At 40.7% G+C, this 60,948-nt stretch overlaps 1 protein-coding gene and 2 long non-coding RNA genes across 3 annotated transcripts; 1 reads left to right on the top strand and 2 right to left on the bottom strand.

Moving 5' to 3' along the window:
• Positions 1 to 615: 615 nt before the first annotated feature.
• LOC102153342 lies at positions 616 to 29,016 on the bottom strand. The gene is made up of 5 exons (XR_005365443.1): positions 28,968 to 29,016; positions 28,622 to 28,828; positions 5,526 to 5,744; positions 4,083 to 4,212; positions 616 to 1,041 (listed from the first exon to the last, which is right to left on the bottom strand). It is a non-coding gene; the product is annotated as an uncharacterized LOC102153342 (long non-coding RNA).
• LOC119875792 lies at positions 8,652 to 10,881 on the bottom strand. Its single transcript, XR_005365444.1, has 2 exons — positions 10,014 to 10,881; positions 8,652 to 8,808 (listed from the first exon to the last, which is right to left on the bottom strand). It is a non-coding gene; the product is annotated as an uncharacterized LOC119875792 (long non-coding RNA).
• A 17,166-nt stretch (positions 29,017 to 46,182) lies between the features above and the next one.
• Positions 46,183 to 47,266, top strand: LOC608046 (olfactory receptor 4K14). Its single transcript, XM_038550063.1, is given in 2 exon segments — positions 46,183 to 46,345; positions 46,348 to 47,266. Coding segments are annotated over 2 exon segments (963 nt in total). The 3' UTR covers positions 47,148 to 47,266.
• Positions 47,267 to 60,948: the final 13,682 nt, after the last annotated feature.

The raw sequence follows: 60,948 nt of genomic DNA, 5'->3' as shown, positions 1-60,948 counted from the left end.
CCAAACTGGACCTGGATCCCAGGCCAGGGGTTTTAGAACAGGGGCTGCTCAGGGCTGAATTCTGTGGAGACAAGGAATGAGGGAGGTTTTGTTGATGACTTTGCAGTGACCACCAGGAGCAGTGGTCCTGTTACTTTGAGTGTGAGGACACAGAGTTTGGACCTGAGAAATTGAAGACCATTTCAGGGTAACCCTCAAAAGGATGTCCTGTGGGCCTTTTAAAGGGAGCTGCAAAGAGCACCTTGACTCTGGAATAAGCCTCCATCCCTTTGCTGAACTCACTGAGCACTGGAGTCCATGTCCCTGCCCTTCCTCCTATCTCCATGGACACAAAATCCTTACCTGAATGCCACATGTTTGCTTCTAAAAACTTGACCATGGGTCTCCACCTGGACGATTGGTTTTCCAGTGGTTTCTTTTTTGTGTATTTTTTTTATTGGAGTTTGATTTGCTAACATATAACACCCAGCGCTCATCCCAAGTGCCCCCCTCTGTGCATCACCCAGTCACCCCATCCTCCCACCCAACTCCCCTTCCACAACCCCCTATTTGTTTCCCATGGTAGGAGTCTCTCATGCTCTGTCATCCTCTGTGATTTTTCACAACACTTTTTTGTTTTTTTCTCTACATCCGTGATCCTAATTCCAGTGAGAACCCAGAATCACATTGGTTCTCCTGACTAAAGACAGGAAGAGACTGGTTCCTGAACAAAACTGAACCAATCACGAGAAACTGTTGCTGAGGGAATTTACCCCATCATGCTGTTTATTTCCAGCTTTGGTGTCACCAACATAAACATCTTCTCGAATAAGGTAATGCTTGGCAAGAGGCAACCACTCCACACTCTTCCAAGCTGGAAGATTATGTATATCGTCCCAAATGGACACTGTCTGACTTTCATTGGAATTTGTGTGGATAGAAACCAAGAAAGTGACATTCGTTCCTCAGTCAAAGATCCTCAAGCTCGCCTTGACAAAATTAATTTCACTTCCACTCTGATCTTCTGGAAGAGTGTAATGACCAATGGATCATAGGATGCATCTAGAAGGACACAGAGTACCCATCAGTACATTTTCATGCCACTCAAGAATAACTCAGGGAGGGGTGCCTGAGTTGCTCAGGCATTTAAGAGTCTGCCTTCAGCTCAGGTCAGCCTTCTGGCACCTGAAATCAAGCCTAGTGTGGGGCTCCCTGCTCAGCAAAGGGTGTGTTTCTCTCTCTCTCTCTCTCTGCCCCTCTCAACCTGTTCTGCTCTCTTTCTCTCAAATACTAAAGCTTGAAGAAAATTAGAGAGTAATTTTGGGACTCTTGCTCATTATAAATGGAGGACTGGAGAATATGAAGCAATTGGTTACCCAGAATGGGCTGATATGCACAGTTTGGACACCCAAGGTCTTATGACTCTAAAATATGCTGTGTAATGAGGTTTTTTTCTTTTGTTTTTTTTTTCTTTTGAGAATATTGACTAAGTCCATCGTGTGGTGTCAGTGGGACATATCTGCTGCAGAATCTACCTCACTCTTTCGCTCTCCTTCTCCCTATCTCTGCATTTCTCTGTGTCTCTATCTGTCTATTTTCCTCTGTCCTGATCTTCTCTTTCTCACACACACATACACTCGCACACTCACACACTGTATAGAGTCAACAAGTCACCTCCCCAATCCTATTTTACTCATACCCACTCCACACAGAGATACTACTTTGGCTCTCTAGGATTATAGAAACATGGGCTTGTTTTCTTAGCTAGAAAAGCTGCCTATATCACACACACCCCAAGCTTCGGAACATGGAATCTGGGTGTCTGTCCAGACTGAGTACAACAGGGTTGCCCTATCTGCCTTACTATTTGAGATTTTTCCAAGAAAGAGACTGATCCCAGAATACATACCAGTTTCGATGTTTCTGAGATGATCTGCAGTTACACATAAGAAGATAAGGTGGGGGTCGGTTCATGTGTGTACTTTGTCATAGGTTCTCCTGGTGAGTATTGAACTTCAAATGAACAACAGTAGTAATGCCATGGGCCCCCAAACGAAGCACAGATTACACCCATGGAGAAAGCATGAGCTTTTTTGGGGGGATTGATCCCTCAAGTTGACTGAAGAAGAATTTCCAAATTCAGAATTCAAGGTGGAGAAAGTGCTTCTGAGTAAATGTCCCTTACCCCAGAGTTAACATCTTCCCCTTCCAACACACCACCAAAAAATACACTGTTCCTTATTATATGTGTATTCACATCAAAAAGAGGAAAACCAAGAGAGCGGCATTTATAATTCAGGCAAAATGGGGCAGACTTAGCACAGAAGTGGGTGAAGAGTTATTCACTGAGTTTTGGTGGACAACACCTGGTACCACAGCCTAAGCAACATCTAGGAGTACACAGGATAACTATCAGTGCTTTGTTTGTGGTGCTCAGGTATTAGTGAGATCAGTGTTTATATGGATACAGGGGAAGACTGGATGGTAATGACTGGGTAATAAGCATAAAGGAAGCTACTGCTAGGCTGTCTTCATTGCTGGATGAGGAAAAACCTTCAGCTCAGGCCAAGATCCAAGGGCCTGGGATCCATCCCCTTTTTGGGCACCCTGTTCAGCGGGGTTGTGATTCCACATTTCCCCCTGCCCTACCCTTGCACACACTCTCTTTTGCTGTCTCGCTGTCTCTCTCTTTCAAATAAATAAAAACTTTTTTTAAAAAAAGCAATGACAACTTTAAGTAACATGAAATAATCAATGTAAAATACAACTGATGTGCACAGCAAATCCAAAGATAGGTTCCCTTTGCTTATAGAGCTTGTTTTGAAGCCCAGCTAAATGTTGCTACCTTCTTGATGTCTTCCAAAACCATTTCTGCCTCTGTAGATCCACATATGCTGTCATCTCTTTTGTACGGTTTTGCACTTGATTTCAACCGTCTTTTGGTAGGTGTTTTCAATGTTAGGCAATCGTTATATTCTGTTCTATTCAGTCTATTACTCTACTGCATTTTTCACTAATCTGTTATTTTTAAAATCATCCATTGTGGGAGATATTTAAATACTGAATGTATACCATTTACAAATAGCCATAGTTGTGAGAAAGAGCGGAGGGGACAGGCTTCAACATATTCATTAAAAAAATCACAGGGTGAAAGGTACAGCATAAGGAATATGATCAATGGAATGGTTATAGTGCTCTATGGGGGCACAAGTATCTATGCTTGAGGTGAGCACAGTTTCAATAACCATAAGTTCAATCAAGTGTGGTACACCTGAAACTAATGTAACCTTGTGGGTCATCTTGTCCCGATTTTAAAAGCAGTAATAATGTGGGCACCAGAGTGGTTTCTTTGGTTGAGTGTCTCCCTTTGGCACAGGTCATCATCCCTAGGATACTAATATTATGCATATGTAAAACACACCCTAATGCAGAGCAGTCCTTAATATAAGTTGTCTACATCAATAATAATAATATCTCTACATCGCTCTGTACTTTGTGATAAATGTTCCACGCTGATGTAGTTGTGAATAATTCTGGAAATTGTGCCCCAAACAATAGGGTGATAGGGAAATTTTATATTATATGCTGCATTGTGACACTCCCTAACTCTAAAGTCAGTAATATGTTCTATTTATTAAAACATAAGAGGTTTATTTGCTAATATTTAACATGGACTAATATGTCCAAGTGTTAGCTTAACAACACCTACCATTAAATCTGACCAAATGAGTTCTCAATGCGATTTTACTATTTCGGTATAAACTAATGGCTGGCCATTTAAATTAAGATTTTCACACATGAAAAATAAAAAATATGGCTTAGTATATTTGTCTTTAGTATGGCACCCTAAGCAAAATTGAATAATGATTCTTTGTTTTTTTTATTGTATAGAGAGCAAAAGGGAAAGTGTAAGGAAGAGAGGGGCAGAGGGAAAGGAAAAGAAAGTACTATGCAGGCTCCATGCTGAATATGGGTGAATCTGATGACTTCCAGGTCATGACCAGAGCTGAAACTAGGAGGCAGAAACTTAGCTGACAGAAACAGCCAGGTGCCCCTAGAACAATATTTCTTGAGTACATTTAATGAATGAATTTTCATGTTACCTTCCATTGACTCCTTTGATGGATGAATTATTCTTTTCTGCAAACTTGAAATATTTTCGCCCACTTTTCAGTCCAGGTGTACACAGTTGGTTTCAAAATAGTTTTTGTTTTGGGTTTCTGACTGTAGATCCTGGGAAATGGATGACCATAGAAAGAGCTCTTGACATCTTTATGTTAGAAGACCATCCCAAATGAGTGATAACATTATCAGAGTTCAAACTTTTGACCCCATTACACATCATTGACTTGCAGAGAAACCTGAGTCATAGTGGGCTGTAGAAAGGCCTTGGAGTTGCCGTATTCTTAAAGAAGCCAACAGAGAATATAAACTGAAAAAGCATGACGAAAAACAACATGGAGTTCCCCCCCTCCATATTTAAAAAGATCTGTCATATAATTTAGCAATCTGAGTTTTGGCAAATAGGTCAAAAAGAATTGAATTCTGAATTTCACAGAGATATCTTCACATATTCTGCAGCACCTTTCACAACACCCAAGAAAAAGGAAAAGACTTCATGTTTATTGATTAACAAAAGGAAAAAAATTAATGTCTACAATGAAATACTATCCCACGTTAAGAGGAAGGAAATCTTGGGCAGCCTGGGTGGCTCAGTGGTTTAGTGTCTGCCTTCAGCCCAGGTCCTGATCATGGAGACCCGGGATCGGGTATAATTAACTAATTATATATACATGTTTCAATGCAAGTAGACTGGCTATTTGTTACATAGTTGAGAAAAATATATTTTCACCATGCTTACACCTTACATGGGGAGAAATGGGATGAGGGTTAGAATAAAGCTAGTATCTATAAAAAGTGTAACTTTGGAAAATGCCCAAAGTGTAAAAAGTAATGTGTGTTTGTGACATTAATTGAAACATAGGCACTCATATTCACAGGGTGACTTTTGAGCAACCATTTAGATGAAGGTAGCAACATGTCCCCGCAAATACAGAACTACATACCCATTTTGGGAGAAACAATAAGGAAGACATTGTAAACCATTGATAAAACAATGTCAAATATCCTCCATATCAACCTTTCGGGATTCACACTTAATTTCTGAAATGAATAATTTGAATATATAATTTGGGACAGTACCAAAACCTGGAAATAGATGTGGCCATATTTCCCCCTTTGAGGACCTTTGTGATGACAAAGGTGAGGAGTGTGGGTCACCTGTTCTTCCAGGTGATCATGAGGGATGCAGGATATAATAGGAAGTAAGACATGTTTTCGAAATGGAGGCACAATATTAAGACAGCTAGTTTGGTAGAATAACCAAAAATAGAAATGGAGGACTAGAACAAACAAAAACACATAGGTATGACTCCGCATGACAATTAGGGGAGAGGAAACTTTAAACAATAAGATAAATAGTTTGAAAAACAGTTAACTATCCAGTTGGTAACAAAGACATCTTCAGAAGATCCTTATGAACATACCTTCGCAGGAGCAACAATTGAGATTGCCCATCATCAAAGATGCTAGATAGAGAGCTGAGAACTCAATATCAACTTTGAACTGCTCAGCTCAAAGAGTAGAGTTGGGGAGAAAGGCAGAGATATATTTCTCATCACCATGGGAACATGTGACATCATAGTCCTTTCACAGTGAATGCAGCTGCACAGCAACCAACTTCTGCTATCTAGACGGGAGTATATCTGGGGAGACAAGGGTGGTATTTGAGAGGAAACACTTTGTATCAGAATCTCTATTTTGAGCTTCCTGAGGACCCTACACACTGTTTTCCAGAGTGGCTGTTCCATGTCTCATTCCCATCGTCAGTGTCAGGGGGTACCCCTTTCACCACATCCTCGCCAACAGTAGTTGTTAAATTTAGCCATTCTCACCAGTGTAATTTGGTATCTCATTGTGGGTTTGATTTGTATTTTCCTGTTCACAAGTGATGTGGAGCATTCTATCATGTGCCTTTTCGCCCCAAGTAGGTCCTCTTTAGAGAAATGTCTTTTCCTATGCTCTGTCCATTTCACAAGTGATATTAAAATATGTCATTAAAATATAAAAGTTTAAAAAAAGATTTCAAAAAGAAGAGTTGATTAAATAAGAAATTAGGTGAATTGGGAATATATGAAAAAATAGAGTACAATTTTATCTTGAAAGAAAAATGAATCATAAAAGGAAAACCTTGAGTAGCTATGCTATGTTCCCCCAGTTGTGGAAGTTCCAGTACTGTTTGGTCAGGAAATGTGTGGGTCACCTGTCCTTCCAGGTGATTGTCCCCAGAATAGCCTGCTGCACATATTCTCAGGTGTCTCTGCCTGGGTAGCTTCACTGACCTTGTCAAGGGGCCAGTCTCACTGTAAGCTGTTTGCTCTGTGAGCATTTTGTTCCCTGGAACCTTTCATGCTTATTTTGGGGGTGAGAGGAAAAAAGACCGCACATCGATCTCCAGCCCCAGAGATGAGTGATGCGATGATTGACAAATCTGGAGATGCCAAATTGCCTGCCTACTCCAATTCCCCCCTCGTAGACATGGGGGGACACTGAAATATGCAAAGTTTAGGTTTCCTCAGGCAGAGTCTTTGCTGCTTTTGCTCTCACCCCCTCTTCCTGGAAGAAGTGGAGGTTTATCCCTTTTTGTGGTTGCTGACCCCCCCGCAAGGAGAAGGTTCAACTTCTCCAATGGTCACCCACTCTGCTTCTCCCAGATGAATGGGGAGGATGCATTCCAGTCCCCTGTATGGACCCAACATGGACCACGGTCATCTGGCCTGGCCGGTGATCGTGGTTGATGGCTCCACAACCTAAACATTCTCCCAGGCTTGCTGATTTAAACCCATTTGCTTGAACCAATACTTGGGAACTCTGCTGGCTCAGGCACATGGGTACTTTCTGGCCTCCAGGAATATAGAGATCCTACTAACTTACTCGTGGTTCTGCACCATTTCACCAATGAGCCCCTTTTAGGGAGGAAAGTCTCTTGAGGAGCAGATTTCTAAAGGTCCAGATTTTGAATTTCAGGGCTCTTTCACTTTCATGCAGCTGGCTTACACGTGCTCTCACCCCCACTCCGCCCATTATCCTCTGATAAATCCATTCCATTTTATTTCTCCACACTCCACTGTGCATAATTTTTTCACTTTTTATTTATAGAGTCAACCATTCTGGTTTAGACTTCAGCTTGAATTCACTGGTGTTTAGGATGGCTTGAAAGTTATGTAGCTAAATATAGGGGACTAGCTGACATGAGGACCTCTACCCCACCATCTTACATCCATTTGAAATTTGTTTTCTAATGGGTCTAATCCAAACTGATGCAGATGATTAGTCCCTGAAACCTGTCTTTTCCCAAGAAATTCAGGTTTGTTTTTCAAAGAAATTGAGCTTTATTTAGGATCACGTAAACTAGAGACAAGTAGGCTTGTCCCTCTATAAGCGAATGAAAGAGAAACTTCAGTTCAACCCATACATGGAAATACTATTTTGTAATAAAGTGATTGAGCTCTTAAGGAGCCTCTGTGTCTCAGTCGGTTAAGCTTCTTACTGGATTTTTCCACAGATCATGACCTCAGGATCTTAGTTCAAGCCACGCAACAGCCACGTGCTGTGCCTGGAGCCTGCTTAAGATTCTCTCGGGATCCCTGGGTGGCGCAGCGGTTTGGCGCCTGCCTTTGGCCCAGGGCGCGATCCTGGAGACCCGGGATCGAATCCCACATCGGGCTCCTGGTGCATGGAGCCTGCTTCTCCCTCTGCCTGTCTCTGCCTCTCTCTCTTTCTCTCTGTGTGACTATCATAAATAAATAAAAATTAAAAAAAAAAAAGATTCTCTCTCCGTCTTCCTCTGCCCTTACCCCTTACACTTGCACTTTTTCCCACTAAATAAATATTAGAAATAAAATAATTGAGGTATCAAGCCACCAAAAAGACATGGATGAACATTAATTGAACAATTAAAAGTTAAAAAAATAAGGAAATCCCAAACAGTGACATGTTTTATGACTCTAATTGTGAAAAAAAAAGAAAGCTGTACAGATGACAAATCTAAATGGTTACTAAGATTTCTATAGAAAGTGCATAAGCATTAACAGTTGAATCATGGGAATTAAAGGCAGTGAACTGACACTGTACATGGTGCATGCATGATATTATGCATTTGTCAAAACCTGAACTATGGCACATCACAGAGCTGACCTTCATAGAAATGGTAGACTTCAATGAATAACAATATCACTATACTGGTTTCTTCTTCATGACAAAGGTATGTTCTACAATGATGCAAGGTTTAATAACTGTGGAAATTCTGTGCCAGGGAATAGGGATATAGGGAAACAGATTATATTACTTGTTCAATTATTCTGACTTATTCTAAATAATAAAGTCTATTCATTAAAAAGTAATAAGATCAATTTTTGGTAATGTTTAACAACAAACTAATAATCAAACACTAGCTTCATAATATCTACCATCGAATGAGATCAAACTTGAGTTGTAAATTAAATTTTTCTACTGTGGTTATAAAGTAATGACTCAATAGAAAATTAAAATGTACACACATGAAACGAAAATAATATGCCTTAGTATGATTCTCGTAGGTATGCCACACTGAGTAAACTAGAATAATGATTCATTTTATTATTTTTTTTAAGGCAGAAAGAGAAAGTATGAGGAGAGGAGGGGCAGAGGGAAAAAGAAAATCTAGAGCAGACTCCATAGCCAATGCGGAACTCAACATGGGGTTCAATTTCAGGATCCAGAGATCATGACCTAAGTAAAAATCAAGAGTTAGACACTTAACTGACAAAGCCACCCAGGTGCCACTAGAATAATTAATCTTGAATCAACTCAGTGAATGAATTTTCATGGTATCTTCCATTGAATAATTTGTATAGTATGTCCTTTTTTTTTATTTAGTATGTCCTTTGTTATCTCCAAGATACAGGATTTGCTGTCCCACATCCTCAAGGAGATAGCAGATCGATTTGAAAGGTTAGGAATGTTGTTGTCACATGTACTTGAATAAGACCCTGGGAAATGCATTACAATACAGTGAAATGCTGACCTCTTGCTGTCAAAACCATACAAGAATGAGTGATAATTTTCTCAGCGTTCAAATATTTGATCCCATTACTCATCATTTACCATGCAGAGCCACCTGTGTGAGAGTGTGCTTTAGAAGGTCTTGGAGTTGACACACATTTAAACTACCCAACAGAAAATAAAACTGCTGACTTTAGTGCTAAAAACAATAGGGAGGGGTCCCTGGGTGGCGCAGCGGTTTGGCGCCTGCCTTTGGCCCAGGGCTCGATCCTGGAGACCCGGGATTGAATCCCACATCAGGCTCCCGGTGCATGGAGCCTGCTTCTCCCTCTGCCTGTGTCTCTGCCTCTCTCTCTCTCTCTCTCTCTCTCTCACTCTCTCTCTTTCTGTGACTATCATAAATAAATAAAAATTAAAAAAATAAAAAAATAAAAACAGTAGGGAAACCTCAAAAGACTTTATTTTTTTCTGAAACACAGAGGTCTTTTATTTTTTTCAAGTAAATCAGATTATTTATTTATTTATTTTTATTGTAGATCAATATGCCAATATATATTTACTCAGTAAACATTCTCAAAAAAACAAAACATACACAAAAAAACAAAATCATTACACAGCACATATTAGAGTCCTGATACCAAGGGTGGCCCAACAGTGCAGATCAGACCATGCTGGTAACCAAATGCCTCTGTATTCTCTAGCCCTCTATTTATAATGAGCAACAGTCCCAAAATTATTCTCTAGTTTTCTTCAAGCTTCACTTTATGTATTTGAGAGAAAGAGAAGAGGGTGAGAAGGGCAGAGGGAGAGAGGCAAAAACATACCCTTTCCTGAGTGGAGAGCCCTGCACTAAGCTTGATTTTAGGTCTCAGAGAGTCTGACTTGCGCTAAAGGCAGACTCGTAAATGCCTGAGCAACTCAGGCACCCCTACCTGAGTTATTCTTGAGTGGCATAAAAATGTACTGATGGGTACTCTGTGTCCTTCTAGATGCACCCTATGATCCTTTGGTCATTACTCTCTTCCAGATGATCTGAATGGAAGTGATACTTAATGATATCAACGTTACTAGTGAAACAGTCACTTAATTGTCCACCTTGTGTACAAGGTATGATCCCATGTTCAGGATTCAGCTCCATGTTGTGTTATAGCTCATGGGTAGCCTACTTCTCATTCTAACCCTGTCCCCACTCATGTTCTCTATTTCCATCCCTTTCCCTTTCTCTCCCCCAAATCAATCAATCACTCCTAACTAACCGGCTCTGCAGGTTGTAGGGCAGCACAGCCTGGGAGCTTGATTACAGCAGTGCAGGCCCCGGAGCACAAGGCACCAGGGGACATAGCCCAAGATCCTATGCTCCCCTGGGGCAGGTGGAGGCCGGGAGGACACAGGAGAGCAGGGACACTCCGGCCACAAAGTGCCCCGAAGCTGTACAGATCAGCAGCCCCCGCCCCTGCCCCAGGAACAACCAGGCCCCTGTGGACTGGGAGCTGTGGAAGTTACTGCTGGACCTGACTTCAGAGCCGGAGAGCTGGCCACCACCGCTGTTGTTGCTCCTCCTCCTGTCACCCTGTGCCTGGGATGGAGCTGAGCAGCCAGGGAGCAGACACATCACAGGATAAACAGCTCCCATTGAGCCATGAACTTGGCAGGGGGCGGGGCAGCTCCCACAGGTTCACAGACCTGAGAATCAGCACAGCAGCCGCTCCCCAAGGAGACCAGCTGAAAGGGCAGGGGAAGCAAGATCGTGACCAAGCACCGCTGGAAAGTTCCAGGGGAAGTCTAGGGACTTATATAGAATCAGAGGATACACCTCCTTGTTTTTTGTTTTCTGTTTGTTTTACCCCCACCCATCTTTTTCTCTTTCTCTCTTTTTTCCATTACAACTTGTTTTTAGCAACTCTGCACTGAGCAAAATAACTAGAAGGAACAACTCATCACAAAAGAAAGAATCAGAAATAGTACTCTCTCCCAGAGTTACAAAATTTGGATTACAATTCAATGTCAGAAAGCCAGTTCAGAAGCACAATTATAAAGCTACTGGTAGCTCTGGAAAAAAAGCATAAAGGATTCAAGAGACTTCATGACTGCAGAATTTAGATCTATTTAGCCCGAAATTAAAAATCAATTAAAGGAGAGGGAGGAGCAAGATGGCGGAAGAGTAGGGTCTCCAAATCACCTGTCTCCACCAAACTACCTAGAAAACCTTCAAATTATCCTGAAAATCTATGAATTCGGCCTGAGATTTAAAGAGAGACCAGCTAGAATGCTACAGTGAGAAGAGTTCGCGCTTCTATCAAGGTAGGAAGACGGGGGAAAAAGAAATAAAGGAACAAAGGCCTCCAAGGGGGAGGGGTCCCGCGAGGAGCCGGGCTGAGGCCGGGGCGAGTGTCCCCAGGACAGGAGAGCCCCGTCCCGGAGACGCAGGAGCTGCACCGACCTTCCCGGGCGGAAAGGGGCTCGCAGGGAGTTGGAGCAGGACCCAGGAGAGCGAGGATGCCCTCGGGCTCCCAGGGACAGTAACAGCAACTGCGCGCCCAGGAGAGTGCGCCGAGCTCCCTAAGGGCTGCAGCGCGCACGGCGGGACCCGGCGGGACACGGAGCAGCTGGAGGGGCTCGGGCGGCGGCTCCGCGGAGGGGGCTGCGCGGCCGGGGAGCGCGAATCCAACAGCGCAGGCTCCGGAGCACAGGGCGCCGGGACACAGCCCAGGATCCGGCCTCCCCCGGGACAGGCAGAGGCCGGGAGGGCCCAGGACAGCAAGGACGCTCCTGCCCCGAGCTGAGCAGATCAGCGGCCCCGCCCCGGAGCCTCCAGGCCCTGCAGACGGAGTTCCTGCCGGAGCTGAATCCAGGTTTCCAGAGCTGCCCCGCCACTGGGGCTGTTCCTCCTGCGGCCTCACGGGGTAAACAACCCCCACTGAGCCCTGCACCAGGCAGGGGCACAGCAGCTCCCCCAAGTGCTAACACCTGAAAATCAGCACAACAGGCCCCTCCCCCAGAACACCAGCTAGACTGACAACTTCCAGGAGAAGCCAAGGGACTTAAAAAACACAGAATCAGAAGATACTCCCCAGTGGTTCTTTTTTTGTTTGTTTGTTTTTGTTTTTGTTTTGTTTTGCTTTTTGATTTGTTTCCTTCCCCCACCCCCTTTTTTTCTCCTTTCTTTTTCTTTCTCTTTTTCTTCTTCTTTTTTTTTTTCGTTTTTTTTTCTTTTTCTTCCCTTTTTTTTTCTCTTTCTCTTTTCTTTCCTTCTTTCTCTCCTCTCTTTTCTCTTTTTCCCAATACGACTTGCTTTTGGCCACTCTGCACTGAGCAAAATGACTAGAAGGAAAACCTCACCTCAAAAGAAAGAATCAGAAACAGTCCTCTCTCCCACAGAGTTACAAAATCTGGATTACAATTCAATGTCAGAAAGCCAATTCAGAAGCACTATTATACAGCTACTGGTGGCTCTAGAAAAAAGTATAAAGGACTCAAGAGACTTCATGACTGCAGAATTTAGAGCTAATCAGGCAGAAATTAAAAATCAATTGAATGAGATGCAATCCAAACTAGAAGTCCTAACGACGAGGGTTAACGAGGTGGAAGAACGAGTGAGTGACATAGAAGACAAGTTGATAGCAAAGAGGGAAACTGACGAAAAAAGAGACAAACAATTAAAAGACCATGAAGATAGATTAAGGGAAATAAACGACAGCCTGAGGAAGAAAAACCTACGTTTAATTGGGGTTCCCGAGGGTGCCGAAAGGGCCAGAGGGCCAGAATATGTATTTGAACAAATTCTAGCTGAAAACTTTCCTAATCTGGGAAGGGAAACAGGCATTCAGATCCAGGAAATAGAGAGATCCCCCCCTAAAATCAATAAAAACCGTTCAACACCTCGACATTTAATTGTGAAGCTTGCAAATTCCAAAGATAAAGAGAAGATCCTTAAAGCAGCAAGAGACAAGAAATCCCTGACTTTTATGGGGAGGAGTATTAGGGTAACAGCAGACCTCTCCACAGAGACCTGGCAGGCCAGAAAGGGCTGGCAGGATATATTCAGGGTCCTAAATGACAAGAACATGCAACCAAGAATACTTTATCCAGCAAGGCTCTCATTCAAAATGGAAGGAGAGATAAAGAGCTTCCAAGACAGGCAGCAACTAAAAGAATATGTGACCTCCAAACCAGCTCTGCAAGAAATTTTAAGGGGGACTCTTAAAATTCCCCTTTAAGAAGAAGTTCAGTGGAACAGTCCACAAAAACAAAGACTGAATAGATATCATGATGACACTAAACTCATATCTCTCAATAGTAACTCTGAATGTGAACGGGCTTAATGACCCCATCAAAAGGCGCAGGGTTTCAGACTGGAGAAAAAAGCAGGACCCATCTATTTGCTGTCTACAAGAGACTCATTTTAGACAGAAGGACACCTACAGCCTGAAAATAAAAGGTTGGAGAACCATTTACCATTCGAATGGTCCTCAAAAGAAAGCAGGGGTAGCCATCCTTATATCAGATAAACTAAAATTTACCCCAAAGACTGTAGTGAGAGATGAAGAGGGACACTATATCATACTTAAAGGATCTATTCAACAAGAGGACTTAACAATCCTCAATATATATGCTCCGAATGTGGGAGCTGCCAAATATATAAATCAATTAATAACCAAAGTGAAGAAATACTTAGATAATAATACACTTATACTTGGTGACTTCAATCTAGCTCTTTCTATACTCGATAGGTCTTCTAAGCAAAACATCTCCAAAGAAACGAGAGCTTTAAATGATACACTGGACCAGATGGATTTCACAGATATCTACAGAACTTTACATCCAAACTCAACTGAATACACATTCTTCTCAAGCGCACATGGAACTTTCTCCAGAATAGACCACATATTGGGTCACAAATCGGGTCTGAACCGATACCAAGAGATTGGGATTGTCCCCTGCATATTCTCGGACCATAATGCCTTGAAATTAGAACTAAATCACAACAAGAAGTTTGGAAGGACCTCAAACACATGGAGGTTAAGGACCATCCTGCTAAAAGATAAAAGGGTCAACCAGGAAATTAAGGAAGAATTAAAAAGATTCATGGAAACTAATGAGAATGAAGATACAACCGTTCAAAATCTTTGGGAAGCAGCAAAAGCAGTCCTAAGGGGGAAATACATCGCAATACAAGCATCCATTCAAAAACTGGAAAGAACTCAAATACAAAAGCTAACCTTACACATAAAGGAGCTAGAGAAAAAACAGCAAATAGATCCTACACCCAAGAGAAGAAGGGAGCTAATAAAGATTCGAGCAGAACTCAACGAAATCGAGACCAGAAGAACTGTGGAACAGATCAACAGAACCAGGAGTTGGTTCTTTGAAAGAATTAATAAGATAGATAAACCATTAGCCAGCCTTATTAAAAAGAAGAGAGAGAAGACTCAAATTAATAAAATCATGAATGAGAAAGGAGAGATCACTACCAACACCAAGGAAATACAAACGATTTTAAAACATATTATGAACAGCTATACGCCAATAAATTAGGCAATCTAGAAGAAATGGACGCATTCCTGGAAAGCCACAAACTACCAAAACTGGAACAGGAAGAAATAGAAAACCTGAACAGGCCAATAACCAGGGAGGAAATTGAAGCAGTCATCAAAAACCTCCCAAGACACAAGAGTCCAGGGCCAGATGGCTTCCCAGGAGAATTTTATCAAACGTTTAAAGAAGAAATCATACCTATTCTCCTAAAGCTGTTTGGAAAGATAGAAAGAGATGGAGTACTTCCAAATTCGTTCTATGAAGCCAGCATCACCTTAATTCCAAAGCCAGACAAAGACCCCGCCAAAAAGAATTACAGACCAATATCCCTGATGAACATGGATGCAAAAATTCTCAACAAGATACTGGCCAATAGGATCCAACAATACATTAAGAAAATTAATTACGATGACCAAGTAGGATTTATCCCTGGGACACAAGGCTGGTTCAACACCCGTAAAACAATCAATGTGATTCATCATATCAGCAAGAGAAAAACCAAGAACCATATGATCCTCTCATTGGATGCAGAGAAAGCATTTGACAAAATACAGCATCCATTCCTGATCAAAACTCTTCAGAGTGTAGGGATAGAGGGAACATTCCTCGACATCTTAAAAGCCATCTATGAAAAGCCCACAGCAAATATCATTCTCAATAGGGAAGCACTGGGAGCCTTTCCCCTAAGATCAGGAACAAGACAGTGATGTCCACTCTCACCACTGCTATTCAACATAGTACTGGAAGTCCTAGCCTCAGCAATCAGACAACAAAAAGACATTAAAGGCATTCAAATTGGCAAAGAAGAAGTCAAACTCTCCCTCTTCGCCGATGACATGATACTCTACATAGAAAACCCAAAAGCCTCCACCCCAAGATTGCTAAAACTCATACAGCAATTCGGTAGCATGGCAGGATACAAAATCAATGCCCAGAAGTCAGTGGCATTTCTATACACTAACAATGAGACTGAAGAAAGAGAAATTAAGGAGTCAATCCCATTTACAATTGCACCCAAAAGCATAAGATACCTAGGAATAAACCTCACCAAAGATGTAAAGGATCTATACCCTCAAAACTATAGAACACTTCTGAAAGAAATTGAGGAAGACACAAAGAGATGGAAAAATATTCCATGCTCATGGATTGGCAGAATTAATATTGTGAAAATGTCAATGTTACCCAGGGCAATATACACGTTTAATGCAATCCCTATCAAAATACCATGGACTTTCTTCAGAGAGTTAGAACAAATTATTTTAAGATTTGTGTGGAATCAGAAAAGACCCCGAATAGCCAGGGGAATTTTAAAAAAGAAAACCATATCTGGGGGCATCACAATGCCAGATTTCAGGTTGTACTACAAAGCTGTGGTCATCAAGACAGTGTGGTACTGGCACAAAAACAGACACATAGATCAGTGGAACAGAATAGAGAATCCAGAAGTGGACCCTGAACTTTATGGTCAACTAATATTCGATAAAGGAGGAAAGACTATCCATTGGAAGAAAGACAGTCTCTTCAATAAATGGTGCTGGGAAAATTGGACATCCACATGCAGAAGAATGACACTAGACCACTCTCTTGCACCATACACAAAGATAAACTCAAAATGGATGAAAGATCTAAATGTGAGACAAGAGTCCATCAAAATACTAGAGAAGAACACAGGCAACACCCTTTTTGAACTCGGCCATAGTAACTTCTTGCAAGATACATCCACGAAGACAAAAGAAACAAAAGCAAAAATGAACTATTGGGACTTCATCAAGATAAGAAGCTTTTGCACAGCAAAGGATACAGTCAACAAAACTAAAAGACACCCTACAGAATGGGAGAAGATATTTGCAAATGACATATCAGACAAAGGGCTAGTTTCCAAGATCTATAAAGAACTTATTCAACTCAACACCAAAGAAACAAACAATCCAATCATGAAATGGGCAAAAGACATGAACAGAAATCTCACAGAGGAAGACATAGACATGGCCAACATGCATATGAGAAAATGCTCTGCATCACTTGCCATCAGGGAAATACAAATCAAAACTACAATGAGATACCACCTCACACCAGTGAGAATGGGGAAAATTTTTTTTTTTTTTTACCACTCAAACACAGCTTTATCATTAATGTCTTGAAAGAGTGTCTTTCAGTCCCTTTTGTTAAAATTTTTACAGCAAGATCCATGAGTTGCTTGTTTCCTACAGACACTATCCTAGACCGTTTCCAAAGATGATCTTATTCACAACAAGCCATGTGATAGGTATCACTCCTATTTTTCAGAAGAGGGAACAGGCCCGGTGGGATGAAGAAATCTGCCCAACATTAAACATTATCTTAACGAATTATGTTAGTACTGGATACAACATTTTTTTATCCTGTCCTTTTCACTTAATATCATGATCATGTCCCCATGTCATTAACACTATTTGTAAACCTAATTATTATTATTTTTTTTTTTATTTTTTTATTTTTTTATTTTTTTTATTGGTGTTCAATTTACTAACATACAGAATAACACCCAGTGCCCGTCACCCATTCACTCCCACCCCCCGCCCTCCTCCCCTTCTACCACCCCTAGTTCGTTTCCCAGAGTTAGCAGTCTTTATGTTCTGTCTCCCTTTCTGATATTTCCCACACATTTCTTCTCCCTTCCCTTATTTTCCCTTTCACTATTATTTATATTCCCCAAATGAATGAGAACATATAATGTTTGTCCTTCTCCGACTGACTTACTTCACTCAGCATAATACCCTCCAGTTCCATCCACGTTGAAGCAAATGGTGGGTATTTGTCATTTCTAATAGCTGAGTAATATTCCATTGTATACATAAACCACATCTTCTTTATCCATTCATCTTTCGTTGGACACCGAGGCTCCTTCCACAGTTTGGCTATCGTGGCCATTGCTGTTAGAAACATCGGGGTGCAGGTGTCCCGGCGTTTCATTGCATTTGTATCTTTGGGGTAAATCCCCAACAGTGCAATTGCTGGGTCGTAGGGCAGGTATATTTTTAACTGTTTGAGGAACCTCCACACAGTTTTCCAGAGTGGCTGCACCAGTTCACATTCCCACCAACAGTGTAAGAGGGTTCCCTTTTCTCCACATCCTCTCCAACATTTGTTGTTTCCTGCCTTGTTAATTTTTCCCATTCTCACTGGTGTGAGGTGGTATCTCATTGTGGTTTTGATTTGTATTTCCCTGATGGCAAGTGATGCAGAGCATTTTCTCATGTGCATGTTGGCCATGTCTATGTCTTCTTCTGTGAGATTTCTGTTCATCTCTTTTGCCCATTTCATGATTGGATTGTTTGTTTCTTTGGTGTTGAGTTTAAGAAGTTCTTTATAGATCTTGGAAACTAGCCCTTTATCTGATATGTCATTTGCAAATATCTTCTCCCATTCTGTAGGTTGTCTTTGAGTTTTGTTGACTGTATCCTTTGCTGTGCAAAAGCTTCTTATCTTGATGAAGTCCCAATAGTTCATTTTTGCTTTTGTTTCTTTTGCCTTCGTGGATGTATCTTGCAAGAAGTTACTATGGCCGAGTTCAAAAAGGGTGTTGCCTGTGTTCTTCTCTAGGATTTTGATGGAATCTTGTCTCACATTTAGATCTTTCATCCATTTTGAGTTTATCTTTGTGTATGGTGAAAGAGAGTGGTCTAGTTTCATTCTTCTGCATGTGGATGTCCAATTTTCCCAGCACCATTTATTGAAGAGACTGTCTTTCTTCCAATGGATAGTCTTTCCTCCTTTATCGAATATTAGTTGCCCATAAAGTTCAGGGTCCACTTCTGGATTCTCTGTTCTGTTCCACTGATCTATGTGTCTGTTTTTGTGCCAGTACCACACTGTCTTGATGACCACAGCTTTGTAGTACAACCTGAAATCTGGCATTGTGATGCCCCCAGCTATGGTTTTCTTTTTTAAAATTCCCCTGGCTATTCGGGGTCTTTTCTGATTCCACACAAATCTTAAAATAATTTGTTCTAACTCTCTGAAGAAAGTCCATGGTATTTTGATAGGGATTGCATTAAACGTGTATATTGCCCTGGGTAACATTGACATTTTCACAATATTAATTCTGCCAATCCATGAGCATGGAATATTTTTCCATCTCTTTGTGTCTTCCTCAATTTCTTTCAGAAGTGTTCTATAGTTTTGAGGGTATAGATCCTTTACATCTTTGGTGAGGTTTATTCCTAGGTATCTTATGCTTTTGGGTGCAATTGTAAATGGGATTGACTCCTTAATTTCTCTTTCTTCAGTCTCATTGTTAGTGTATAGAAATGCCACTGACTTCTGGGCATTGATTTTGTATCCTGCCACGCTACCGAATTTCTGTATGAGTTCTAGCAATCTTGGGGTGGAGACTTTTGGGTTTTCTATGTAGAGTATCATGTCATCGGCGAAGAGGGAGAGTTTGACTTCTTCTTTGCCAATTTGAATGCCTTTAATGTCTTTTTGTTGTCTGATTGCTGAGGCTAGGACTTCCAGTACTATGTTGAATAGCAGTGGTGAGAGTGGACATCCCTGTCTTGTTCCTGATCTTAGGGGAAAGGCTCCCAGTGCTTCCCCATTGAGAATGATATTTGCTGTGGGCTTTTCATAGATGGCTTTTAAGATGTCGAGGAATGTTCCCTCTATCCCTACACTCTGAAGAGTTTTGATCAGGAATGGATGCTGTATTTTGTCAAATGCTTTCTCTGCATCCAATGAGAGGATCATATGGTTCTTGGTTTTTCTCTTGCTGATATGATGAATCACATTGATTGTTTTACGGGTGTTGAACCAGCCTTGTGTCCCAGGGATAAATCCTACTTGGTCATGGTGAATAATTTTCTTAATGTACTGTTGGATCCTATTGGCCAGTATCTTGTTGAGAATTTTTGCATCCATGTTCATCAGGGATATTGGTCTGTAATTCTCCTTTTTGGCGGGGTCTTTGTCTGGCTTTGGAATTAAGGTGATGCTGGCTTCATAGAACGAATTTGGAAGTACTCCATCTCTTTCTATCTTTCCAAACAGCTTTAGGAGAATAGGTATGATTTCTTCTTTAAACGTTTGATAAAATTCTCCTGGGAAGCCATCTGGCCCTGGACTCTTGTGTCTTGGGAGGTTTTTGATGACTGCTTCAATTTCCTCCCTGGTTATTGGCCTGTTCAGGTTTTCTATTTCTTCCTGTTCCAGTTTTGGTAGTTTGTGGCTTTCCAGGAATGCGTCCATTTCTTCTAGATTGCCTAATTTATTGGCGTATAGCTGTTCATAATAGGTTTTTAAAATCGTTTGTATTTCCTTGGTGTTGGTAGTGATCTCTCCTTTCTCATTCATGATTTTATTAATTTGAGTCTTCTCTCTCTTCTTTTTAATAAGGCTGGCTAATGGTTTATCTATCTTATTAATTCTTTCAAAGAACCAACTCCTGGTTCTGTTGATCTGTTCCACAGTTCTTCTGGTCTCGATTTCGTTGAGTTCTGCTCGAATCTTTATTAGCTCCCTTCTTCTCTTGGGTGTAGGATCTATTTGCTGTTTTTTCTCTAGCTCCTTTATGTGTAAGGTTAGCTTTTGTATTTGAGTTCTTTCCAGTTTTTGAATGGATGCTTGTATTGCGATGTATTTCCCCCTTAGGACTGCTTTTGCTGCATCCCAAAGATTTTGAACGGTTGTATCTTCATTCTCATTAGTTTCCATGAATCTTTTTAATTCTTCCTTAATTTCCTGGTTGACCCTTTTATCTTTTAGCAGGATGGTCCTTAACCTCCATGTGTTTGAGGTCCTTCCAAACTTCTTGTTGTGATTTAGTTCTAATTTCAAGGCATTATGGTCCGAGAATATGCAGGGGACAATCCCAATCTTTTGGTATCGGTTCAGACCCGATTTGTGACCCAATATGTGGTCTATTCTGGAGAAAGTTCCATGTGCGCTTGAGAAGAATGTGTATTCAGTTGAGTTTGGATGTAAAGTTCTGTAGATATCTGTGAAATCCATCTGGTCCAGTGTATCATTTAAAGCTCTCGTTTCTTTGGAGATGTTTTGCTTAGAAGACCTATCGAGTATAGAAAGAGCTAGATTGAAGTCACCAAGTATAAGTGTATTATTATCTAAGTATTTCTTCACTTTGGTTAATAATTGATTTATATATTTGGCAGCTCCCACATTTGGAGCATATATATTGAGGATTGTTAAGTCCTCTTGTTGAATAGATCCTTTAAGTATGATATAGTGTCCCTCTTCATCTCTCACTACAGTCTTTGGGGTAAATTTTAGTTTATCTGATATAAGGATGGCTACCCCTGCTTTCTTTTGAGGACCATTCGAATGGTAAATGGTTCTCCAACCTTTTATTTTCAGGCTGTAGGTGTCCTTCTGTCTAAAATGAGTCTCTTGTAGACAGCAAATAGATGGGTCCTGCTTTTTTCTCCAGTCTGAAACCCTGCGCCTTTTGATGGGGTCATTAAGCCCGTTCACATTCAGAGTTACTATTGAGAGATATGAGTTTAGTGTCATCATGATATCTATTCAGTCTTTGTTTTTGTGGACTGTTCCACTGAACTTCTTCTTAAAGGGGAATTTTAAGAGGCCCCCTTAAAATTTCTTGCAGAGCTGGTTTGGAGGTCACATATTCTTTTAGTTGCTGCCTGTCTTGGAAGCTCTTTATCTCTCCTTCCATTTTGAATGAGAGCCTTGCTGGATAAAGTATTCTTGGTTGCATGTTCTTTTCATTTAGGACCCTGAATATATCCTGCCAGCCCTTTCTGGCCTGCCAGGTCTCTGTGGAGAGGTCTGCTGTTACCCTAATACTCCTCCCCATAAAAGTCAGGGATTTCTTGTCTCTTGCTGCTTTAAGGATCTTCTCTTTATCTTTGGAATTTGCAAGCTTCACAATTAAATGTCGAGGTGTTGAACGGTTTTTTATTGATTTTAGGGGGGGATCTCTCTATTTCCTGGATCTGAATGCCTGTTTCCCTTCCCAGATTAGGAAAGTTTTCAGCTAGAATTTGTTCAAATACATATTCTGGCCCTCTGTCCCTTTCGGCGCCCTCGGGAACCCCAATTAAACGTAGGTTTTTCTTCCTCAGGCTGTCGTTTATTTCCCTTAATCTATCTTCATGGTCTTTTAATTGTTTGTCTCTTTTTTCCTCAGTTTCCCTCTTTGCTGTCAACTTGTCTTCTAGGTCACTCACTCGTTCTTCCACCTCGTTAACCCTCGTCGTTAGGACTTCTAGTTTGGATTGCATCTCATTCAATTGGTTTTTAATTTCTGCCTGATTAGCTCTAAATTCTGCAGTCATGAAGTCTCTTGAGTCCTTTATACTTTTTTCTAGAGCCACCAGTAGCTGTATAATAGTGCTTCTGAATTGGCTTTCTGACATTGACTTGTAATCCAGATTTTGTAACTCTGTGGGAGAGAGGACTGTTTCTGATTCTTTCTTTTGAGGTGAGGTTTTCCTTCTAGTCATTTTGCTCAGTGCAGAGTGGCCAAAAGCAAGTTGTATTGGGAAAAAGAGAAAAAGAGAGGAGAGAAAGAAGGAAAGAAAAGAGAAAGAGAAAAAAAAAGGGAAGAAAAAGAAAAAAAAAAAACGAAAAAAAAAAAAAAGAAGAAAAAGAGAAAGAAAAAGAAAGGAGAAAAAAAGGGGGTGGGGGAAGGAAACAAATCAAAAAGCAAAACAAAACAAAAACAAAAACAAACAAACAAAAAAAGAACCACCGGGGAGTATCTTCTGATTCTGTGTTCTTTAAGTCCCTTGGCTTCTCCTGGAAGTTGTCAGTCTAGCTGGTGTTCTGGGGGAGGGGCCTGTTGTGATTTTCAGGTGTTAGCAGTTGGGGGAGCTGCTGTGCCCCTGCCTGGTGCAGGGCTCGGTGGGGGTTGTTTACCCCGTGAGGCCGCAGGAGGAACAGCCCCAGTGGCGGGGCAGCTCTGGAAACCTGGATTCAGCTCCGGCAGAAACTCCGTCTGCAGGGCCTGGAGGCTCCGGGGCGGGGCCGCTGATCTGCTCAGCTGGGGCAGGAGCGTCCTCGCTGTCCTGGGCCCTCCCGGCCTCTGCCTGTCCCGGGGGAGGCGGGATCCTGGGCTGTGTCCCGGCGCCCTGTGCTCCGGAGCCTGCGCTGGTGGATTCGCGCTCCCGGGCCGCGCAGCCCCCTCCGCGGAGCCGCCGCCCAAGCCCCTCCGAGCTGCTCCTGGAACCGCGCAGCCCCCTCCGCACGGAGCCTCTTCCTCTGCCCGAGCCCCTCCGAGCTGATCCCGGGGCCGCGCAGCCCCCTCCGCGGAGCCGCCGCCCGAGCCCCTTCAGCTGCTCCGGGTCCCGCCGGGTCCCGCCGTGCGCGCTGCAGCCCTTAGGGAGCTCGGCGCACTCTCCTGGGCGCGCAGGTGTCTGTTACTGTCCCAGGGAACCCGAGGGCATCCCCGCCCTCCTGGGTCCTGCTCCAACTCCCCGCGAGCCCCTTTCCGCCCGGGAAGGTCGGTGCAGCTCCTGCTCCTCCGGGACGGGGCTCTCCTGTCCTGGGGACACTCGCCCCGGCCTCAGCCCGGCTCCTCGCGGGGCCCCTCCCCCTCGGAGGCCTTTGTTCCTTTATTTCTTTTTCCCCCGTCTTCCTACCTTGATAGAAGCGCGAACTCTCCTCACTGTTGCATTCCAGCTGGTCTCTCTTTAAATCTCAGGCCGAATTCATAGATTTTCAGGATAATTTGAAGGTTTTCTAGGTAGTTTGGTGGAGACAGGTGATTTGGAGACCCTGCTCTTCCGCCATCTTGCTCCTCCCCCGAGAATGGGGAAAATTAACAAGGCAGGAAACAACAAATGTTGGAGAGGATGCAGAGAAAATGGAACCCTCTTACACTGTTGGTGGGAATGTGAACTGGTGCAGCCACTCTGGAAAACTGTGTGGAGGTTCCTCAAACAGTTAAAAATATACCTGCCCTACGACCCAGCAATTGCACTGTTGGGGATTTACCCCAAAGATACAAATGCAATGAAACGCCGGGACACCTGCACCCCGATGTTTCTAGCAGCAATGGCCACGATAGCCAAACTGTGGAAGGAGCCTCGGTGTCCTACGAAAGATGAATGGATAAAGAAGATGTGGTTTATGTATACAATGGAATATTACTCAGCTATTAGAAATGACAAATACCCACCATTTGCTTCAACGTGGATGGAACTGGAGGGTATTATGCTGAGTGAAGTAAGTCAGTCGGAGAAGGACAAACATTATATGTTCTCATTCATTTGGGGAATATAAATAATAGTGAAAGGGAAAATAAGGGAAGGGAGAAGAAATGTGTGGGAAATATCAGAAAGGGAGACAGAACGTAAAGACTGCTAACTCTGGGAAACGAACTAGGGGTGGTGGAAGGGGAGGAGGGCGGGGGGTGGCAGTGAATGGGTGACGGGCACTGGGTGTTATTCTGTATGTTAGTAAATTGAACACCAATAAAAAAAAAATCAATTAAAGGAGATGCAGTCCAAAGTGGAGGTTCTAACGATGAAGGTTAATGAGGTAGAAGAACAAGTGAGTGACATAGAAGACAAGTTGATGGCAAGGAAGGAAGCTCAGAAAAAGGAGAAAAACAATTAAAATCATGGGGAAAGGATAAGGGAAATAAATGACAGCCTCAGAAGGAGAAATCTACGTTTAATTGGGGTTCCAGAGGGAATTAAAGGTGACAGACGTCCAGAAAGTGTATTTGAACAAATCTTAGGTGACAAATTCTCTAATTTGGGAAGGGAAACCGGCATTCAGATCAAGGAGAGAGAGAGATCTCCTGCTAAAATCAATAAAAACCGCTCATCACCTTGACATTTAATAGTGAACCTTGCAAATTACAAGATAAACAAAAGATCAATAAAGCAAAAAGAGACAAGAGATCCCTAACATTTATGGGGAGAAGTATTAGGTTAACAGCAGACCTCTCCACAGAGACCTGGAAGGCCAAAAGCGGCTGGCGGGATAGATTCAGGGTCCTAAATGAGAAGAACCTGCAGCCAAGAATACTTTATCCAGCAAGGCTCTCATTCAGAATAGAAGGAGAGATAAAGAGCTTCCAACATAGGCAAAAACTGAAAGAATATGTGACCACCAAACCAGGTCTCCAAGAAAAACTAAAGGGGACTGCAAAAGCAGTCCTGAGGGGGAAATATATCACAATACAAGCATCCTTCAAAAAACAAGAAAGAACTCAAATACAAAAGCTAACCTTCAGCCTAAAGGAGCTGGAAAAGGAACAACAAATAAAAGCTTCCACCAACAGAAGAAGGCAGTTAATAAAGATCCGAAAAAAACTCAATGAAATAGAGACCAGAAGAACGGTGGAATAGATCAACAAAACCAGGAGTTGGTTCTTTGAAAGAATTAATAAGATAGATAAACCATTAGCCAGCCTTATTAAAAAGAAGAGAGAGAAGACTCAAATTAATAAAATCATGAATGAGAAAGAGAGATCACCACTAGTAGCAAGGAAATACAAACAATTAAAAAAACTTATTATGACAGCTTTATGCCAATAAACTAGGCAATCTAGAAGAAATGGACCATTTCTGGAAAAACACAAAGAACCAAAACTGGAACAGGAAGAAATAGAAAACCTGAACAGGCCAATAACCAGGGAGGAATTTGAAGCAGTCATCAAAAACCTCCCAAGACACAAAAGTCTAGGGCCAGTCTGGTTTCCCAGGGGAATTCTATCAAACGTTTAAAGAAGAACCCATACCTATTCTGCTAAAGCTGTTCAGAAAGATAGAGATGGAGTACTTCCAAACTCATTCTATGAGGCCAGCATCACCTTAATTCCAAAACCAAAGACCCCACCACATAGGAGAATTATAGACCAATATACCTTATGAACACAGATGCAAAAATTCTCAACAAGATACTAGCCAATAGGATACAACAATACATTAAGAAGATCATTCACCATGACCAAGTGGGATTTATCCCCGGGATGCAAGGCTGGTTCAACACTCGTAAAACAATCAATGTGATTCATCATACCAGCAAGAGAAAAATCAAGAACCATAGGATCCTCTCAATAGATGCAGAGAAAGCATTTGACAAAATACAGCATCCATTCCTGATCAAAACTCTTCAGAGTGTAGGGATAGAGGGAACGTTCCTCAGCATCGTAAAAGCCATCTGCGAAAAGCCCACAGCAAATATCATTCTCAATGAGGAAACACTGGGAGCCTTTCCCATAAGATCAGGAACAAGACATGGATGTCCACTCTCACCTCTGCTATTCAACATAGTACTAGAAGTCCTAGCCTCAGCAATCAGACAACAAAAAGACATAAAAGGCATTCAAATTGGCAAAGAAGAAGAAGTCAAACTCTCCCTCTTCGCAGATGATATGATACTGTACATAAATCTCAAAAAACTCCAACCCAAGATTGCTGGAACACATACAGCAATTTGGCAGTGTGACAGGATACAAAAGCAATTCCCAGAAGTCAGTGGCATTTCTATACATTAACAATGAGACTGAAGAAAGAGAAATTAAGGAGTCAATCCAATTTACAATAGCACCCAAAAGCATAAGATACCTTGGAATAAACCTAACCAAAGAGGTAAAGTATCTGTACCCTAAAAGCTACAGAACATTTCTAAAAGAAATGGAGGAAGACACAAAGAGATGGAAAAATATCCCATGCTCATGGATTGGCAGAATTCATATTGTGAAAATATCAATGTTACCCAGGGCAATTTACACGTTTAATACAATGCCTATCAAAATACCATGGACTTTCTTCAGAGAATTGGAACAAATCATGTTAAGTTTCGTGTGGAATCACAAAAGATCCTGAATATCCAGGGGAATATTAAAAAAGAGAACCATATCTGGGGGCATCACAATGCCAGATTTCAGGTTGTACTACAAAGCTGTGGTCATCAAGACAGTGTGGTACTGGCACAAAAACAGACACATAGATCAATGGGACAGAATACAGAAGTGGATCCTCAACTTATAGGTCAACTAATATTCGACAAAGGAGGAAAGACTATCCACTGGAAAAAAGACAGTCTCTTCAATAAATGGTGCTGGGAAAATTGAACATGCACATGCAGAAAAATGAAACTGGATCATTCTCTTACACCAGACACAAAGATAAACTCAAAATGGATTAAAGATCTAAATGTGAGACAAGATTCCATCAAAATCCTAGAGGAGAACACAGGCAACACCCTTTTTTCACTTGGCCACAATAACTTCTTGCAAGATACATCCACGAAGGCAAGAGAAACAAAAGCAAAAATGAATTATTGGGACTTCATCAAGATAAAAAGCTTCTGCACAGCAAAAGAAACAGCCAACAAAACTAAAAGACACCCTACAGAATGGGAGAAGAGATTTGCAAACGACGTATCAGATAAAGGGCTAGTATCCAAGATCTATAAAGAACTTATGAAACGCAACAGCAAAGAAACAAACAATTCAATCATGTAATGGGCAAAAGACATGAACAAAAATTTCACAGAGGAAGACGTAGACATGGCCAACAAGCACATGAGAAAATGTTCTGCATCACTGGCCATCAGGGAAATACAAATCAAAACCACATTGAGATACCACCTCACACCAGTGAGAATGGGGAAAATTAACAAGACATGAAACCACAAATGTTGGAGCGGATGTGGAGAAAGAGGAACTCTCTTGCACTGTTGGTGGGAATGTGACCTGGTGCAGCCACTCTGGAAAACTGTGTGGAGGTGCCTCAAAGAAAATGAGTGAGAATATCAGTGAGAATGACAAACATGAGAGACACCTAACTCTGGGAAACAAACAAGGGGTAGTAGAAAAGGAGGTTTGTTGGTGGTTGGGGTGTTTGGGTGATGGGCACTGAGGGGGACACTTGTCGGTATGAGCACTGGGTATTATGCTATCTGTTGGCAAATTAAACTCCAATAAAAATAATTTTTTAAAAATAGAGCTGTACACTTACATGACTGAGTCATCAAGGTGTCCCTAGAATAGTTATATTTAAATCCATGCTTGAATTTCCATGGTACCTTCAATTGAGCCATTTATATGATGTCCTTTGTTCTTATACCCAATGGAATGTCCTTGCTCACTTGAGGAGGCACAGAGATTTACAACCCTTGGTATGTATTATTTTTGGAGTCTCCTGAACCTAAACTCTTCAAACAGCAATGAAATAGAATAACATCTTAATATCTTACTGTCAGAAGACCATAAGGAGTGACTGATAACCTTTTCATAGTTCAAAATTTTTGATCCCATTCTTCATTGTTTGCCTAGAAGAGCCATCTGATTCAGGGGTTCTGATTCATTGGGGCTCAAATAAGACATGGAATTGCTCTATACTTAAAACTCAAAAAAAAGACTCGAGACAATGTAAAATGATGCAGTCACTATGACAAACAATATGGAAGTCCCTCAAAATTTTTTAAAAAACTACAATATACAGCAGCACAATGACTCTTCAGAAACACATTTCAAAGATTTAAATCTGAACTTCGGAGAGATATCTGTGCATGTTCTGCACTAGTCACAACAGCCAAACTTATAGAAACAAATTTATGTCTACTGATGATCAGATTGAGTCTACCCATAAAATGGTATATTATCTCACCTTCAGAGGAAGGAAATCTTAACATTGTTGACAACATGGATGGCCCTGGACGCCATTATGTTAAGGGAAATGAACCAGGAGTTGTAAGACAAATACTGCATGATGTAACATTGGAAACTCGAATAGCCAAAGGCAAAGAAGGAGAAAGTCAAATAGTCGCTGGGGGAAAGAACAAATGAGGAAAGGTTGGTGATAAGAAATTAAATATGTTCTGGAAGGCCTCTTCACAACATAAAGTCCTTGATTAAGCAAGTTGTATTATATTTCTGAAAGTCACTGGGATGGTGTTTCAAAGGCGGGGCCTAAAGTAACGAAGATGGGGAGCACATTAGCAGCTACTGTGTGGGCAAATCCTTCTGTGACACAATAGAAAATGAAGGAACAACACATTCATTGAAAGCATGATGTTGGTAACTTACCAAGAGTTACCAAACTGATGGGTGGCGGGTCCAGAAGAGGAATGCAGTTGTTTCAGTTTGGATAAGATTCTCATAACCCCTGAAATGTCCCTTAGGCACATGAGTTCAAGTCAAATACTCCTGGACCTGGAGCTCTGTCAATCTATTCCTCAAATTCTCCTGCTCTAGGTTCACTACGGGAGATATTCCATACCCTGGAGGCGGTCCCTGAGCAAAAAGAGAAAAGTGAAAATTCTAGATCAATCTCCCACCTCCCACCCTGACCCCAACTACAATGCATTTCCCCAAGTACAGCCTCTTAGAATGGACAAGAAGCTGAAGTGTGGCCCTCCTCCCCAGCATTCACACTATCAGCTGTGTCACTGAGAGCACTCCCTTGGACCACCTGACCACCCTCAGTGACCAGTGAGTGGTCTGCCCATCTCCCAAACTGACTCAGAATCCATGACATTCTAAAGCAACTGTCAAATGGCAGCTCTGCCTGCAGTTGGATTTCCTTCAATTGACCAACCATGATGAGCACTTACTATGAATTAAAGTAGGAAAGTGGTTACTTGGGTTATAGACAGGTGGCTTAATGGATGAAATCTAAGCCACACATGGTTCCACTGACTGTGGGTCTCAGTAACTGTGTGAGCAGCTGGGGATAAGGTCTGCCAGGCAGTGGGCATTGGCTGCACTAGCTCTGAGTGGGCCCCTTTCCTGCTCCTTCCTTGCTTCCTCAGATCCAGTCAATACAGACTTCTCATTATTCTGTAGACCTTACTGTGGCATGTACTAGGTCCCATTCCTCTGCACAGGACCCTTCCTGGAGGCTTGGTTGTCTCAGGAACTTAAGCATCTGACTTGTCAGAGTACATTCACTAAGGTTATGGGATCCAGTCCAGAAATGGGCCCACACACGATTAGGATAGATGTGCCCCCTTATATTGGGACATGTTTAAGCAGAGGGCACACCCAAGCAAATTATTCACTCTTGGCATCATCAAAAGACTAAATTAACCGTGGCACTTAGTAAATGTACTCATGTGTTGGTAGGTATTTTAGGTGACCGCATCGCTTTCCTAAAACAGAATTAGGATCTTTCATAAGGGAAGAAGAAGACATAGAGGAAGGGGTAAGAATTGGTTATAAACGACACCACTATATTATAAAATAACCTTTTTTAACCCATGGGGATATCCTGAAAATGCACTACCATAAAGAAAGCCATTACCATAATACAATTATGCAAAATGAAATAGATACAAAACAAACTAATTAAATAATCAGGCAATTAAAAGTTCCAGGCAGACTAGGAAATGACTTTCCATTTCATTCATGAATTGAAAGAGGTGCTGTTGAATAGTAACTCATCTCCTGCTGTCACCCAAGCTAAACCCAAAATTGGAGACCTTACTCATAAACATACATAAAAACAGAAATGAAACTTTTACGTGGATCACAACCCATTGGTAGAGATGAATGGATAAAGAAGATGTGGTTTATGTATACAATGGAATATTACTCAGCCATTAGAAATGACAAATACCCACCATTTGCTTCAACATGGATGGAACTGGAGGGTATTATGCTGAGTGAAGTAAGTCAATCGGACAAGGACAAACAGTGTATGTTCTCATTCATTTGGGGAATATAAATAATAGTGAAAGGGAATATAAGGGAAGGGAGAAGAAATGTGTGGGAAATACCAGAAAGGGAGACAGAACATAAAGACTCCTAACTCTGGGAAACGAACTAGGGGTGGTGGAAGGGGAGGAGGGTGGGGGGTGGGGGTGGGTGGGTGATGGGCACTGAGGGGGACACTTGACGGGATGAGCACTGGGTGTTATTCTGTATGATGGTAAATTGAACACCAATAAAAATTATTTTATTAAAAAAAAGATATTTTGCAAAGGGTTTTAATTTTGCATTAAAGGAGACAAGAAGGGCAGTGGGAGGGCCTGCAGGTGACACACCTTGGTGTACCACACCCTAAATGAATCACCCAGGACATCTGTAAATAGTGTAATCAAAATCAACACTGCAAAAAAGGTATATCTTCTTGGTAAAACAAGACCAAGCCCTAGAAAAACCCTCCAGTTCAAAGGAATGAAGGTGTTACAAGGAAAAACGAAACACTCAGATTCCTCTGTAGGCTTATGGATTTAAGATGAATTATCTAGAAATATGCACAGTCATTCTCATCAATCCCTGGTACAACCCGGTGCTCCTAGTTGTTTCTTAAATGTTACTCGTGTTAGTGCTGCTCATCCTTGGAGGAGACATATCCTATGCACTGTAGATATCAAATAGCCCACAGATTTTCCTTTACTCCCCACCTAAGGGTCACCACAACCTGTGACCCCTTAACTGAAAACACTAAACTTTTCTTCAGTGTGATTCCTGCCCTGCAGATTTACTTGGGAGAGACTTTCCAAAATTGATTGTAATATTGAATGTACACCATATGGACAATGACTTAAAGTCCCATGGGTCTATCATAACTGAGATGTATCTTCTCTGGATATGATTTTGCCTCCTCCATTAGAGCAACATACCTTCCACAAGGATTTTGGTTGTGTACCTGACATTTCCAGGCTACAAATCCCATTGGCATAGGTAAAAGAATCAGAGCATGACCTAGAAATGAGGAGAGGTAGTCAACAAAACAATTACCTAAACTTCCTCAATTTCCTTTGAGGTGGAAAGAAAGGATCAAAGTTGTAATTAAAAGTCTTTTACCCAAAGTCTTCATATACCCTCCACTAGTGGTAATACCATCTCTGTACTGCCAGAAAAGGCACCAAATGAAGGAAGATACTGATTTGTTTAGGATATTAGGGTAATCAACAAAATTATTTTTTTTCTTCCTGTTAGGACATTGCCCAAATGCTGAACTGTTATCAATTCTTCCAAAGCTACTTGCTGCACTACACTGAATATTTGGTCTACTTTCTCAGTGTGCCTCTAGATCAGGAGTCAATCTATTTATCTCTCTCCAGAACAGTACCATGGTATTCCTGGACAATAATGGCCTAGGAGTTTACCCAAAGCCTCTTTGGTTTTCCCCTGTGCCTGATCAAGACTGAAAGTAATTTAGGGTTCCCTTGTAATTCAGTTCTTTTCATATTTTAAGATTTTATTTATCCATGTGAGAGAGAGAGAGAGAGAGACAGATACATAAGCAAAAGGAGAGGCCAGTTCCCTGTAGGGAGCCTGATATGGAGCTTGTGATCATGAACTGAGCCAAAGGCAGATGGTCAACCACTGAACCACCCAGGTGTTCCTGTAATTCCTTTCTTTTTCTTTAAAATTTTTTAATAATAAATTTATTTTTTATTGGTGTTCAATTTAGCAATTGAACAGAATAACACCCAGTGTTACAGAATAACACCCAGTGGTCATTCCGTCAAGTGCCCCCTCAGTGCCCGTCACCCATTCACCCCCACCCCCCGCCCTCCTCCCCTTCCAACACCCCTAGTTCGTTTCCCAGCTGTAATTCCTTTCTTATACAATAAGTGAACGATCTTCCACTCATCCAGAGGTGAAAAAAAAAAAGTAAAAAAGAATCCAAGAACTAGATTCCAAACATCACAAAAAGAAATATAGAGATTCAAAGGAAATTACGATTTTGCTAAATAATTTCATTATTCATTAAATAACCTATTTAAAGAGGGGAATTATTTTCATTCATCCATTAAAATAGGCAAAACTTTAGGAAACCTGTGAAATCCTTTGGTGCAAATAGACACTAGGAAGGATGGTTATTCAGTCCATTTCCTTCGGTTACATACTGGTTCTTTCACTGTAAATTAGGAGCTGGAAGAACCGCAGATATAGGAATTTCATAACCCAGACTACAGGGCACTACCTTACTACATGCAGAGATGGTAACAAATTAAAGATATCTTAGGATATTACCCAAGTTTTCAGCACCAAGGCAAATGTTCCATAAATAGTCTGGACAGCCTATTCCTGCTCTTCAACTGGAAATGTTTCTGAAGGAAACACAGATGGGAAAAACTTCCCTGACACATCACTGAAAGGGAAATTATCAAGTATTTTTTTCTTTTTTTAATTTATTTTTTATTGGAGTTCAATTTGCCAACATATAGCATAACACCCAGTTCTCATACCATCAAGTGCCCCCCTCAGTGCCCAACACCCCCAACACCAACCCACCTCCCTTTCTACCAACACTTGTTGGTTTCCCAGAGTTAGGAGTCTCTCATGTTCTGTCTCCCTTTCTGATATTTCCCACTCATTTTTTTCTCCTTTCCCTTTTATTCCCTTTCACTATTTTAATATTCCCCAAATGAATGAGAACATACAATGTCTGTCCTTTCTCAATTGACTTATTTCACTCAGCATCATATCCAGTTCCATCCACATCAAAGCAAATGGTGGGTATTTGTAGTTTCTAATGGCTGAGTAATATTCCATTGTATACATAGACCACATCTTCTTTATCCATTCATCTTTCGATGGACACTGAGGTTTCTTCCACAGTTTGGGTATTGTGGACTTTGCTACTATGAACATAGGGGTGCAGGTGCCCCAGCGTTTCACTGCATCTGTATCTTTGGGGTAAATCCCCAGCAGTGCAATTGCTGGGTCGTAGGGCAGATCTATTTTTAACTCTTTGAGGAACCTCCACACAGTTTTCCAGAGTGGCTGCACCAGTTCACATTCCCAAAAACAGTGCAGGAGGGTTCCCCTTTCTCCACATCCTCTCCAACATTTGTGGTTTCCTCCTTGTTAACTTTCCTCATTCTCACCGGTGTGAGGTGGTATCTCATTGTGGTTTTGATTTGTATTTCCCTGATGGCCAGTGATGTGGAACATTTTCTCGTGTGCTTGTAGGCCATGTTTATGTCTTCTTCTGTGAGATTTCTCTTCATGTCCTTTGTCCATTTCATGATTGGATTGTTTGTTTCTTTGCTGTTGAGTTTAAGAAGTTCTTTATAGATCTTGGAAACTAGCCCTTTATCTGATATGTCATTTGCAAATATCTTCTCCCATTCTGTAGGTTGTCTTTTAGTTTTGTTGACTGTATCCTTTGCTGTGCAAAAGCTTCTTATCTTTTTTTTTTTAATTTTTTTTTATGATAGTCACAGAGAGAGAGAGAGGCAGAGACACAGGCAGAGGGAGAAGCAGGCTCCATGCACCGGGAGCCCGATGTGGGATTCGATCCCGGGTCTCCAGGATCGCGCCCTGGGCCAAAAGCAGGCTCCAAACCGCTGCGCCACCCAGGGATCACAAAAGCTTCTTATCTTGATGAAGTCCCAATAGTTCATTTTTGCTTCTGTTTCTTTTGCCTTCCTGGATGTATCTTGCAAGAAGTTACTGTGGCTGAGTTCAAAAAAGGTGTTCCCTGTGTTCACCTCTAGTATTTTGATGGAATCTTGTCTCACATTTAGATCTTTCATCCATTTTGAGTTTATCTTTGTGTTTGGTGAAAGAGAGTGGTCTAGTTCCATTCTTCAGCATGTGGATGTTTAATTTTCCCAGCACCATTTAATGAAGAGACTGTCTTTCTTCCAATGGATAGTCTTTCCTCCTTTATGGAATGTTAGTTGACCATAAAGTTCAGGGTCTACTTCTGGGTTCTCTATTCTGTTCCATTGATCTATGTGTCCTTTTTGTGCCAGTACCACACTGTCTTGATGATCACAGCTTTGTAGTCCAACCTGAAATCTGGTATTGTGATGCCCCCAGATATGGTTTTCTTTTTTAAAATTCCCCTGGCTATTCGGGGTCTTTTCTGATTCCACACAAATCTTACAATAATTTGTTCTAAATCTCTGAAGAAAGTCCATGGTATTTTGATAGGGATTGCATTAAACGTGTAAGGTGCTCTGGGCTACATTGACATTTTCACAATATTAATTCTTCCAATCCATGAGCATGGAATATTTTTCCATCTCTTTGTGTCTTCCTCAATTTCTTTCAGAAGTGTTCTATAATTTTTAGGGTATAGATCCTTTACCTCTTTGGTTAGGTTTATTCCTAGGTATCTTATGCTTTTGGGTGCAATTGTAAATGGGATTGACTCCTTAATTTCTCTTTCTTCAGTCCCATTGTTAGTGTATAGAAAAGCCATTGATTTCTGAGCATTGATTTTGTATCCTGCCACGAAACCAAATTGTTGTATGAGTTCTAGCAATCTTGGGGTGGAGGCTTTTGGGTTTTCTATGTAGAGTATCATGTCATCGGTGAAGAGGGAGAGTTTGACTTCTTCTTTGCCAATTCGAATGCCTTTTTGTCTTTTTGTTGTCTGATTGCTGAGGCTAGGACTTTCAGTACTATGTTGAATAGCAGTGGTGAGAGTGGACATCCGTCTCTTGTTCCTGATCTTAGGGGAAAGGCTCCCAGTGTTTCCCCATTGAGAATGATATTTGCTGTGGGCTTTTCGTAGATAGCTTTTATGATGCTGAGGAACGTTCCCTGTATCCCTACACTCTGAAGAGTTTTAATCAGCAATGGATGCTGTATTGTGTCAAATGCTTTCTCTGCATCTAATGAGAGGATCATTTGGTTCTTGGTTTTTCTCTTGCTGATATGATGCATCACATTGATTGTTTTACGTGTGTTGAACCAGTCTTGTGTCCCGGGAATAAATCCTACTTGGTCATGTAATTAATTTTCTTAATGTATTGTTGGATCCTATTGGCTAGTATCTTGTTGAGATTTTTTCATCCATGTTCATCAGGGATATTGGTCTGTAATTCTCCTTTTTGGTGGGGTCTTTGTCTGGTTTTGGAATTAAGGTGATGCTGGCCTCATAGAACGAATTTGGAAGTACTCCATCTCTTTCTATCTTTCCAAACAGCTTTAGGAGAATAGGTATGGTTTCTTCCTTAAACGTTTGATAGAATTCTCCTGGGAAGCCATCTGGCCCTGGACTCTTGTGTCTTGGGAGGTTTTTGATGACTGCTTCAATTTCCTCCCTGGTTATTGGCCTGTTCAGGTTTTCTACTTCTTCCTGTTCCAGTTTTGGTAATCTGTGGCTTTCCAGAAATGCATCCTTTTCTTCTAGATTGCCTAATTTATTGGCGTATAGCTGTTCATAATATGTTTTTAAAACAGATTGTATTTCCTTGGTGTTGGTAGTGATCTCTCCTTTCTCATTCATGATTTTATTAATTTGAGTCTTCTCTCTCTTCTTGTTAATAAGGCTGGCTAACGGTTTATCTATCTTATTAATTGTTTCAAAGAACCAACTCCTGGTTTCGTTGATCTGTTCCACAGTTCTTCTGGTCTCGATTTCGTTGAGTTCTGCTCGAATCTTAATTAACTCTCTTCTTCTGCTTGGTGTAGGATCTATTTGCTGTTTGTTCTCCAGCTCCTTTATGTGTAAGGTTAGCTTTTGTATTTGAGTTGTTTCCAGTTTTTGAATGGATGCTTGTATTGCGATGTATTTCCCCCTTAGGACTGCTTCTGCTGCATCCCAAAGATTTTGAACGGTTGTATCTTCATTCTCATTATTTTCCATGAATCTTTTTAATTCTTCCTTAATTTCCTGGTTGACCCTTTCATCTCTTAGCAGGATGGTCTTTTACCTCCACGTGTTTGAGGTCCTTCCAAACTTCTTGTTGTGATTTATTTCTAATTTCAAGGCATTATGGTCTGAAAATTTGCAGGGGACCAACCCAATCTTTTCGTATCGGTTCAGACCCGATTCGTGACCCAGTATGTGGTCTATTCTGGAGAAAGTTCCATGTGCATTTGAGAAGAATGAGTATTCTGTTGAGTTTGGATTTAAAGTTCTGTAGATATCTGTGAAGTCCATCTGGTCCAGAGTATCATTTAAAGCTCGCGTTTCTTTGGAGATGTTGTTCTTAGAAGACCTATCGAGTATAGAAAGAGCTAGATTGAAGTCACCAAGTATAAGTGTATTATTATCTAAGTATTTCTTCACTTTGGTTATTAATTGATTTAAATATTTGGCAGCTCCCACATTCGGGGCATATATATTGAGGATTATTAAGTCCTCTTGTTGGATAGATCCTTTAAGTATGAGATAGTGTCCCTCTTCATCTCTCACTATAGTCTTCGGGATAAATTTTAGTTTATCTGATATAAGGATGGCTACTTCTGCTTTCTTTTGAGGACCATTTGAATGGTAAATGGTTCTCCAACCTTTTATTTTCAGGCTGTAAGTGTCTTTCTGTCTAAAATGAGTCTCTTGTAGACAGCAAATTGATGGGTCCTGCTTTTTTATCCAGTCTGAAACCCTGCGCCTTTTGATGGGGTCATTAAGCCCGTTCACGTTCAGAGTGACTATTGAAAGATTTGAGTTTAGTGTCATCATGATATGTTCAGTCCTTGCTTTTGTGGATTGTTCCACTGAACTTCTTCTTAAAGGGGAATTTTAAGGGTCCTCCTTAAAATTTCTTGCAGAGCTGGTTTGGAGGTCACATATTCTTTTAGTTTCTGCCTGTCTTGGAAGCTCTTTATCTCTCCTTCCATTTTGAATGAGAGCCTTGCTGGATAAAGTATTCTTGGTTGCATGTTCTTGTCATTTAGGACCCTGAATATATCCTGCCAGCCCTTTTTGACCTGCCAGGTCTCTGTGGAGAGGTCTGCTGTTACCCTAATACTCCTCCCCATAAAAGTCAGGGATTTCTTGTCTCTTGCTGCTTTAAGGATCTTCTCTTTATCTTTCGAATTTGCAAGCTTAACTATTAAATGTTGAGGTGCTGAACGGTTTTTATTGATTTTAGGCGCGGATCTCTCTATTTCCGGGGTCTGAATGCCTGTTTCCCTTCCCAGATTAGGAAAGTTTTCAGGTATGATTTGTTCAAATACATATTCTGGGCCTCTGTCCCTTTTGGTGCCCTCAGGAACCCCAGTTAAACGTAGGTTTTTCTTCCTCAGGCTGTCATTTATTTCCCTTAATCTCTCCTCATGGTCTTTTCATTGTCTGTCTCTTTTTTCCTCAGTTTCCCTCTTTGGCATCAACTTGTCTTCTATCAGTCACCCATTTTTCTCCTCGTAAACCCTCGTCGTTAGGACTTCTAGTTTGGATTGCATCTCATTCAATTGATTTTTAATTTCTGCCTGATTGGATCTAAATTCTGCAGTCATGAAGTCTCTTGAGTCCTTTATGCTTTTTTCTAGAGCCACCAGTAACTGTATAATAGTGCTTCTGAATTGGCTTTCTGACATTGAATTGTAATCCAGATTTTGTAACTGTGTGGGAGAGAGGACTGTTTCTGATTCTTTCTTTTGAGGTCAGGTTTTCCTTCTAGTCATTTTGCTCAGTGCAGAGTGGCCAAAAACAAGTTGTGTTGGGTAAAGGAGAAAAAGAGAGAAAGAAGGAAAGAAAAGAGAAAAAAAGAAAAAAGGAAGGAAAAAAAGGAAAAAAGAGAAGAAAAAGAGAAAGGAAAAGAAAGAAAGGGAAAAAAGGGTTGGGGAAGCAATCAGAAAAAAAAAAAAACTACGGGGGAGTATTTTCTGATTCTGTATACTTTAAGTCCCTTCAGTTCCCCTGGAACTTGTCCGTCTAGCTGGTCTTCTGGGCAAGGGGCCTGTTGTGCTGATTTTCAGGTGTTAGCACTTGGGGGAGCTGCCCTGCCCCCTGTCTGGTGCAGGACTCAGTGGGGGTTGTTTATCCCGTGAGGCCCCAGGAGGAACAACCGTAGTGGCGGGGCCAGCTCTGGAGCCCTGGAGTCAGCTCCCGCAGTAAGTACGGAGCTCTCGGTCTGCAGGGCCTGGAGGCTCCGGGGGCAGGGCTGCTGATCTGCTCAGCAGGGGCAGGAGCGTCCTTGCTGTCCTAGGCCCTCCCGGCCTCAGCCTGTCCCGGGTGGAGGTCGGATCCTGGGCTCTGTCCTGGCGCCCTGTGCTCCGGATTCTGCACTCTTGGATTTGCGCTCCTGACCGGGCAGCCCCCTCCGCCGAGCTGTTGCCGGAGCCCCTCTGAGCTGCTCCCGGAGCCACGCAGCCCCCTCCGCACGGAGCCTCTTCCTCTGCGGGAGTGGCCTCCGAGCTGCTCCTGGGTCCAGCCGTGCGGGCTGCAGCCCATTAGGGAGCTAGGTGCACTCTCCGTGGGGCACAGGTGTCTGTTAGTGTCCCAGTGAGCCTGAGGGCATCCCCGCCCTCCTGGGGTCCAGCTGTTAACTCCCTGCAGGCGCCTTTCCGCCCGGGAAGATTGGAGCAGCCCCTATTTCTCTGGGACTGAGCTCACCTGTCCTGGGGGCACTCGCCCCGGCCTCAGCCCGGCTCCTCCTGGCGCCCCTTCCCCTTGGATGTCTTTTGTTTCTTTAATTCTTTTTTCCCCGTCTTCCTACCTTGATAGAAGCAGGAACTCTTCTCACTGTGGCATTCCAGCTGTTCTGTCTTTAAATCTCAGGCCGATTCGTAGATTTTCTGGATGATTTGAAGGTTATCTAGGTAATTTCGTGGGGACAGGTGATTTGGGGACCCTACTCTTCCGCCATCTTCCCCTTCCTCCCTGTATCCCAAAGATTTTAAATGGTTGTATCTTCATTCTCATTAGTTTCCATTAATCTTTTTAGTTCTTCTCTATTTTCCTGGTTGACCCTTTCATCTTTTATCATGATGGTCCTTAACCTCCCCCTTTTTGAAATCCTTCCAAACTTATTGTTGTGATTTAGTTCTAATTGCAAAGCATTATGGTCTGAGAATATTCACCAATCTTTTGGTATCGGTTCAGACCTGATTTGTGACCCAGTATGTGGTCTATTCCGGAGAAAGTTTCATGTGCACTTGAGAAGAATGTATAATCCGTTATGTTTGGATGTAAATTTTTGTAAATATCTGTGAAATCCATTTGGTCCAGTGAATCACTTAAAGCTCTTGTTTCTTTCGAGATGTTGTGCTTAGAAAACCTGTCGATTGTTGAAAGCGCTACATTGAAGTCACCAAGTATAAGTGTTTTATTATCTAAGTATGTCTTAACTTTGGTTATTAATTGATTGATATACTTGGCAGCTCCCACATTCGGGGCATATATATTGGTGATTGTTTATTCCTCTTCTTGGATAGATCCTTTGAGTATGATATAGTATCCCTCTTCATCTCTCACTGCAGTCTTTGGGATAAACTTTAGTTTATCTGAAACAAGCACGGCTATCCCTGCTTTTTTGAGGAGCATTTGAATGGTAAATGGTTCTCCAACCTTTTATTTTCAGGCTGGAGGCATCCTTTTGTTTAAAATGAGTCTCTTGTAGACAGCAAATAGATGGGTCTTGCTTTTTTTTTTTTTTTTTTTTTGGGTCTTGCTTTTTATCCAGTCTGAAACCCTGCATCTTTTGATGGGTTCATTAAGCCCATTCATGTTTAGAGTTACTATTGAAAGATATGAATTTAGTGTCATCATGAGACCTATTCAGTTCCTGTTTTTGTGGATCGTTCCCTTGGATTTCCTCTTTCTTTTACAGTATCCCCCTTAATATTTCTTGGAGAAGTGGTTTGGTGTTCACATATTCTTTTTGTATCTGCCTGTTTTGGAATCTCTTTATCTCTCCTTCTATTTTGAATGAGAGCCTTGCTGGATAAAGTATTCTTGGCTGCATGTTCTTCTCATTTAGGATGCTGAATATATCTTGCCAGCCCTTTCTGGCCTGCCAGGTCTCTGTGGATAGGTCTTCTGTTAATCTAATATTTCTCCCCATAAATTTAGAGATTTCTTGTTTCTTGCTGCTTTGAGGATCTTCTCTTTATCTTTGGAATTCGCAAGTTTTGGTCACTGCAGAGTGGCCAAAAACAAGTTTTACTAGAAAAAACAGAAAAAGAAAAAAAAGAAAAAAGGGTGGGGGGGAACATGCAGATAACAAAAAAAGGGGGGAGTATCCTCTGATTCTATATACTGTAAATCCCTCGACTTCCCCTGGAACTTTCCAGCGCTGCTTGGTCAATAACTTGCTTTTCCACTGTCCTTCCAGCTGGTCTTCTGTGGGAGGGGCCTGCTGGTCTGATTCTCAGGTGTGTGCACCCGGGGAACTGCCCAGCCCCCTGCTAGCTTTCCACGAATTGGATAAGGCTCACCCACCTCATGGAGGGGAATCTGTTTCACTCAAAGTTCACCAATTTCAATGGTAATCTCATCCAAAAATATTCCAGCCAATGACACATTATATTAATAATTATGTTTAGGAAATCTTTCCCTACCTCCAAGTCAAACATTGACTCTGTTGGTTGTCAGGAGTTTCTCCATAATTCTTGTATTTACATAGTATTGTTGTACCCACATGATGACTGTATATGAAAAGAAAATGACATTGAAGCTGATAAGTTACTTCTCCAATTTTTCTTCAGCACTTATTATTTGTGTGTTTTTAATAGAGAAACAGAAAAGTTTTGTCATTTCCTTACTGAAATGAAACAGAATTATCTAAAGCCTATATAGAAAAGAGGCTTTTTACTATACTTTGATGCTGTCTTGGCAGTGAAATCCCGTATAAATTGGGTTGTGCTTATATAATTGATATGGAATTGATCATCATGTGAATTGTGAATGTGATTATCATTCATCAGGAAATTCTAGGATATTATAATGAGACAATTATAAGAAATCTGCAAAATAACTCAGACACCAGGAGATTTCTTTATTCATGATCGTTGAATCTGGAGAAAGCAAATATTTTGACACATACAAATCTGATGCTCCAAAGTATTGTGCTTGATCAAAGTTACATAAAATAATGTGCAAGGTCGGCAGTTTTTCAGTACGTTTTTAAAATGTACTTTGTTAATTTTAAGTTTTTTAAATATTTTATTTTTTTATTCATGAGAGAGAAAAGGTAGGGACACAGATAGAAAGACAATTTTAATTTTTAAAAAAGATTTTATTTATTTATTAGTGTTAGTTTCTTTATTTAAAGGAAAAGCACATTTTACAGTCTATTAACTGGATAGTGGCACACATTATTTTGCTTAAACTATTGAAATAAACTGTGTTCATTGATTCTGACATCTTTAAAATCTTTCTTCAGTTATATATATATATATATATATATATATATATATATATAACTTCTGTCTCTCTCTATATGTAACTTATATCTTTTTCCATTCATCCATTAGAAAGGACGAATATCCACCATTTGCTTCAAGGTGGATGGCACTGGAGGGTATTATGCTGAGCGAAGTATGTCAGTCAGAGAAGGACAATCATCATATGGTTTCACTCATATGAGGAATATAAAAAAATAGAGAAAGGGATTATAGTGGAAAGGAGAGAAAATGAGTGGGGAAAATTAGACAGGGAGACAAACCAGGAGAGACTCCTAACTCTGGGAAACAAAGGGTTGGGGAAGAGGAGGTCAGAGGGATGGGGTGACTGGGTGATGGGCACTGAGGGGGGCACTTGGTGGGAGGAGCACTGGCTGTTATGCTGTATGTTGGCAAATTGAACTTCAAATAAAAAAATATATATCTTCCTTTCTCACTTGTGGAAATGAACATGACTTAGCACATATTTCCACTTGAAGATAATTTATTCCCCAAGCTCTTTGATGGTAATTGGCCATAAATGACCCATCTTTAAGGGATACTTAATTTTATGGGAGACAGAATGTAGATATTTACATCTAAAGTCTGAAGAAGGCTCAAATATGAAGCTCTCTAGCTTCTTAAAGTGATATTTTTCCTGAATTATTTTCCAGGAGGAGGAGAAAGAGATTATTAAATTGTTTATAGGAAACAAAGCATGTATGTTTTCAAAAGTTCTAACCAGACATCATAGATTTGAAATACAAGCTGAAGTGTCAACAGCGTCAGCAGTGAGCATCCAACCCCAGGTTAGTAAATAGCCTTTGATAGACATTTAGTGAATCTGTTTCTGAACATACAAGTCAACCAGAGATCAATACAGTCTATTATTTTTTTGCATTAAAGTCATTGTCAGTTGAAGTCAAATTTTGTCATTGTTGTATTTGTTTCCTAAGTAGCATTTGAGGGTATGCAAAACCGTCCTCATTTGCTTCTGAGTATAAATTCAACATTTATCAAACTTTAAAATGTGTTTGTAAGTCATGAAATGTTCTCTGAAATCTGAACCCTGTTTAAACTCACTTCCTCCACTTCTTTTAACATCCTTTTTCAAAAGTGTATTGCTATATAATTTGCATACCATGAAGTTCACTCATTTCCAGTGTACAATTAAATGGTTTTTAGCATATTTACAGAGTTGTACAACTGTCACCAATATCTAATTTCAGAGCACTTTTAATTCAATAGCAAGTAAAACATTTCTTTTTTTGCTTGTTTGCCATGTTTTCATCTGATTGCTTTGACGTTCTGTTCACCTAATCTCTAAAAAACACTAAATGAAACGCAGTTATGTTTTAGGTTTACATGAGGAAAACTTCATGGCTGTAGAGCACAAGTATACCAATAAAAGAACAGCCATTGAGTTTTGTTGACTGTATCCTTTGCTGTGCAAAAGCTTCTTATCTTGATGAAGTCCCAATAGTTCATTTTTGCTTTTGTTTCTTTTGCCTTCGTGGATGTATCTTGCAAGAAGTTACTATGGCCGAGTTCAAAAAGGGTGTTGCCTGTGTTCTTCTCTAGGATTTTGATGGAATCTTGTCTCACATTTAGATCTTTCATCCATTTTGAGTTTATCTTTGTGTATGGTGAAAGAGAGTGGTCTAGTTTCATTCTTCTGCATGTGGATGTCCAATTTTCCCAGCACCATTCATTGAAGAGACTGTCTTTCTTCCAATGGATAGTCTTTCCTCCTTTATCAAATATTAGTTGCCCATAAAGTTCAGGGTCCACTTCTGGATTCTCTATTCTGTTCCACTGATCTATGTATCTGTTTTTGTGCCAGTACCACACTGTCTTGATGACCACAGCTTTGTAGTACAACCTGAAATCTGGCATTGTGATGCCCCCAGATATGGTTTTCTTTTTTAAAATTCCCCTGGCTATTCGGGGTCTTTTCTGATTCCATACAAATCTTAAAATAATTTGTTCTAACTCTCTGAAGAAAGTCCATGGTATTTTGATAGGGATTGCATTACAACAAAACTCAAAGACAACCTACAGAATGGGAGAAGATATTTGCAAATGACATATCAGATAAAGGGCTAGTTTCCAAGATCTATAAAGAACTTATTAAACTCAACACCAAAGAAACAAACAATCCAATCATGAAATGGGCAAAAGACATGAACAGAAATCTCACAGAGGAAGACATAGACATGGCCAACATGCATATGAGAAAATGCTCTGCATCACTTGCCATTAGGGAAATACAAATCAAAGCCACAATGAGATACCACCTCACACCAGTGAGAATGGGGAAAATTAACAAGGCAGGAAACAACAAATGTTGGAGAGGATGCGGAGAAAAGGGAACCCTCATACACTGTTGGTGGGAATGTGAACTGGTGCAGCCACTCTGGAAAACTGTGTGGAGGTTCCTCAAACAGTTAAAAATAGACCTGCCCTACGACCCAGCAATTGCACTGTTGGGGATTTACCCCAAAGATACAAATGCAATGAAACGCCGGGACACCTGCACCCCGATGTTTATAGCAGCAATGGCCACGATAGCCAAACTGTGGAAGGAGCCTCGGTGTCCAACGAAAGATGAATGGATAAAGAAGATGTGGTTTATGTATACAATGGAATATTACTCAGCTATTAAAAATGACAAATACCCACCATTTGCTTCAACGTGGATGGAACTGGAGGGTATTATGCTGAGTGAAGTAAGTCAGTCGGAGAAGGACAAACATTATATGTTCTCATTCATTTGGGGAATATAAATAATAGTGAAAGGGAATAGAAGGGAAGGGAGAAGAAATGTGTGGGAAATATCAGAAAGGGAGACAGAACGTAAAGACTGCTAACTCTGGGAAACGAACTAGGGGTGGTAGAAGGGGAGGAGGGCGGGGGGTGGGAGTGAATGGGTGACGGGCACTGGGTGTTATTCTGTATGTTAGTAAATTGAACACCAATAAAAAATAAAATAAAAAAATAAAGAAAAAAAAAAAAAGAACAGAGAGACAAGGGCAGCCCGGGTGGCTCAGCGGTTTAGCGCCGCCTTCAGCCCAGGGTGTGATCCTGGGTGACCCAGGATCGTGTCCCATGTCCGGCTCCCTGCAAAAAAAAAAAAAAAAAAAAACTTCTAGGACAAATTAAAAAAAAATAAAACAACAGCCATTATGGTCTGTAATATGTAAGTTAGCTGGTGTCAGGTCATCTAACTTAACTTGTGAAGAGATCCTGAGTTGTGCTTATACCCATTGTGTCTTGGCGGTGGTTAAATTTAAATTTATAATCCCATTCTAAAGAGGGGTAGCACCTATAGGCAAAGAATCTTGCAATGAAATCTTTTAATAAAATCCATTTAGAAAAGTTTAAAAGGAACAAAAGGATTTTGAGTCCATTATCCTGATAAAAACCTGCCTGAGACTGTTGCCATTCAGTGGGCTCAAACAGATATAATAGACATGAATTCCTCTAGATTTTAAAATTCTATCACTATATGTTCCCATCATCAGAATATTTCAAATCCGGAATATGTTACTTTAGTTCCCTGTAAGAGAAGCCTTACCAAACTGTTGTTTCATGTTATAGTCTTCAATCTTATAAAGGGCTAACATACTAAGAGTTCATACAAAGGACAGTTCTGCATCTTTTGTGAAATTACTCTGAAGAATTCTGTTCAGTATCTTTATAAAAAGGTTTATGCAATATCTTCCTCTTAGTGAGAAGACTGGGGTGTCACCTCATTTCCGTGATAAACTAATAATGAGACCTATCCATTCCATCCCAGTTCTTCTGGAAGTTCAGAACTACATTTTTAATAAAACGCTGAACTTATCAATCACTCATGTATATTGTAAAAACTACTCCATCCACCCAAAAAATTATTGCATGGGTTCTATGTTCTGGTCCTTGTTGAGAGCTCTTGCAAAATATTTCTTTCATTGAAGCCACTCTAAAATCCTGTCATAAGTAGTCAGTTTATACACAGTAAACCTATAAATGATTGGATCGTTGGCTCTTTAATCGCAAACCCAACTGATTGAGATGATAAGAGCAGTAGTAAAATGTGGGAAAGGGGAGCTGTGTGAACCTTATGTTAATAGGTTTAGTTTCTTTTATACTTATTGCTTTATTAACTGATTTAAGTGAGATTGGTAAACTGTCAGTGTTACATAGACACGGTCTGAATAGTGAGCTTGTGAATGAACAAATGAATACGGAAAGAAGAGATAATTTCACGGCTACCAGGAGAAGTCTCAGAAACTGTCTGGATTGCCAAGATTTCAAAGAAAGCATTGTGGACATAACTGCATAACTCCATAAATCTGTTTAAAAAACATTGTTTCTTACACTTAAAATGGGTGAATTTTAGTGCATAGGTACATTTTATCTTAATAAAGTAGATTTAAAAAAGAACAAAAGGAAGATTCCAAGCAGCCTTAATATGAGAGAAAAGCAAATTCTCTGGCTGGGCTGGGCTTTAATCTTCTCTGTATTGCATTTTGAATTAACATCTTACAAATTAAAATTACATTCAGATAAAATTTAGGTCATCAATTTCATGTGCCTGATATTTGACAGGCCCCTTCATATCCACCTCCTTTCTTCATATGGATTCAGAACACAGCCTGAAACTGGAGATAATGAAGTTGCAGAATTATTCCTTGGTGTCAGAATTTGTGTTGTATGGACTCTGCATGTCATGACATCTCCAGCATTTATTCTTCGTGTTTTTCTCTGGGATCTATGTGGCCAGTGTGCTGGGTAACCTCATCATGTGGTCACCGTAATTTCTGACTCACACTTGCACTCCTCTCCTATGTACTTCCTGCTAGGAAACCTATCTTTCTTAGACATATGGCTCGCCTCCTTTGCCACCCCCAAGATGCTCAGGGACTTTCTTAGTGACCGAAAGCTTATCTCCTTTGGAGGATGTATGGCTCAAATCTTCTTCTTGCACTTTATTGGCAGGGCTGAGATGGTACTTCTGGTTTCCATGGCCTATGACAGATACGTGGCTATATGTAAACCTCTGCATTATATGACCGTGATGAGACGGCAGACCTGCGTGGGGCTGGTGTTGGTCTCATGGGTCACTGGCTTTGTGCATTCCATCAGTCAAGTAGCCTTTACTGTGAATTTACCGTACTGTGGCCCCAATGAGGTGGACAGCTTCTTTTGTGACCTGCCTCCTGTAATCAAGCTTGCCTGCATGGACACCTACATCTTAGGTATCCTTATGATCTCAGATAGTGGATTACTCTCCATGAGCTGCTTTCTGCTCCTCTTGGTCTCTTACACTGTCATCCTCATCACTGTCTGACAGCGTACTGCTGGTGGCATATCCAAAGCACTCTCCACTTGCTGTGCACACATCATGGTTGTCACACTCTTCTTTGGGCCCTGCATTTTCATTGATGTGTGGCCTTTCAGCCGGTTCTCTGTGGACAAGCTCCTGTCTGTGTTTTACACCATTTTTACTCCACTCTTGAACCCCCTTATCTACACACTGAGAAATAAAGAGATGAAAATAGCTATGAAGAAACTGTGTAACCACCATGTGACTTCTCGTTGAATCCCAACTTTCCATAGGCCTACATGTTCTTACTCATTTAGGGGATATAATTTCTTTAATATGATTTGTGCAAAGATTTCACTCTGATGTTTTACTGATATAATTTGTATTGTGTTATATTGCAGAGAAATAGTTGTAGTTCACAACAAAAATCATGTATATACTTCTGTATAATTTTATGCTTTAAATAAAATTTTATGACATTATAATATCACTACCTGATATTGTATGGTTTATATTACATTATAATAATTATATTATTTTGGGGATCCCTGGGTGGCGCAGCAGTTTGGCATCTGCCTTTGGCCCAGGGCGTGATCCTGGAGACCCAGGATCGAATCCCATGTCGGGCTCCCGGTGCATGGAGCCTGCTTCTCCCTCTGCCTGTGTCTCTGCCTCTCTCTCTCTGTGGCTATCATAAATAAATAAAAATTAAAAAAAATAATTATATTATTTTAATATAATTTTACTGGGTGATGGGCACTGAGGGGGCACTTGACAGGATGAGCATTGGCTGTTATGCTATATGTTGGCAAATAGAACTCCAATAAAAAATATACAAAATAAAATAAAAACAGTTGAAATAATTTTATATTATAAACATAATTTGTAAGTATAAAATGGCATTGTAATATAATATTAGTATACTTACATAGTAATTACAATATAATATAACTTCATTATGAACACACATACATGTACATACATACATTTAACTCCATACATTCCCTTCAGAATGCACTTGCAAATTATATTTCTTTCTTTGTTAAATCAGATTTCTCTTACTAGTATTTTGTGTAAAATATTAATAGGAAATGAATTTAATTTCCTAAATATAGTTCAATACAGCATGAGCTATTAGTTCATAGGCATTCAAGACATAAGACACTCAGCACAAGGAAGCTAGTTGAGAATAAAATGCCTTAGGAATCTCCTGGCATTGAAAGCCTGAGAGAAGGAAAAAGACACTATTTAAAGGTCTTATTGATTTAAAAAGTATACTTTTTCTTATAAATGTGTATTATGCTTAAACTCTTTAGTTAAAAAAATGAATGTATGCCAGTAAAATTCAATTACAGAAGTTCATTTTCTCACAGGAAAAAATCAGTATTTCTGGCTCAGTATTTCATGTTGTAAAATAAGCTACTGTGTTACTATTTAAAGTGACTGTGTGATGGGCACAGAGGGGGGCACTTGATGGGATGAGCACTGGGTGTTATGCTATATGTTGGTAAATTGAACTCCAATAAAAAAATTAAAAAATAAAGTGCATTGGTTTAGAAAATTAATAAATTTTTACCCACAGACTGTAAATAAACACTACATTTACACTGTCTTACTGAGTCAATTCTGTCCCTTGGGGAATCATCTATTCAGAAGTGTGCTTGAGTACCACAGATTCAGATCTCATGCTGAATTTTTAGATGTCTTTGGATCTCAAGAAGATAATCATAAGCAAGAGGTAACTTTTGTATTAGCTAAACTAATGGTTAAAGAGTTCAGTTTTCTTGTACTTCGATTCTGAAATGTCACACAAAAGGAGAGAATCAGGTAATGAGTAAATTACTTGAGTAACTGGATGAAACTGCCAATAATTTTAGACAATGTTTCCTTTTTTTAAAGACTTTATTTATTCATGAGAGACACACAGAGAGACAGAGACACAGGCAGAGGGAGAAGCATGTTCCCCACGGGAAGCCTGACATGTGACTTGATCCCAGGTCTCCAGGATCACATCCTGGGCTTAAGGCAACGCTAAACCACTGAGCAACCCAGGCCGCCCCTAGACAATGTTTGCAATAAGGAGACGCATGCTCCAGAGCACTTCTGGCTTCTCTTATGGCTGTAATGTCACACATTTTCACAAACACTAAAAGAACACAGATTGAAAACAGCTGCTTTAGGATAAATTTCTCAGGAGTCCTCTTGTTTGGCACTGTAATAATACTGTATTTTGATTTTATAAACTTTGGGCATAGTCAAATTCTATGATGAATTACACCCATCTATGCGAACATTTAAAGAGCTTAAAAGAGATATATGCTGTCTATGTGCACTGCAGCATTATGTATAATAGTCAAGATATAGAAGCAACCTAAGTGTCCAAATGCAGATGAATGGATGAAGAAGTGGTACCTATATTTATATTTTTTTATATATCTGTATATTACCTATATCATGGAATATTGGAATATTATGTGGGAAGGCACTTCTGTTGCCTCTGAAATTTTGAAATAACATCAAAAGAGACAGCATCAGGTGTCAGTGTTGAGCTATGGACGGAGTGGGCCCAGAAGCTGTCCTGGAACAGCACCGTCCACACCCTGCCAGCTGTGCTCATGTGCAGCGCTCAGTGCTTTGGGGGGTCCTGGGGTCCTGCGCAGGCGCGACAGGGAGCAGGGCCAGGTGCCCGGGCTGCCAGTGTTCCTTCAGAGTTCTATGCTTGCAGGTCGCCGGCATCCTCTGGCTGTGGAGGCTGGGGTGTCCAGAGGGCCTCGGGGTGGGATTCACTGTTGCTCAAACTGCTGGGGGGGTGCTGGCTTTGTGGAGCCTCAGGTGGGCGTGGGACCCCTCTAAGGGCAGCGAGGCCTGGGGGCAAGATCTGCTGCTGCTTAACACAAAGGGGTGGGGGTGGGGGCTGGCTGCGTGCATGGGACCTCAGGTGTGCATGGACCCCTCAAAGGGCACCGAGGACTTCCCATAGGCTCAGGGGTGCTGGCTGGCGGGGACTCCTCCAGGGGACCACCTGCTTCCCATTGAGGACTCCGAAGATGTCACGAGCCACTTGATGGGGACCCTGGATCTCCAACAGGTAGGTGACGCCAGGTCACGGAGAAGATCCGGATGGCGTCCTAGTTTGGGACCACCTTGGGGGAGGTTGTGCCTCTCCTTGTGTCCTGTGCCTACAGGACATGTCCTTGAAGGGTCCCACTTAATGGGCCGACTGAAGGAGTGTCCTCTGGACAGGCTTCTGGTGGCGTCTTCTCTCCTCCAGCTGCGTAGTGGGGCATGTGTTGTGGTGATATTTCCCAGTACTTACAGATTGAGAATAGGTCGGTGGTGCACTTGACCTTCGTCCCAACCTTGGACAGCCACCTGTCAGGGATGTGGTGGTGATTTCGTAGTTGTGTGGCTCAGACAGCAGCTGTGGTCAGCCTGGTCCCAAAAATGATGGGGAAAATAAGTTATAAGTTGTCGTTGTTGCCTCAGTGAGGGGGTGATTATACTCTTACAGGTAGTCCTAATTAAAATGCCAAATTCGAGGGCTTCCAGAGAGTTCATTGAACAAGACTCAGAGAAGGGCCTAGTCTTTCAGTGTCTTCTATTTCAATTGAGGCGGCATTCTTTTGGGAGGAAACCACATCATAGCTACTTCAGATTCTGCAGTGGTTCCACAGTGCCTGTAATGTGGAAAAAATAGATTTCCTTTTAAATTATCGCTTTTCCATCTGTTTTGGATTAATTTCCTTAGTTTTATTGATGTAATTGACTTTGTAGACCTTAATACATAGCCATTTTATATCAAGATATGTCTAGTACTATTTATACATTTATTATTCAAGTAATAAATGTCAAACACCTGCTATAGTTCAGATTACATCAGCAGAATGAGGAGCAAACATAGAGTATTTAAGAACACATTCTTAGTTGAGTGGAATGAAAGCAAGGGAACGATCACAAAATATGCTGTCATGTGAGATCTATGATAGCGATAAACATGATATCTGAGTGCAGGAGAGGGAAACAATCCAGTCTTGTTGGTTAGGAAAAAGTTCCTTTCTTACATCAGTTTTTCTTTGATTTCTGAGGATTCTGTATTTTGTCCTGTTATTACACACACACACGCACAGCATGTTCAGCACAGAACCAGTCCTGTAGTAAATGCTGAAGTAGATGCTAGATCCCACAGGCATTTCCGACTGTTTAGAAGCATCCATGACTCTTATCTGCAGTCTCTTCTCACCATTCCATCTTGCTTTGGTCAGATTCATGAAAATGGATGTGGACCCTTGCACTATTTCACCTTAGGTGCAGAAATCTCTAGTTGTCTAGATTGAAGGAGTATGCCTGCCTGATTTGTTAGTGAAACTTGAGTTACCAAAGTCACCAATTTTCCCCAAATTGTGGGGTTTTGTAGGGAATTTGTCAGTCAGTGTACAGGCAATGCAGCTATAGATTTTAAGTGGAGGAACTTCTTTGAATTTTGAGGAAGCCTTTTATGAAACACATTTTCCTGTTTTTGAAATAAGATAAAATCCAAAATACTTTGTTTTCCTAAGTGTAATTTGAAGACCGCCCACGTTAAAATCACCTGCAATGCTTTATGAATGCAAATAATCTGGGTCCTTCATCGCCCTGCTGAATTAGTATTCTGGGACAAAATCCCAGAAATGTGCTTTTTACACCAAGATGCTTCAGATAATTCTAATTCACAATCATGACTGAAAAACGACCGGATAATTGTTGGCATCATCCATTTGCAGGGGTAGCTGCTTTAAGGGTCGGTTAGAAGGATTTGCTTATGTGAGAAGTCTCTATTAATGGACCAGAATATAGTCTCAGAAAAATGTGACTAGGACATATTGATTCAAAATTTGTGATCTCATAAAATGTGTTGTTTATGGACAGATGAGTCTATCACTGAGAAGGTGCTGTGAAGTTGAGGCATCCTAAACATTTCTTCTCTCCCTGCAGTCATGAAGGGATCAGCTCTTTCCTCTTTCAATTCTCTGTGAGATATCGTTAACTGCCTTAAAAACTTTGAAAAACAAAATGGCAAGCTTGGTTTTGCCACTTAGCAATTCAAACCACGCTGGAATCCAGAAAGCCCAGATTTCAGAGGGGCAATATTTAGAGAGCTATATCTCCTATAGTCACTGTATAATCACTATCTGGTCTCAGGAGTGTTTTTCTTTCATGTCAATATTTAAACAGCTTTTAAATCAAATGATTTTGTATAAAGAATTCTTCAATGTAAGTAATTTCTAAATGTTAAATTCTCAAAGGGGAGCCTCCAAATGTAAAGATTTCCATTGGAAGTAAAATTCCATTCCTATACATGGGGAAATATTTTTTTTCATTTCTCTCTCTTTCTCCTTGATCTCAGATGCAGTTTGAAGATGAAAAGATTAGGGAGACTTTCACAGAAATAAATATATGTCCAATCATTGTATCTCCTTGTATTGCCTCCTTCATCCATTCGGAGGACCCAGATGATCTTGATGAAGGAAGTGACTCTTGCAGTTTTATGGTTCTGCTTAAGAAACACATTCACCACGGTTCATTTCTTTAAATTAATTACCAGAGTTCTATTTGTATTTAAAGCTATTTAATGTCTAATTCCACCCTCAGCCTGTAAACCTCCTGAAGTCAGGATCACTGTTTTACCTCAGAACTTGACATAGCTCTAGGCAAATGGTAGATACTCATTAGGAATATTAGTTGTGCTCATTAAGTATATTAGCTGAATGGATAAGTCAACGCATTATATTTTTTAAAAAAACATCTTATGGCTGTTACTGGATATTTCTTCTTAATGCCAGAGTTAAGGAAAGCTCAAATCTGTGTTTTTAAATGATAATTTTTGTTAAATTCTTGATTTATTATTATGGTTTTGGTATTTTAGGTTTTCACCAGGCAAAGCCAATGTATGAATCAAATTATTCTGATGTGTTTTGGTTTATATCCTTGGCACTTTCTACCTATAGACCAGCACTGAATTTTCTCCTTGCCTTTTCTTCAGTGTTTTATGTAACAGTTATCCTGGGAAACCTCCTTGTTGTGTTTAGAGTGATGTTTACCCTTACTTACATTCCACTATGTACTTCCTTTTAGCAAATCTCTCATTCATTGACTTGTGTCTTTCCACCTTAATGATTCCTAAGAAGATTCATGACCTGCACTCAGGGCACAAAACCATATCCTTCCAGGGATGTGTCATCCATTTATTTGTATTTCATGTCCTGGGTGGATCTGAGATGGTGCTGCTCATTGCCATCTTGGATGGTCTTGGATCGCTATGTGGCCATATGTAAGCCTCTCCACTATCTGACTATCATGAGCCCGCAGATGTGAATTTTGCTTCTGTCTGGTGCTTGGGCTGTTGGCCTCATTCATTCAGTGGCCCAGTTAGCTTTCGTTGTCCACTTGACTTTTTGTGGTCCTAATGAGATAGACAGCTTTTGCTTTGAAACTTCCTTGGTTCATCAAACGTGTCTGCGCAGACCCTTACAGGATGGAATTCATGGTGACTGCCAACAGCAGGTTCATTTCCATGGGCGCCTTCTTCTCATTGCTTATCTCCTAAGTTTTCATCCTGGTCACTCTCTGGAAACGTTCCTCAGGTGGTTTGTCTAAGGCCTTTTCTACTCTGTCAGTGCACATTAAAGAAGCTGTGGTCTATGTATACAATGGAATATTACTCAACCATCAGAAATGACGAATACCCACCATCTGTCTGGACGTAAATGGAACTGGAAGGTATTATGCTGAGTGAAGTAAGTCAATCAGAGAAGGACAAACATTATATGGTTTCATTCATATGGGGAATATAAGAAATAGTAAAAGGGAATAAAGAGGAAAGGAGAGAAAATGAGTGGGAAGTATCAGTGGGGGGTGACAGAACATGAGAGACTCTTAATTCTGGGAAAGGAACGAGGGGTGGTGGAACGTGAGGTGGGCAGGGGGACGGGGTGACTGGGTGATGGGCACTGAGGGGGGCACTTGATGGGATGAGCACTGGGTGTTATGCTGTATGGTGGCAAATCAAAATCCAATAATAAATAAATAAATAAATAAATAAATACATACATAAATATTTGTTGAGTTAAGAGAATGGAATTTTAGGGATCGTTAGTGATTTCATTATGAACTGAAAAATACTGTCAACATAGGTTAGATTTTTTAAATTATTGAAGTATCATTAACATACAGTGTTATGTTAGTTTCAAGTTTAAAATATAATTCTACAATTCTGTGCATTAGGCAGTGCTCATTATGAGATAAGTACTCTTAATCCCCTTTGTCGATATCACCCATACCCCACCCATCTTCCCTCTGGCAACCAACCTATTTGTTTTTTGCATTTAAGAGCCTGTTTTTTTATATTATATATTTATATTATATATTTTTTATATATAAATTTATTTTTTATTGGTGTTCAATTTGCCAACATACACCCATTTTTCCCATTTTCCCCATTCTCCTCCTCCCTCTGGCAGCTATGTTTATTCCCTGTATTTATGGCTATGTTGCTGCCTTTTATTTGGAAATATTTTTCATGAAGCATCCATTCAAATTGTTTCCTCAGTTGTTAGATGGATCGTGTGCATTATTTTTATTGACATTATACAAAAAGTTGTATAATAAAATCTTTAGCTGAATAGATATTTGCAATGGTCTAATCCTTCTGATGACTCACCTTTTCACTTTCTTACTGGTGTATTTTAGTAAACAGAAGTTCTTTAATGATGTCGTTTTTTAAACATATGGTTAAAGACATTTCTATTTTAATAAATCATCTCTATAAGTCATGAGAATATTCTCCTGTAAACTAGATACTTAAATATTTTGGCTTTCACATTTAGGGATAGTATCTGTTTTATTTTATTTTATTTTATTTTATTTTATTTTATTTTATTTATTATTTTATTTTATTTTATTTTTTATTTCTTTTATAAATTTATTTTTTATTGGTGTTCAATTTGCCAACATATAGAATAACATCTAGTGCTCATCCCATCAAGTACCCCCCTCAGTGCCTGTCACCCAGTCACCACCACCCCTAGTTCGTTTCCCAGAGTTAGGAGTCTCTCATGTTCCGATAGTATCTATTTTAAATTAAATTTTGTACGTGATGTGAGGTAGTTTTATTTTCTTTATGGATGCTCAATTGACCTAAAAACGTATTAAAAAGACCATTAATTTCCCATTGGGTTGCAAAGGAGACTATCTGTAGATATCATGACTGTGTAAGTTTGGGCCTGCATTTCAATCTGCTGTGTTAGATTTCTGTTATTTTGCTGATAAGTACTGTCCTAATCACGTTAGGCTTTATATTAAATCTCAATATCTTATACTGTACATTTTACTCCATTCCATAATGCTTTGTATTTTTTAGGCTCTATGTGTTTTCACCTACAGCTTAGAACCAATATCTCAATTTCTTTAACCATACTTTTAAAATTTTTTCTAGATTAGTTGTAGCAACTTTGGTAAATTCACATAGAATAGATATTACATTGAATCTGTAGTTCACTGTTATAGTGTGGAAATCTTAACATTACTTCCAATCCATGAATGCAGGATGTATTTACATTTATTTGTGTCTATAATTTCGTTAATCAATTGTACAGTTTTCACTGTACAAGTCTTTCACCTCCTTGGTTAGATTTATCCATAAGTATTTTTTTACATAAGTATTTTTTGATGCAATTGCAAATGAAATTGATTTCTTAATTTCCTTTTTGGGAAGATGGCGGAAGAGCAGGGTTCCCAAGTCACCTGTCCCCGTCAAATTACCTAGATAACCTTCAAGTCACCCTGAAAATCTACGGATTCGGCCGGAGATTTAAAGAGAGAACAGGTGGAATGCTACAGTGAGAAGAGTTCACACTTCTATCAAGGTAGGAAGACGGGGGGAAAAAAGAAATAAAGAAAAGGCATCCAAGGGGAGGGGGGCCGTGAGGAGCCAGGCTAAGGCTGGGGCGAGTGCCCCCAGGACAGGAAAGCACCATCCAGGAGAAACAGGACCTTCACCAATCTTCCCGGACAGAAAGGGGCTCGCAGGGAGTTAGAGCAAGACCCCAGGAGGGCGGGGATGCCCTCAGGCTCCCTGGGACACTAACAGGACCTGCACGCCAAGGAGAGTGCACTGAGCTCCCTAAGGGCTGCAGCGGCACACGCATTGACCCGGGAGCAGCTCGGAGAGACTCGGGCGGCGGCCCTGCCCGGAGGAGGCTGCCTGGCTGGGAGCGCGAATCCAACAGCGCAGGCCTGGGAACACTGGGCGCCCGGACACAGCCCACGATCTGGCCTCCCCCCCGCCCCCGGGACAAGTAGAGGCCAGGAGGGCCCAGGACAGCAAAGAGGCTCCTACCAAAAGCTGAGCAGATCAGTGGCCCCACCCCCGGAGCCTCCAAGCCCCTGCAGACAGAGAGCTCCATAGTTACTGAGGGGGCTGAAGCCAGGGCTCCAGAGCTGGCCGCCACCACTGTGGTTGTTCCTCCAGGGGCCTCACCGGGTAAACAACCCCAACTGAGCCCTGCACCAGGCAGGGAGCAGAGCAGCTCCCCCAAGTGCTAACACCTGAAAATGAGCACAACAGGCCCCTCCCCCAGAAGACCAGCTAAATGGACAAGTTCCAGGGGAAGTCAAGGGACTTAAAGTAGACAGAATCAGAAGATACACCCACGTGTTGTTTTTTTTTTGCTTTTTGATTTCTGTTTGCTTACCCCACCCTATTTTTTCCGTTTTTTTCTTTCACTTTTTTCTTCTCTTTTTTTCTTTTCTTCTTCCATTTTTCTTTTCTTTTTCACTTTCTTTCCTTCTTTCTCTCCTCTCTTTTTCTCCTTTTCCCAATACTTGTTTTTGGACACTCTGCACTGAGCAAAATGACTAGAAGCAAATTCCAACCTCACCTCAAAAGAAAGAATCAGAAACAGTCCTCTCTCTCACAGAGTTACAAAATATGGATTACAATTCCATGTCAGAAATTCAGAAGCACTATTATAAAGTTACTGGGGGCTCTAGAAAAAAGCATAAAGGACTCAAGAGACTTCATGACTGCAGAATTTAGATCTAATCAGGCAGAAATTAAAAATCAATTGAATGAGATGCAATCCAAACTAGAAGTCCTAATGACGAGGGTTAACGAGGTAGAAGAATGAGTGAGTGACATAGAAGACAAGTTGATGGCAAAGAGGGAAACTGAGGAAAAAAGAGACAAACGATTACAAGACCATGAGGATAGATTAAGGGAAATAAACGACAGCCTGAGGAAGAAAAACCTACATTTAATTGGGGTTCCCGAGGGCGACAAAAGAGACAGAGGGCCAGAATATGTATTTGAACAAATCCTAGCTGAAAACTTTCCTAATCTGGGAAGGGAAACAGGCATTCAGATCCAGGAAATAGAGAGACCCCCCCCTAAAATCAATGAAAACCGTTCAACACCTCAACATTTAATAGTGAAGCTTGCAAATTCTAAAGATAAAGAGAAGATCCTTAAAGAAGCAAGAGACAAGAAATCCTTGACTTTTATGGGGAGGAGTATTAGGGTAACAGCAGACCTCTCCACAGAGACCTGGCAGGCCAGAAAGGGCTGGCAGGATATATTAAAGGTCCTAAATAAGAAGAAAATGCAGCCAAGAATACATTATCCAGCAAGGCTCTCATTCAGAATGGAAGGAGAGATAAAGAGCTTCCAAGACAGGCAGGAACTGAAAGAATATGTGACTTCCAAACCTGCTCTGCAAGAAATTTTAAGTGGAAGAGATCAACAGAACCAGGAGTTGGTTCTTTGAAAGAATTAATAATATAGATAAACCATTAGCCAACCTTAATAAAAAGAAGAGAGAGGAGACTCAAATTAATAAAATCATGGAAGAGAAAGGAGAGATCACTACAAACACCAAGGAAATACAAACAATTTTAAAAACATATTATGAACAGCTATACGCCAATAAATTAGGCAATCTAGAGGAAATGGACGCATTCCTGGAAAGCCACAAACTACCAAAACTGGAACAGGAAGAAATAGAAAACCTGAACAGGCCAATAACCAGGGAGGAAATTGAAGCAGTCATCAAAAACCTCACAAGACACAAGAGTCCAGGGCCAGATGGCTTCCCAGGGGAATTCTATCAAACGTTTAAGGAAGAAACCATACCTATTCTACTAAAGCTGTTTGGAAAGATAGAAAGAGATGGAGTACTTCCAAATTCGTTCTATGAGGCCAGCATCACCTTAATTCCAAAACCAGACAAAGACCCCACCAAAAAGGAGAATTACAGACCAATATCCCTGATGAACATGGATACAAAAATTCTCAACAAGATACTAGCCAATAGGATTCAACAATACATTAAGAAAATTATTCACCACGACCAAGTGGGATTTATCCCTGGGACACAAGGCTGGTTCAACACCCATAAAACAATCAATGTGATTCATCATATCAGCAAGAGAAAAACCAAGAACCATATGATCCTCTGATTAGATGCAGAGAAAGCATTTGAAAAAATACAACATCCAATCCTGATCAAAACTCTTCAGAGTGTAGGGATAGAGGGAACTTTCCTTGACATCTTAAAAGCCATCTACGAAAAGCCTACTGCAAATATCATTCTCAATGGGGAAGCACTGGGAACCTTTCCCCTAAGATCAGGAACAAGACAGGGATGTCCACTCTCACCACTGCTATTCAACATAGTACCGAAAGTCCTAGCCTCAGCAATCAGACAACAGAAAGACATTAAAGGCATTCAAATTGGCAAAGAAAAAGTCATCTCTCCCTCTTTGCTGATGACATGATACTCTACATAGAAAACCCAAAAGCCTCCACCCCAAGATTGCTAGAACTCATACAGCAATTTGGTAGCATGGCTGGATAAAAATCAATGCCCAGAAATCAATGGCATTTCTATACACTAACAATGAGACTGAAGAAAGAGAAATTAAGGAGTCATTCCCATTTAAATTTGCACCCAAAAGCATAAGATACCTAGGAATAAACCTCACCAAAGAGGTAAAGGATCTATACCCTCAAAACTATAGAACACTTCTGAAAGAAATTGAGAAAGACGCAAAGAGATGGAAAAATAATCTATGCTCATGGATTGGCAGAATTAATATTGTGAAAATGTCAATGTTACCCAGGGCAATTTTCACGTTTATTGCAATCCCTATCAAAATACCATGGACTTTCTTCAGAGAGTTAGAACAAATTATTTTAAGATTTGTGTGGAATCAGAAAAGATCCCGAATAGCCAGGGGAATTTTAAAAAAGAAAACCATATCTGGGAGCATCACAATGCCAGATTTCAGGTTGTACTACAAAGCTGTGGTCATGAAGACAGTGTGGTACTGGAAGAAAAACAGACACATAGATCAATGGAACAGAATAGAGAACCCAGAAGTGGACCCTGAACTTTATGGCCAACTAATATTCGATAAAGGAGGAAAGACTATCCATTGGAAGAAAGACAGTCTCTTCAATAAATGGTGCTGGGAAAATTGGACATCCACATGCAGAAGAATGAAACTAGACCACTCTCTTTCACCATACACAAAGATAAACTCAAAATGGATGAAAGATCTAAATGTGAGACAAGATTCCATCAAAATCCTAGAGAAGAACACAGGCAACACCCTTTTTGAACTCGGCCACAGTAACTTCTTGCAAGATACATCCACGAAGGCAAAAGAAACAAAAGCAAAAATGAACTATTGGGACTTCATCAAGATAAGAAGCTTTTGCACAGCAAAGGATACAGTCAACAAAACTAAAAGACAACCTACAGAATGGGGGAAGATATTTGCAAATGACGTATCAGATAAAGGGCTAGTTTCCAAGATCTATAAAGAACTTCTTAAACTCAACAGCAAAGAAACAAACAATCCAATCATCAAATGGCCAAAAGACATGAGGAGAAATCTCACAGAGGAAGACATAGACATGACCAACATGCACATGAGAAAATGCTCTGCATCACTTGCCATCAGGGAAATACAAATCAAAACCACAATGAGATACCACCTCACACCAGTGAGAATTTGAAAAACTAACAAGGCAGGAAACCACAAATGTTGGAGAGGATGCAGAGAAAAGGGAACCATCTTACACTGTTGGTGGGAATGTGAACTGGTGCAGCCACTCTGGAAAACTGTGTGGAGGTTCCTCAAGGAATTAAAAATAGACCTGCCCTACGACCCAGTAATTGCACTGTTGGGGATTTACCTCAAAGATTCAGATGGAATGAAACGCCGGGACACCTGTACCTCAATGTTTCTAGCTGCAATGTCCACAATAGCCAAACTGTGGAAGGAGCCTCGGTGTCCATTGAAAGATGAATGGATAAAGAAGATGTGGTATATGTATACAATGGACTATTACTCAGCCATTAGAAACGACAAATACTCACCATTTGCTTCGACACAGATGGAATGGAGGGTATTATGCTTAGTGAAGTAAGTCAATCGGAGAAGGACAGTTTATGTTCTCATTCATTTGGGGAATATAAATAATAGTGAAAAGGAATATAAGGGAAGGGAGAAGAAATGTGTGGGAAATATCAGAAAGGGAGACAGAACATAAAGACTCCTAACTCTGGGAAACGAACTAGGGGTGGTGGAATGGGAGGAGGGCGGGGATGGGGGTGGGTGGGTGACGGGCACTGAGGGGGACATTTGACGGGATGAGCACTGGGTGTTATTCTGTATGTTGGTAAATTGAACACCAATAAAAATTTTTTTATTATAAAAAAATTAGAAGTGAATCACAACAAGGACTTCAAACATGTGGAGCTAGGACCATCCTGCTAAATGATGAAAGGGTCAACCAGGAAATTAAGGAAGAATTAAAAAGATTCATGGAAACTAATGAGAATGTAGATACAACCGTTCAAAATCTTTGGGATGCAGCAAAAGCAGTCCTGAGGGGGAAATACATTGCAATACAAGCATCCATTCAAAAACTGGAAAGAACTCAAATACAAAAGCTATCCTTACACATAAAGGAGCTAGAGAAAAAAACAGTAAATAGATCCTACACCCAGCAGAAGAAAAGAGTTAATAAAGATTT

Source organism: Canis lupus, chromosome 10 (genome assembly GCF_011100685.1).
Source record: "Canis lupus familiaris isolate Mischka breed German Shepherd chromosome 10, alternate assembly UU_Cfam_GSD_1.0, whole genome shotgun sequence".
Lineage (NCBI taxonomy): Eukaryota > Metazoa > Chordata > Mammalia > Carnivora > Canidae > Canis > Canis lupus.
The sequence above is the reverse complement of the archived record's forward strand: the minus strand, read 5'-3'. Positions and strand labels throughout refer to the sequence as shown.